This window comes from Scyliorhinus canicula, chromosome 17, assembly GCF_902713615.1.
Source record: "Scyliorhinus canicula chromosome 17, sScyCan1.1, whole genome shotgun sequence".
Taxonomy (NCBI): domain Eukaryota; kingdom Metazoa; phylum Chordata; class Chondrichthyes; order Carcharhiniformes; family Scyliorhinidae; genus Scyliorhinus; species Scyliorhinus canicula.
Window position 1 is genome coordinate 106,523,642 of NC_052162.1, and position 67,476 is coordinate 106,591,117.

General features: G+C 47.4%; 2 protein-coding genes and 2 non-coding genes across 8 annotated transcripts; 2 read left to right on the forward strand and 2 right to left on the reverse strand.

Annotated features, from left to right (window-relative positions):
• Positions 1-1,252: 1,252 nt before the first annotated feature.
• trnac-gca lies at positions 1,253-1,324 on the reverse strand. The gene has a single exon. It is a non-coding gene; the product is annotated as a tRNA-Cys (tRNA).
• A 6,067-nt stretch (positions 1,325-7,391) lies between these two features.
• Positions 7,392-7,486, forward strand: trnai-uau. The gene is made up of 2 exons: positions 7,392-7,429; positions 7,451-7,486. It is a non-coding gene; the product is annotated as a tRNA-Ile (tRNA).
• Positions 7,487-14,701: 7,215 nt separating this feature from the next.
• Positions 14,702-16,215, forward strand: LOC119952485 (gastrula zinc finger protein XlCGF49.1-like; the record flags this gene model as incomplete). The annotated part of the gene is made up of 1 exon (XM_038776287.1): positions 14,702-16,215. A coding segment is annotated over exon 1 (618 nt), but the record flags the coding sequence as incomplete, so codon positions are not given.
• A 466-nt stretch (positions 16,216-16,681) lies between these two features.
• LOC119952481 (zinc finger protein 271-like) lies at positions 16,682-42,003 on the reverse strand. Of its 5 annotated transcripts, none has more exons than XR_005457869.1 (3): positions 41,719-42,003; positions 24,525-24,967; positions 16,682-17,247 (listed from the first exon to the last, which is right to left on the reverse strand). XR_005457869.1 is itself a non-coding variant. In XM_038776274.1 (3 exons), exon 2 carries the CDS (start codon positions 26,972-26,974, stop codon positions 25,376-25,378), a length of 1,599 nt encoding a protein of 532 aa, XP_038632202.1. In that variant the 5' UTR covers positions 26,975-27,328; positions 41,719-42,003; the 3' UTR covers positions 16,682-17,247; positions 24,525-25,375. The 5 variants fall into 5 exon arrangements, 4 of the variants coding, with proteins under 4 accessions (XP_038632202.1, XP_038632203.1, XP_038632204.1 ...); XM_038776274.1 differs by having other exon boundaries at positions 24,525-27,328; XM_038776275.1 differs by having other exon boundaries at positions 24,514-27,328.
• Between the last annotated feature and the right edge of the window lie 25,473 nt (positions 42,004-67,476).

A 67,476-nucleotide genomic window follows, 5' to 3' on the forward strand; every position in this document is an offset into this window, starting at 1 on the left:
GCCCCTAGTCGCCACATTCTGGTACCTGTTCGGGGAGGCTGGTACGGGAATTGAATCGTGCTGCTGGCCTGCCTTGGTCTGCTTTAAAAGCCAGCGATTTAGCCCAGTGTGCTAAACCAGCCCCTAGTCAATTGTTTTGTGCTCTCTTTCCAAGGGATGTCTGGAGGCAAGGTTAATTAATATTTTGAAGGCAGACGTCCCCTCTTGACTCATAAGGAACTCTGAGGATATGGGAGGTGGTTGGGAATGTGGAGTTGAACAAAGAACAAAGAAAATTACAGCACAGGAACAGGCCCTTTGGCCCTCCCAGCCTGCGCCGATCCAGATCCTTTATCTAAACCTGTCTCCTATTTTCCAAGGATCTACTTCCCTCTGTTCCCCGCCCGTTCATATATCTGTCTAGATGCATCTTAAATGATGCTATCGTGCCCGCCTCTACCACCTCCGCTGGCAAAGCATTCCAGGCACCCACCACCATCTGCGTAAAAAACTTTCCACGCACATCTCCCTTAAACTTTCCCCCTCTCACCTTGAAATTGTGACCCCTTGTAATTGACACCCCCACTCTTGGAAAAAGCTTGTTGCTATCCACCCTGTCCATACCTCTCAATTTTGTAGACCTCAATCAAGTACCCCCTCAACCTCCGTCTTTCCAATGAAAACAATCCTAATCTACTCAACCTTTCTTCATAGCTAGCACCCTCCATACCAGGCAACATCCTGGTGAAACTCCTCTGCACCCTCTCTAAAGCATTCACATCCTCCTGGTAATGTGGCAACCAGAACTGCATGCAGTATTCCAAATGTGGCCTAACCAAAGTCCTATACAACTGTAACATGACCTGCCGACTCTTGTACTCGATACCCCGTCCGATGAAGGCAAGCATGCTGTATGCCTTCTTGACCACTCTATCGACCTGCGTTGCCACCTTCAGGGTACAACGGACCTGAACTCCCAGATCTCTCTGTACATCAATTTTCCGCAGGACTCTTCCATTGACCATATCGTCCGCTCTTGAATTAGATTTTCCAAAATGCATCACCTCGCATTTGCCTGGATTGAACTGCATCTGCCATTTCTCTGCCCAACTCTCCAATCTATCTATATTTTGCTGTAAAAAATTACAATTGGGTTTCCGTTCAAGCAGCAGATGATGTATCACAGTGTTCCCCAGACGATATCTGCATGCCAGGTTCTCATACATATTTTCTAAATTGGTGCAACAAAGGAGACATGGCAGCCAAACAGCATAAGGGGCATTTGGATTTGAACCAGAGACCTCTTGATCTGCAGTCAAATGCTCTACCAGTGAGCTATACCCCCATATGCTAATTGAGGTCAGACATGATCTTATTTCATGGCAAAGCAGGCTCGAGGGGTAAATTGTCTCCCCCTCCTACTTCAGATGTTCAATACCACGTGTTTAATAGAAAGCAAGTTTTGAGCTGCAGTTTATCTACATCAGCAGAAACAGACCCCAATGAACATTGTTCAGTTCTGGAGGTAAATAACAGAAATAGGCAATCACTGTAGTTAATTGTGAACACCCTGTTGTGTCAGCAGGTCGGATGACCGAGTGAATCTCTTTCCACACTTGGAGCAGGTGAATGGCCTCTCCCCTGTGAGAAGTCACTAATGCACCAGCAGGCTGAATGTCTGAGTGAATACATTACCACACTCGGAACAGGTAAATCGCCTATCTCCATTGTGAACTCATTCGTGTACTGAGCTAAGATGGGTGTCTGAACACAGTCCCAGTGAGAGCACCTGAACAGTTTCTCATCAGTGTGAATACATTGAGGGGACATGAAGTTCCAGGAACTCTTAAAGCACATTCCACAGTCTGGGCAGTTAAAAGACCTCTCCTCAGTGTAACTACGTTGATAAGACGTATAGGTCTCCGGAACTATATTAGCAGTTCTCACATGCTAATTTAAAGACATTTAAAAGGTCTCTCATTTGCGTGCAATTTCTGGTGTTTCAGCACATTGGACAAGTGACTGAATATCTTCCCACACTCAGAACAGGTACATGGGGCGGGATTCTCCATTCCAGCGGCAGTGTTGACACCGTTGTAAACGCCGGAGCGTTTTACGATGGTGTTATTTGGCCGCTAGGTGTAGCGATCCTGCGTCGCACAGGGGGCCAGCACGGCACTGGAGCGCTTTACGCAGCTCCAGCTGCCGATACGGGTGCCAGCACGGGCCCGCGCATGCGTGTGGGTTGCCTTCTCCGCGTCGGCCCATGGGCAACATGGCGGAGCCCTACAGGGGCCCGGCGCGGAGGAACATAGGCCCCCCCCAGAATTAGCTTGCCTGCCGATTGGTAGGCCCCGATTGCGGGCCTGGCCGCCGTGGAGGCCCCCCCCCGGATTTGGATCCCCCCTGCCCCACATGACGATGGCCCCTGAAATGATGCCGGCAGGACTCGGACGAGCACGCTGGGCACTCGGCCCGTCAAGCGTGGAGAATTGGCAGGGGTGGAGGGGGGGGGGGGGGGGGGGTGGGCGCCAGTACCATTGCCCCCGATTCTCTGGTGACTGGAGAATCGGTGGAGCGACGTCGCATGATTTGCGCCCCCCTCCCCCCCCAAGCGAGGGGTCAGAGAATCCCACTCATGGCTTCTCTCAGGTGTGTCAGCATGTGTGCGGTTTCTCCCCAATGTGAGTGCATCGATGTGCTTCCAGTTGAGATGCGTAATTGAATTATTTCCCACAATTCCCACATTTCCACGGTTTCCCCCCAGTGTGGCAGCATTTATATTTGTCAGGGTAGATCATTGGCTGAAACCTCATCCACACACAGAATACATGTCAGGTTTCTCCCTCCTGTGAATGATTGTTTTTTTCTTCCATGTTCAGGTTACGATAAATTGGGCAAATCTGTCAGATCCTAATGTGATTTTTGATTTCAGTTTCCTGTTTGCAGATCCTCCCCTTCTAATACCCTGTAAATTTGAATTAAAACAGAGAAAGGGAGTGAGAGAGAACCACAAAAACACAAATGCAGGTTGTCAAATTGAGCTGAATGAATCTGGTAATTTGTGGGGTCGGCGCTAGGAAAAGGTGATCAGGAAATCTGTTGGATTGTTGTAAAAACCCAACTGGTTCACTAATATCCTTCAGGGAAGAGAAACTCATCCAGTCAGGGCCTAAACAAGAGTCTAACTTTCAGGACAAGTGGGAGGGAGACAGAAAGAGAAAAAGAGGCTAAAGGGGTATGATTTTATATACCTTCAGCTTGACCACAACTCTGATAGAATTTCTGCAGCACTCCACTTCCACCACATAGAAGGAACAGGGTAGCAGCTGTGTGTGAATATCATCACCTCCAAGTCCTCCTCCATGTCACACACCATCCTGAGTTGTCTGACATCCAGTACGGGATGAACAGAAATGTCCTCAATTTAATTTAAATATCGGGAAGACTGTAATGACTTTCTTGAGTCCCCGCTTCAAATTCCAGACCCGAGGCACCAACTCCATCCCTCTCCCTGACAACTGTTTGAGGCAGAAACAGACCATTCACAACATTGCTAAAATATTTCAACCCCAGATGTGCTTCCAGCCTCATCATTAAGACTGTCTATCTCCACCTCCGTAACATCACCCGATTCCAATCCAGTCTCAGCTTATCTGCTGCTCAATCTCTCATCGATTCCTGTTACCTCTAGAGCGAACTGTCCTAAAGCTTAATGGCTGGACTTCCATATTCAACCACCCTGCAATCTGGAGGTCATGCAAACCTCTGCTACCTGTGCGTTTACTCGCACGAAGTCTTGTTCACCCCTTTACTCAATTACTCTCTTCTGTTTCAGAATTCTCGTTGTTTTTCCTCCCTGGTTGAAAATTGCTTATTGTCACAAGTAGGCTTCAAATGAAGTAACTGTGAAAAGCCCCTAGTCACCACATTCCGGCACCTGTTCGGGAAGGCTGGTAAGGGAATTGAACCCACGCTGCTGGCCTGCTTGGAAAGGCAGCTCTTTAGCCTGTGCTAAACTAGCCCAGTTGTGACCATCCCAATCTCTATAATCTCCTTGAGCCACACACCTCCAAGGTGGAGTGAGCACACTAAATTGCCCATTAATTGGAAAAATTAATAAAAAATTATAGTGACTGACTTGAAAATATATTGCTTTTTTTAATTGTATTTTATTTCAAACTTATATAAAATATTCCAAAGCATGAACAATTCGGGGAGCAAACTTCCCAACACACAGCTATATGTTTTGTACAATTTTCCCCCCCCTTTTCACCCCAACTCTCCTGCCCCCCCACACAGCGAACAGTTCTTTAAACATGGCCATGAACATCGACCCTCCTTGTGTTGAAGCCATCCGCTGAGCCCCTTAATTCATATTTGATCTTTTCCAGCTGAAGAAAGTCATATAAGTCCCTCAACCAGGCCGCCACCTCTGGTGGCATTGCTGACCGTCACTCCAATAGAATTTTTCACCAGGCAATAAGAGGTGAAGGTCACAACATCAGCCTTCCTCCCCTCCATCAGCTCCGGCCTGTCCGATATCCCAAATATTGCCACCAAAGGGTCCGGCTCAACCTCCTCCCTCACTATCCTTGTTAGCGCTGCAAACACACTGGCCCAGAACCTCTCCAACTTTTCACAGCCCCAGAACATATGTGCGTGATTTGCTGGTCCCCGCCCACACTTCTCACGCTCTGTCACCCCCTGGATGAACCCACTCATTCTTGCCCGAATCATATGTACCCTATGTCCCACCTTGAACTGTATCAGACTCATCTTAGGGGCTGGTTCAGCACACTGGGCTAAATCGCTGGCTTTTAAAGCAGATGCAGGCCAGCAGCACGGTTCAATTCCCGTACCAGCCTCCCTGAACAGGCGCCGGAATGTGGCGACTAGGGGCTTTTCACAGTAACTTCATTGTGACAATAAGCGATTTTCATTTCATTTCATCTTTGTGAACGTGGAGGTTGCGTTTACCCTATGTAGCTCCTCACTCCCCGGTTTATCTTCCCTCCCAGTTCCCCCTCCCAATTATCTTCACCACCTGCTCACCTCCCTGCTCTCCCAGCACCCGTATATGTCCCCGATCTGCCCTTCACTTCCATGATCAGAAGCATCAATTGCTCCAACAGGGTGCACTTTGGCAACCTGGGGGAACTCTTTCCAAACCTTCTGCGTGAAGTTCCTTATCTGCAGGCTCCTAAACTCACTTCCTCTCAGGAGCTCCGCCCTCTCCTTTAGTTCCTCCATGCTGGAAAAACCCTCTTCCAGATACAAATCCCTCATTTTAACCAGCTTTTTGTACATACCGTCTATCCCTATCAGCTCAAAACCATGGTTTTTGCACATGATTTTGGTGCCAACACCGACATCCTTTCTACCATTGAATGCCTCCTCAGCTGGTTTCAGACCTTTACTATGGACTGTACCACCGGGCTCTCCAAGTATTTCCTTGGTGCCATTGGCAATGCCGCCGGCACCATTGCCCTTAAGCTGGACATCCTACAGGATTCTTCCTCCACCCAAACCCATTCTGTCCCCTCTCTTTCCCACCACCGCCTCACCTTCTCCACATTCACTGCCCAATAATAATGTAGCAGGTTCAGCAACACCAACCCTCCCTTCTGCCTCTGTCTCTGTAACAGGGTCCTCTTAACCTTCCCTGCCCATACAAAGTCTGAAATAATCAGATCCAGTTTTGGAAAGAAGGCCTTCAGTACAAAGTTCGGGAGTGTCTGGAATATGAATATCTTCACCACTTGGAGTCTCCCTGGCAGGGTCACGTGCTGTTTGGCCCACCTTTTCAGATTCTCCCTAACCTCCTCCACCAGCTTTGTTAGATTCCATTTGTGTAAAATCACCTATTCCCTCACCACCTGAATCCCAGGTATGTAAACCTGTCTCTGACCACCTTGAATGGCCACCCTCTAGATTGGCTTGCCAACCCAACTCGTTCACCGGGAACACTTGACTTTTCCCTACATTTAGCTTATATCCCGAGAACACCCCGAACTTCCCCAACAGGCCCATAATCCTCTCCATGCTCTTCAGCCTCACCGTCTGATCCTCCCCAAACACCTGCAGAAGGCAATCTTCAAATCGAAGCCACAGCACCTTGGCAGTGATACTGGCCAATATGGCCCGCATGCCACCAGGTCCTTACCCTACCACATCCTCAAACATCTCCACCAAAAGCTGCACCAACCTATCCAAAACTTTCTAATCGAAAACTGTATTTAGGGCAGCACGGTGGCGCAGTGGGTTAGCCCTGCTGCCTCACGGCGCCGAGGTCCCAGGTTCAATCCCGGCTCTGGGTCACTGTCCGTGTGGAGTTTGCACATTCTCCCCGCGTTTGCGTGGGTTTCGCCCCACACAACCCAAAGATGTGCAGGCTAGGTGGATTGGCCATGCTAAATTGCCCCTTAATTGGAGAAAATGAATTGGGCACTCTTAAATTTTAAAAAGAACTGTATTTAAATCCCCACCTAAAATTAATTGATGCGTGCCCAGACTTGGCATGGCCACCAACTTCCTCTTCATAAACCCTACATCATCACAAATTGGGGCATACGCACTAACCAACATCATCAACTTTCCTTCCAATGCATCTGTTACTATAACGTATCTGCCCCCCTGATCTTCCACCACCTTGTCCCTCTTACCCACCAGCACCGCTACCTGCTGGGCCCTACTATCAAAGCCTGAGTGTCTCTCAAGCTCTTCAAATGCGAGAAAATTCTTGTCCGCTTCACTGATTGATATTTATTGTCACATGTACCAAAGTACAGTGAAAAGTATTTTTCTGCGGCCAAGGGAACATACACAGTACGTACATAGTAGACAAAAGAATAATCAACAGAGTACATTGACAAATAGTACATCAACAAATAGTGGTTGGTTACAGTGCAGAACAAGGGCCAAACAAAGCAAGACACCAGCAAGAGCAGCATTGGGTGTGGTGAACAGGGAACAGATCAGTCCCAGGGAGAGTCATTGAGGAGTCTAGTAGCTGTGGGGAAGAAGCCTTTCCTATGTCTGTATGTGGGGTCTTCAGACTTCTGTATCTTCTGCCTGATACATTCCACATTACCTTTTATTCCAGGGGCCTCTCATCGCCCCTCTCCTTCCGATCAGTCATGGCCATGCCCCCCCCCCCCCTCCCGCAAGCAGGACCAGGCCTAGTCACCACCAGCCAGCTACCACCCCCTCTCCCCATTCTCTGAAACCCATTGACCACTGACTCTCGAAACCACTTCTCTCTGCATTCTCCCCATCCCCTTCACCCCCCCCCCCCCCCCCCCATTCACACCTCCCATGCAGAGATTCCTCCATCTGCCACCAACGGAATCATATTTTTCGCAAGTATTGAGTATGAAATATCATGAAATCAAGCTAATATGTTATCAAGCGCTCCAGTGGCGCAATCGGTTAGCGCGCGGTACTTATACAGCAGTGCAGACAGCGAGCTATGCCGAGGTTGTGAGTTCGATCCTCACCTGGAGCAGAGGTTTTGCTGGGTCTCGGGTGGGGAATGTAGTGTTTGCAGCAGATAACATTGCAATGCACAGCAGGTTTATTATAATCACCTATTCAGGGATTTGCAGGGAAGTCGGGAAGATCAACAATGTGTCAGTTAATGTCTCTCCCGTTGGTTGTAATTTGTTCTCGCTGACTGTAAACGTCAAGAAAAACTTGGTGGTGACGCACGTCTTTCAACCACAAATATCACCCGGCTGGAAGTGATTCATAAATTCTGCCGCCCAGTTTCCAGGGTGACAGACAGTCTGTTCTTTTAGGCAATACTGATAAACCCATGGGGAAAGCAGTTACCAGCTGATTCATAAAACACACATGGAGTAACGTCAATCTGACCCTGAGGATCAAGCTGATTGTTAACAGGCTCTGTGTTCTGTGTGACTGTGAAACATTGGATTGGATTTGTTTATTGTCACGTGTACCGAGGTCCAGTGAAAAATATTTTTCACATGGACCATTTACAGCTCTCAGAGAATCAGCTCAATCATTTCCATCTTGGATGTGTGTGCGGTGTATTGTGAGTATTCACTGACAGGACAAATTCAGGAATGAAGCAATCCTCTCAAAGGCACAGCTTCCAAGTCTGTTAAACTCATCAACCAGAGGCAGCTTCCTCCCATCTGTCCATGGGATGGAAGATTATCACGTACCCAAGAAGCTACCATGTGCTGAGGTATCTGGAGGCAAACAACCAATGCGACACCAAAAGATCAGCTTCAGTGATATTTGGAAAGTGAAACTGGCATAAACACCAATTTTCATACCAGAATGTTACTTACTGCACCCAGAGGGAAATGGCGATGTTTCCTGTTGGCCATTGTGCATCCCCAGGAGGACTCGTGGTTACAGTGTCTTCATAATAGACACAATGAGGGAACATCAATCTAAAACCACACCTAGTAGCTTAATTCTGACTCTGATCTTGAGGCACAATCGTCCTCTCAGGGTTGACCTCCTGAGCCATCAGCAAAACTGCAGCATATGGAGACAGCCCATTGGACATGGAGCTATTTGTCACACATCACTCATCTCATAAATAGAAGGAAGTCAGTCATCTTTATGAAATTAGTTTTCTAACAGTCTGATGTGTTTCACATACACATAAGATCGCACGCAGTCTGGCACACACACACTCTCCCTCTCTCACACACAGGCGCGCGGACTCTCACACTCACACCGACACACACTCACACACATACATATACACACACTGTCGAACCGGCACACATGCACACACACTCTCACACATACACTCACGCACACTCACACTCATGCACAGACCAATATGTCACCTTGTTCCACAGGCGGGTAGAACCTCATTTCAATTTACTTAACCCATTTATGTCCAGCCATAAATGGCAGTCGACAAAACAACAAATAACCATAAGACCATAAGACACAGGAGCAGAATTGGGCCACTTGGCCCATTGAGTCTGCTCCGCCATTCAATCATGGCTGATATTTTTCTCATCCCCATTCTTCTGCCTTCTCCCCATAACCCCTGATCCTGTTATTAATCAAAAACCTATCTATCACTGTCTTAAAGACACTCAGTAACACTCACTGGATGAGGCGGCTTCGCACAATTCCCAACATCAATGATGGGGGAGCCAAACCCAGCACAGCAGTGCAACAGATAAGACTAAAACATTTTCAACAATCTTCATCCAGTTGGTCATCGGTAAAGTGATGGAAGGGGTAATCAATAGTGTTATCAAAAGGCACTTATGTAGCAATAAACTGCTCACAGATTTATAGATTCTATTCAGCTCCCTATCTCAATACAGCCAGAGTTCAAACATGGATATGAACTCCAAAGGCGAGGCGAGAATGATGTGCTTGGCATTAAGGAAGTATTTGACCGAGTGTGGCATCACTCCACTGAAATGGATTTCCTCATCCCTGAACATAATTCAAGGCAGAGGATTGAGAGGAGAATTTGGAAAATTATGCCAGTTGGCAGGTGGGTAAAATAGAGAAGGAACAAAAAAAAGAAAACCTAGTCTCCAGCTTTGTGAATCTTTCGAAACTCTGTGGGAAACAGAATCCGAGGAGAATGAAGGATGATCTGTCCGAATGAGCAGAAACAGTCAAGGCACCTTTCCCTTCCTTAAGATGATGTAGCATTGGCTCTGATGTTTCAGTGAAATTAACTGATCTGAGATGTTGGAAGATTCTCGCTACTGCAGATCAGGAATTCAAACCTAATATGAGCTCCGGGACTCAGAATTGGTACTAGATAAAGCACCGAAAGGTAGACAACACTGGTTGTAGGAGAGCTGGTTCCTGGTGACATGGATGTGTCTGCAGAAGGGGGATCAAACTGTTCCCGTGTATCCACAATGAATTCCCATCCTTTATTTTGGAAGAGTAAAACTGATAGAGAAAAATTGTCATTCCAGTAGAGGTAATCTGAAGCTTTATCTGGCTGGCATCCTGGTTTAGGATATCTTCTGAGCTACATTTGCATCAGTCTCTGCTTTGCAATTGATCAGCATGTTTGGCTGTTAATCGAAAGATTGGTGGTTTGGGCCCATTCAGCAGCGTAATCTTCACCTATGAACATTCATTATCTCACAGTTCAGGGTTGTTATTTACAAGAACATTTCCCAGACCTTTATCAGCTCACTTTTCCCAGACGAATTCCCACATGAATAACTTGTTGCTATCCAAATATTAATTTCGTAAGAATTAGAAAACAATTCGAGCTACCATGTACTTACATCAAACCCATTAGAAATCTATGCACCTTTTGGATTTAAACAAACCCATCAATTATTCTTTCTTACCTGGCTCCACAGTGACTGAGGCAGGAGAATGCAGCGATATTCCAGCCCCACACATTTAAAATACCTGCTGCCAGCAGAAAACATGGACTGCAGCTTCAATCAGCGGGTTACTGCCTATTCCTGCGACAGAAAATATTCCAACCCGACTCAAACCTCCCTGTTTCCAAATGATGACAGTTTTCTCTGTGCATGTTAATTAATGAAATGTTTGTGAAAGGTAATGGTTGAAAAGGATTGAGAGATTTCGGTGCAGGACAGAAGTGAAATGGAGCAACAGAGATACAACACATTTCCAAACAGAGTACAAATTGACAGACGCAGAATGACTCTCCCATATTTAGTTTGTTTACTAGTTCCTTGTCCCGTCGCTTCTGCCTTGCATCCTTTTGTTCTTTAACCTCTCAAGTATTCACCCAATCAGACGCCTTCCTTCTTTTCTCCCCCCCCCCCCCTTGTCTGTGAACTGTATGAAAACCTAGAGCATCTCTAAGTTCCTTCCAGTTCTGAAAAGTTCACTGTTTCAATTGATATAGTCGTGGCCTGATCTGTTGAGAACAGTTGTGGAAATTAGGACAAAAGATGTATAGTCAATTACTCGCAGTTCAAGGGTTTTACAATTACTTCCTCAATGTAGTGTTTTGCATATCCTCTGTACAAGTGAATATTCCTGGATCCAATTCCCGGTGGAACCATTGTGCTTTGAACTACGATGAATAAACAATTGCCAGAAAGGTAAGTTTCACGTGGAACAGTGAGTGATTGCTATCTTATTCTTTGAAAGCTGTGTATTTTTGTTCTTTAAACAGGGAACGATAAGTCAGAGAAAACTGATCTGCTGCGACCAAAAACAAGATACTGCAGATGTTACAAATTCCATCTCAAAACAGAAAATGTTGGAAACAGTCAGCAAGTCAAACAGCTTCTATAGCGAAAGAAACAGAGTAAATGTTTCACGTTCTGACCTTTTATCCAAACTGGAAGAACGTAGATATTTCATGGTTTACAAGCCAGCACAGAGTCAGGGAACAGCGATGAGGAAAGGAAGAAAGACCATCTTGTGAATGGATGGAAGGCTGGAGTGAATATATGACAAAGGGGATGATAGTGCAAGGGAACACTGGATGATAATGAGAGAAGGAATTAAACTAATGGGACAAGAAAAGAAACAAATGAACGTGCAAAGGAAGGCTTGGATTTGGATTTTGGTTTATTGTCATGTGTGCCGATAGTGAAAAATATTGATCTGCACACAGTCCAGACAGATCGTTCCATACTTCATAAACATAGGACACATGATGGATACACAATGTAAATACATAGACAACTGGTAAAGCATACGGAGTGCAGTACAATCAGTGGAGAAGATGTGTGGAGAGATCAGTTCAATCCCATAAAAGGGTTATTCATGAGTCTGGTAAGAGCGGAAAGAAACTGTTATGTATCTGTTAGTCTGTGTTCTCAGACTTTTGCATCTCCTGCCCAGAAGAGGTTGGAAGAGAGAATAACCTGGGTTGGAGGGCTCTTTGATTATGCTACCTGCTTTCCCAAGGCAGCGGGAGGTGTACACAGAGTCAATGGATGGGAGTCAGGTTCGCATGATGAACTAGGCCGTGTTCACAACTCCGTGTAGCTTCTTATAGTCTTGAGCCAAGCAGTTGCCATGCAAGGCTGTGATGCAGCCAAGTAGGATGCTTTCTATGGGGCATCTGTAAAAATTGTAAGAGTCAATGTGGACATGCCGAATTTACTTAGTTTCCTGAGGAAGCATAAGCGCTCTTGTGCTTTCTTGGTCTTAGTGTCGGCATGGGTGGACCAGGACAGAATGTTGGTTATGTGCACACCTAGAAGTTTGAAGCTGTCAGCCATCTCCATCCACATCCCCAAATGGGAGCAGTGGTTATGATCTGAGAAAGTTGAAATTAGTTTATTTCTCTCAACGGACATCAGAAGGTCTGCGGTGTACATGCAGCATTTTCTGTTGTGGTTTCAGATATCCAGAATCTGCAGTCTTTTGCTTTTATTTAGCTGAAAAGTGTTATGAATGTGGAAGCCATCATGAGAGGTATTTAGATCCATGTCTGAACTGGTAACCAGCCTCCCATATCTGAACTGGCAACCAGCAGGGGCTTTTCACAGTAACTTCATTAAAGCCTACTCGTGACAATAAGCAATAATAATAATAATACAATACATAAAATCCACCATGGAAAGAATGTTCACCAGTTGAAAGTGGTCATCCCATTTACTAATTAATCTGTAGTCACACTAGAGAGACTATTCAGATAATTCATCTGTGCAGCGGGATATAGTGTCCCCACCTGTTAATAGATCGGCTTTAAACATTCAAACAATTTGAACCACAATCGGCACATTCTAGTTCATAAGTCACAGTTTAAATTTTCCGTGAGTCGGTGTAAAAAATTGTATAGGTTTGTTCGATTGTTAATTACGCCCAAACAGAATTGTGGTGTCTGCGCACTTTCGTGGCTGCATTTTAATAATTTTACATGTTGTGGTATCGCTTCAATCGTAATTGATTTCAACAATGTCTTTCAATGGTGGGTATATGACCCAGCATTCGCAGCGGGTCAGAATGAGCCCGAGCCTCACCGCAGGAGTCCTTGCGCAGACGCATGTCCGGTTGTGAAATGGGCATGCGCAGTGTGCGTTCTGATCCGGGCCTGTGCAGTGTTGGTGCTGCTGCAGTCGTATCGGCTCCTGAAATCGAGGGAAACGGCTGATTCTGGAGGTGAATGAAGGCGGCGGATTGGGTGGGGAGTCTTTATAAACACCGAGTGGAGGACTCAAAACCCGAATTAGAACTGATCTGTCCCGCGGTCGCACGAAACGGGCGTCGGTCGCAGCTGCTCAAAGGCCCTAAATCATTTCCGCATGCCCAGCAATGCGCAGGCGCAACCATCCTGCTCCAGGCAGCAGGAGGAGAGAATATTGGCAATATTAATCCTGGACTGACACTGGTGGATTTTGGAAACTCCTTTTACAGGGGATTAGAAGGGGATAATTTACACACACACAATTCAAATCCAGAAAAAATGTTTGTTTCCTCTCAACATCTGATCATATTTTTCTCAGGATATTAGAAGAGCATAATTTGGAGACAGAAAGCTCAAACCATACATTGCATCAAAAGCGAAAGTCATTTGATTAATCAAAACCTGAATGTGTGTGTCTCTGGAAAAAGATTTAAACATCTGTGTGACTGGAAATATGGAAGAGCAATGTCATGGAGGGATTTGAAAAGAAGGATGAGCATAAATTGAGCAGCTGTTTAATTGGGAGCGTCTATAGATCAGCAAGGACAGGGACAAGGACAATAAAAGCAAGGACAATAAAATAACAAGATTGTAGCACCTTTATTATGTCACTGGATGAGTTCAGTGGCCTGGAGACTTGGGAGTCAAATCTCACTGCTGGTGGAATTTATTTTTTTATAAATTTAGACTACCCAATTCATTTATTTTTCCAATTAAGGGGCAACAGTGTGCCCAATCCAACTACCCTGCACATACTTGGGTTGTGGGGGTGAGACCCACGCAGATACCGGGAGAATGTGCAAGCTCCACATGACCAGTGACCTGAGGCTGGTGCCATGAGGCAGCAGTGGTAACCACTAAGCCACCTTGCCGCCATAACCGGTAGAATTTAAATACAATTAATACTTTTAAAGAAATCTGGAAGTGAAACATAGGGCGCGATTCTCCCAAACAGGGAGAAATCGTAAGGCTGGCGTCAAAACCGGGCGGGTTTGACGCCAGCCTCCCCCTCCCCGACCGGGAACCGATTCTGGTCCCCGGTCGGGGCTAGTATGCCGCGGCCGTGAACTACGGCATCGCGGGCTTAACGAATTTCGTTAAGCCCGCTTGCCAGAGTTTGCGCCGGCTGAGGCGTCACATGACGTCAGCCGCACATGCGCGGATTGGAAGACTCCAACCCGCGCATGCGCGGATGACGTCATCGCGCATTTGCCGAAACCCACGCATCCGCGGGCCGGGATGCCCCTCAGCCGCCCCGCGAAGTGATACAGCGGGCCGGCGGAAGGACAAAGAGTGCGCGGGAATCGGACGGCCATGCCAAGGGTGCCATGGGCACTGCCGTGGTACTGCCGTGCCAATTGGTGCCATGGTTTTCAAAATCGGGACTTTACGGCCGTTTTTACGAACGGCCAGACCAGGTGTGTTTGCCGTTCGTAAAAACGGCCGTGAAGGGCTTGGAATTCGGCCCATCGGCCAGCTGAGACTCGCTGCTGGCCGTAAAAAAACGGCGGCAGCGATTCGTGTCGGGAGTTGGGTGGGGGGGGGGGGGGGAGAATAGCGGGAGGGCGTCGGACTAGCGTGGCCGTAAAAATTTACGACCCCCGCTATTCTCCGCACCGTCGTGAGTGCGGAGAATTGCGCCCATAGTTTCATGATTACCATTATGGAGACTATCTTCAATTGTCATAAAAACCCGAATATCCTCCAGGGAAGGATATCTGTCATTACTTGGTCTGGCTGACAAGTCACTCCAGACCCACAACAATGTGATTGATTCTAAACTGATATCATGGGATGGGCTACAAATGTTGACCTCGCCAGTGATGCTCTTGTCCCATGAACAAATAAAAAAACAAAACAGAAACAAATAAAAAAAATTTCTGCAGGGTTGAATGTGGGAGGTTGGTCAGGATTGTGATAGAATAGTTAAGTCTCGAGATAACAAAGGGATGAGAGTTCCAAATACATGAACTGAGATGAGCAAAGTCAAGCGACATTACTTAAATAATCATCCTCTCAGAGGACACAGATATATGGTGGGAAACTCATGCTGCTCACATTAACCTGCTACACACGGACTTCGAAGTGGTGGAGGTTGAGGGTCTGGGTGATTTTTGCCTCAAAAGTTCTGATCAAGTTATAGATTTACGAAAATGCTCTCCTTCAACCACATTCACTCCTCCCATGGACGCCAGAGTCATGTGTAAGGCCATACTGGGTGGCAGGTTCCCTTCCCTGAAGGACATTCGAGATCCAGTTGGGTTTTTACAACAATCGAGCAACTTTCATGGTCACGTTTTCCGAGTGCCGGCCCCACAATTTGCCAGATATTCAGCTCAATTTCACAACTTGTCTTTGTGTTTTTGTGGGTTCTCTCTCACTCCATTTTTTCTGTTTTAAATCAATTTCACAGGATATTAGAAGGGGAGGATTTGCAGTCAGGAGACAAACCAAACCATCGGGATCTGACAGGGTTCTCCAATTTACCGTAATCTGAATATCATCGGATTTTGAATATGGAAGGAAATAGCACCGTTCACACTGGGGAGAAACCATACATGTGTTCTTTGTGTGGACGAGGCTTCAGCCAAACATCTGGGCTGTTGAGACACAAGTGCCGTCACACTGAGGGGGTGTGGAAATGTCAGGAATGTGCAAAAGTGCTCAGATCCTCAGCTGAGCTGAAAACCCATCAGTGTGCCCACATTGGGGAAAGACCATGCACCTGCTCAGAGTGTGGGAAAGGATTCACTCATTTATCTCAGCTACTGATACACCAGAGAGTTCACACTGGGGAGAGGCCGTTCACCTGCTCCCAGTGTGGGAAAAGCTTTACTCAGTCATCCAACTTACGTACACACCAGCGAATTCACACTGGGGAGAGACCGTTCATTTGCTCCAAGTGTGGAAAGAAATTCACTCATTCATCTCATCTGCTGACACACCAGCAAGTTCACACTGACAAGAAACCTTTTAAATGCCCAGACTGTGGGAAGTGCTTTAAAAGTTCCAGAGAATTATTGTCCCATCAACGTGTTCACACTGACGAGAAACCGTTCAGGTGCTCTCAATGTGGAACTGGGTTCAGACAATCATCTCATCTAACTGTTCACCAGCGGGTTCACACTGGAGAGAGACCATTCACATGCTCCGAGTGTGGGAAGGGATTCACTCAGTTATCCAACCTGCTGACACACGAGCGAGGCCACCCTGATGAGAGACCATTCACCTGCTCCCAATGTGGTAAGGGATTCACTCGATCATCTGACCTGCTGATACACCAGCAGCTTCACACTGGGGAGAGGGCGTACATCTGCTCTGAGTGTGGGAAGGGATTTATTATCAAATCCCACCTACTGAGACACCAGAGAAATCACACTGGGGAGAGACCGTTCACCTGCTCAGAGTGTGGGAAGGGATTCACTCAGTCATCTGACCTGCTGATACACCAGCAAGTTCATGAGCAACTATAATGATTGGATTCTGATGTTAAATACATCCAGAATGGACACTGTCCATTGGGGTCTGTTTGTGCTCATGTTAATCAACTCCAGCCCAGTTATACATGTTAATATTCAGGACAAATGTGAAATAAATCAGTTTTGTCTTAAATACATAATGTGTGAGTCTTTTTATTATCTTGAAAGCAGTTTAGTTCCTTTTGACAAGCTCCCTCAAGCTCTTTGCCCTCTCCAGATTAAAGGTGTGTTAAAATATGCATCAGTTCAGAATTTAGTCCATTTACATGTCTCATGTCACCCAGGGGTCAATACTTGATGAAAATCTGCAGAAGCACGTTGGGATGTTTTCTCACAATAAATGTGTTCCAAAATACAAGTTGTTACTGTTTCATGACAGCCAGTTTGTGCACAGTAAGATTCCACAAATGGAAATCAGACTAATGGATTAATCTAGTTTTATTGGTGGTGTTAGTTAAAGCAGGAATGTTGGTCCCACTGCACCAGGTGAACTCCTTTGGACAGTATGTGGAGTTGTTGAGCTCTCCTGAACTGAGAGTGGAGCTGATTGAGCTGTTGGGCCTGCAGTGAGCTTTGAGGAACTGCTGTATGGGATCTTTCCTCTTCATTCACTGACTGCCAGCTGAAGTTGTTTCTGCAGCAAAATAGTTTAATATTGAGCATCAATCCCAATTTAATCTTTGAAAGCTGTAAAACAGAAAGATCATGTGTTCATTCAGCATTTCTAACCCTTCAGAATATTCCACAGTGATTCACAATCAATGGTGTGTTTTGGAAGGAAGAATGAGGAGACGCAATATAAACTAAATGGTCCAATTTTAAACGGCGCAGGAACACAGTGATCTGGGAGGGCTTGTGCACAAATCTTTGGCTGTGACAGAACAAGTTGATCAAGCCGTTATAAATATAAAACTAATCATGTCCTTGGTTTACTAATGCAGACATGGAGTATAAAAGTAAGGATGTTAAACTGAATCTTCATAAAACACTGATTAATCCACAGCTGAAATAATGTGTTCAAATCTGAGCCCCACACTTTCTCTCTCAAAAGCCCATTTATAAACCTCATTTTCCTGGGCCTTCCACAAATCACTTTCAATTATCTACTAGCAAAGGACAGCTATTCAAGGCAATCCCTCATGGGCACAGTGGTTAGCGCTGCTGCCTCACAGCACCAGAGACCCGGGTTCAATTGGATGACTGTCCGTGCGGAATTTGCACTTTCTCCCTGTGTCTGCATGGGTTTCCTCCCACTGTACAAAGAAGTGCAGGTTAGATGGATTGGTTATGCTACATTGCCATAGTGCCCATAGATGTGCAGGTTAGGTGGGATTATGGGAATGTGGTGGGTGAGTGAGTCCAGGTAAGGTGCTCTTTCAGAAGGTTGGTGCAGACTCAATGTGCTGAATGGCCTCCTGCACTGTTCGGAATTCTACGGTTCTATTTCCATTGGACGTCCAGCAAATCATTTTGGGTCTCAGCACTTGCTGGGACATCCTGTTTAACCTTTATTCAGACAGTTGGTTTTGGACATGAGATCTCCCCAACCAATCAAGTTTGTCTTGTTGGGGACGGCACGGTGGCATAGTAGACAGCACTGCTGCCTGCGGCGCTGAGGACCCGGGTTCGATCCCGGCTCTGGGTCACTGTCTGTGTGGAGTTTGCACATTCTCCCTGTGTCCGCATGGGTTTCACCCCCACAACCCAAAGATGTGCAGGTTAGATGGATTGGCCATGCTATATTGCCCCTTAATTGGAAAAAAATAATTGGGTACTCTAAACTTATAAGAAAGAAAAAAATGTTTGTCTTGGGAGAACAGTGGTGTGTGCAGTGGTTAGCACTGCTGCCTCATGGCGCCAAGGACTCGGGTTCGATCCCATTCCCCGTGGACTTTGTGCATTCTCCCCGTGTCTGTATGAGTCTCAGCCCCACAACCCAAAGATATGCAGCATAGGTGGATTGGACACACTAAATTGCCCCTTCATTGGAAAAAAAAATATTTTTAAAAGTTTGTCTTGTTTCAAGGTCTGTTAGAGAGATAACAGGCCCACACTGTCCTGTGTTTGACAACCCAGGAAGCTTTCTTCATAAGGGATAGATTCCCATAATATTCAACACATTTCTGAATCTTTTATCAGGTTATTAGACAATGATTTCTTACAGATGTCCCCACCCTTACAGATGTCCCCACCTTGAAAAGGGGATCCTTCTTGACTTTTCACAACTGATTTCTGACTAACCTCACTATTTCTAAGCTATGAGCTGGTCTTCCTAATCTCTTGATGACAGACTGTAGATTTTTTAATATATAGTTTTAAAATTTCGAGTACCCAATTCATTTTTTTTTCAATTAAGGGGCAATTTTAGAGTGGCCAATCCTAACCTGCACATCTTTGGGTTGTGGGGACGAAACCCACGCAAACACGGGGAATTTGTGCAAACCCCACGCGGACAGTGACCCAGAGCCGGGATCGAACCTGGGACCCCAGCGTCGTGAGGCAGCAGTGCTAACCACTGCGCCGCTGTGCAGCCAATGACAGATTGTAGATAACATGCTAATGGTACTGGAATAAACATAATTAGCAACACAAACCCTTGAGTTGCCACCAAGAATAAATGTCAAAATGTTTCCACTAAAATGTGATAAATCTCGACTTAGATTCATCCTCCCCTACATCCATCCTGCGGATATTTTCCAACTGATTCTGGACCATCTGCAATTTAACTTGCCCTTTCTGAATCTCTTTAGAAATCCTATTGTGGATAGACTCACAATCACCCTCTTCTCCAATTCCCAGGATATCTGTCTGCCTATTTCCTCTGCTAGACAATCTACCAGCCGTTCTCTATGTCAATATCATTGTGTACTCCTGGCTTCATTTAGGAACATCTACATTCGTGTTTAACTCAGACTGTGATCCCACTCCTAACACTACTTGTAAGATTTAGGTCTGGGAGTCACAGATTATCCGAAAAGAATGTTGAGTTCAGAAGAGATTTTAAAATAGGTTATTGTGAAGCCACAGTTAAATATGATGCAGAACCTAAAGGTACAGAAAAACAAACGACCCCTGACAGGTGAGAACGGTTTACCAGTCCCAGAGGACAAAGGGATGGATGACGCAGAGTGAGAGCTGGTCTCTATAGCTGGTAGCAGCAGTCTCCTCTGAACGGTTAACTGGTGTGAGCCAGAATGAGGATGTTGGGCTGAAGCCAGTACGGATCACTTCAAAATCTCCTTGCTCTCAAGAGTCTGTTTTAACCTTTACGCAAACAGTTGGTGTCCGTATGAATCATAAGATCCAATCGTATCAGGGTATTGAGGCAGCACAGTAGCACAAGTGGATAGCACTGTGGCTTCACAGCGCCAGGGTCCCAGGTTTGTTTCCCCGCTGAAGTCTGTGTGCGGAGTCTGCACATTCTCCCCGTGTCTGCGTGGGTTTCCTCCGGGTGCTCCGGTTTCCTCCCACAGTCCAAAGACAGCAGGTTCGGCGGATTAGCCACGCTAAATTGCCCTTAGTGTTCAAAAAGGGTTAGGAGGGGTTATTGGGTTACGGGGCTAGGGTGGAAGTGAGGGCTTAAGTGGGTCGGTGCAGACTGGATGGACCAAATGGCCTCCTTCTGCACTGTATGTTCTATGTCTATGTTGTTCTATGCCTTGTTTCAGGGTCTGTGATAGAGACATGTCCTTGGCAGAGATAACAGGCCTGTCCTGTATTTGTCAACCAACAAGCTGCTATGGAACAGGAGTAGGTCATTCAGCTCCTCAAGCCTGTCCCACCATTCAAAGAACATAAGAACTAGGAGCAGGAGTAGGCCATCTGGCCCCTCGCGCCTGCTCCGCCATTCAATTAGATCATGGCTGATCTTTTGTGGACTCAGCTCCACTTTCCGGCCCGAACACCATAACCCTTAATCCCTTTATTCTTCAAAAAACTATCTATCTTTACCTTAAAAACATGTAATGAAGGAGCCTCAACTGCTTCACTGGGCAAGGAATTCCATAGATTCACAACCCTTTGGGTGAAGAAGTTCCTCCTAAACTCAGTCCTAAATCTACTTCCCCTTATTTTGAGGCTATGTCCCCTAGTTCTGCTGTCACCCGCCAGTGGAAACAACCTGCCCGCATCTATCCTATCTATTCCCTTCATAATTTTAAATGTTTCTATAAGATCCCCCCTCATCCTTCTAAATTCCAACGAGTACAGTCCCAGTCTACTCAACCTCTCCTCATAATCCAACCCCTTCAGCTCTGGGATTAACCGAGTGAATCTCCTCTGCACACCCTCCAGCGCCAGTACGTCCTTTCTCAAGTAAGGAGACCAAAACTGAACACAATACTCCAGGTGTGGCCGCACTAACACCTTATACAATTGCAACATAACCTCCCTAGTCTTAAACTCCATCCCTCTAGCAATGAAGGACAAAATTCCATTTGCCTTCTTAATCACCTGTTGCACTTGTAAACCAACCTTCTGTGACTCATGCACTAGCACACCCAAGTCTCTCTGAACAGCGGCATGCTTTAATATTTTATCGTTTAAATAATAATCCCGTTTGCTGTTATTCCTACCAAAATGGATAACCTCACATTTGTCAACATTGTATTCCATCTGCCAGACCCTAGCCCATTCACTTAACCTATCCAAATCCCTCTGCAGACTTCCAGTATCCTCTGCACTTTTCGCTTTACCACTCATCTTAGTGTCATCCGCAAACTTGGACACATTGCCCTTGGTCCCCAACTCCAAATCATCTATGTAAATTGTGGGCCCAACACGGATCCCTGAAGGAAACCACTAGCTACTGATTGCCAACCAGAGAAACACCCATTTATCCCAACTCTTTGCTTTCTATTAATTAACCAATCCTCTATCCATGCTACTACTCTACCCTTAATGCCATGCATCTTTATCTTATGCAGCAACCTTTTGTGTGGCACCTTGTCAAAGGCTTTCTGGAAATCCAGATATACCACATCCATCGGCTCCCCGTTATCTACTGCACTGGTAATGTCCTCAAAAAATTCCACTAAATTAGTTAGGCATGACCTGCCCTTTACAAACCCATGCTGTGTCTGCCCAATGGGACAATTTCTATCCAGATGCCTCGCAATTTCTTCCTTGATGATAGATTCCAGCATCTTCCCTACTACCGAAGTTAAGCTCACTGGCCTATAATTTCCTGCTTTCTGCCTACCTCCTTTTTTAAACAGTGGCGTCACGTTTGCTAATTTCCAATCCACCGGGACCACCCCAGAGTCTAGTGAATTTCAGTAAATTATCACTAGTGCATCTGCAATTTCCCTAGCCATCTCTTTTAGCACTCTGGGATGCATTCCATCAGGGCCAGGAGACTTGTCTACCTTTAGCCCCATTAGCTTGCCCATCACTCCCTCCTTAGTGATAACAATCCTCTCAAGGTCCTCACCTGTCATAGCCTCATTTCTATCAGTCGCTGGCATGTTATTTGTGTCTTCCACTCTGAAGACCGACCCAAAAAACCTGTTCAGTTCCTCAGCCATTTCCTCATTTCCCATTATTAAAACTCCCTTCTCATCCTCTAAAGGACCAATATTTACCTTAGCCATTCTTTTTTGTCTTATATATTTGTAAAAACTTTTACTGTCTGTTTTTATATTCTGAGCAAGTTTACTCTCATACTCTATCTTACTCTTCTTTATAGCTTTTTTAGTAGCTTTCTGTTGCCCCCTAAAGATTTCCCAGTCCTCTAATCTCCCAGCAATCTTTGCCACTTTATATGCTTTTTCCTTCAATTTGATACTCTCCCTTATTTCCTTAGATATCCACGGTCGATTTTCCCTCTTTCTTCCGTCCTTCCTTTTTGTTGGTATAAACCTTTGCTGAGCACGGTGAAAAATCGCTTGGAAGGTTCTCCACTGTTACTCAGCTGTTCCACCATAAAGTCTTAGCTCCCAGTCTACCTTAGCTAGTTCTTCTCTCATCTCATTGTAATCTTCTTTGTTTAAACACAAAACACTAGTATTTGATTTTACTTTCTCAACCTCCATCTGTATTTTAAATTCCACCATATTGTGATCGCTCCTTCCGAGAGGATCCCTAACTATGAAATCATGAATCAATCCTGTCTCATTACACAGGACAAGATCTAGGACCGCTTGTTCCCTCGTAGGTTCCATTACATACTGTTCTAGGAAACTATCGCGGATACATTCTATAAACTCCTCCTCAAGGTTGCCTTGACCGACCTGGTTAAACCAATCGACATGTAGATTAAAATCCCCCATGATAACTGCTGTACCATTTCTACATGCATCAGTTATTTCTTTGTTTATTGCCTGTGCCTGCCCCACCATATCGTTACTATTTGGTGGCCGATAGACTACTCCTATCAGTGACTTTTTCACCTTACTATTCCTGATTTCCACCCAAATGGATTCAACCTTATCCTCCATAGCACCGATGTCATTCCTTACTATTGCCCGGATGTCATCCTTAAATAACAGAGCAACACCACCTCCCTTACCATCCACTCTGTCCTTCCGAATAGTTTGATACCCTCGGATATTTAACTCCCAGTCGTGACCATCCTTTAACCATGTTTCAGTAATGGCCACTAAATCATAGTCATTTACGATGATTTGTGCCATCAACTCATTTACTTTATTCCGAATACTACGAGCATTCAGGTAAAGTACACTTATGTTGGTTTTTTTACCTCTGTTTTGAATCTTAACATCTCCAGTTTTATTCCTTTTGTTATTACTGGGCCTATTCACTGAGCTCCCCTCAGTCACTGTACCTTGTACTGTCGCTCTTTTAGATTTTTGACTATGTCTTCTCTGCCCTGCACTTTTCCCCTTACTTCCTTTTGCTTCTGTCCCTGTTTTACTACCTTCCAACTTCCTGCATCGGTTCCCATCCCCCTGCCACATTAGTTTAAACCCTCCCCAACAGCTCTAGAAAACACCACCCCATGGACATCGGTTCCAGTCCTGCCCAGGTGCAGACCGTCCGGTTTGTACTGGTCCCACCTCCCCCAGAACCGGTCCCAATGCCCCAGGAATTTGAATCCCTCCCTCTTGCACCATCTCTCGAGCCACGCATTCATCCTATCTATCCTGACATTCCTACTCTGACTAGCTCGTGGCACTGGTAGCAATCCTGAAATTACTACCTTTGAGGTCCTACTTTTTAGTTTAACTCCTAACTCCCTGAATTCCGCTTGTAGGACCTCATCCCGTTTTTTACCTATATCGTCGGTGCCTATGTGCACCACGACAGCTGGCTGTTCACCCTCCCCCCCCCCAGAATGTCCTGCAGCCGCTCCGAGACATCCTTGACCCTTGCACCAGGGAGGCAACATACCATCCTGGAGTCTCGATTGCGCCCACAGAACCGCCTTATTCCCCTTACGATCGAGTCCCCTATCACTATAGCCCTGTCATTTTTCTTCCTGCCCTGCTGTGCAGCAGAGCCAGCCACGGTGCCATGAACCTGGCTGCTGCTGCCTTCCCCTGGTGAGCCATCTCCCTCAACAGTATCCAAAGCGGTATATCTGTTTTGCAGGGAGATGACCGCATGGGACACCTGCACTGCCTTCCTACTCTTGCTCTTTCTTTTGGTCACCCATTTTCTATCTCCCTCAGTAACCTTCACCTGCGGTGTGACCAACTCGCTAAACGTGCTATCCACGACCTCCTCAGCATCGCGGATGCTCCAAAGTGAGTCCATCCGCAGCTCCAGAGCCGTCAAGCAGTCTAACAAGAGCTGCAACTGAACACACTTCTTGCACGTGAAGGAGCCAGGGACAGTGGACGTGTCCCTGAGCTCCCACATCACATACGAGGAGCATGACACGGGTCTGGGATCTCCTGCCATGTTTTAAACCCTAGGTAAACTTAAACAACTAGAATTTCAAAATAAAAATAAATAAATTAGACAATGAAAAGAAAAAGAGAGACTACTTACCAGTCACTTACCAGGGTTAAAAAGCACCTCCTCACACTCTGCACCGAATTACCTCACTGCACCAAATTACCAAGTTTCAATCCCCACTCTGGATGAGGCTCACTCCGGATGTGTCTCCTGGAAAAGTGCTATCGCCTATGTGTCTCCTGGAAAAGAGCAAGTGAATGGCCGTTCCCCAGTCTGATTTGTGATCTAACTTTGGCCCATATCTCTTAATATCTTTGCTTAACAAAAATCTAACTTTACAGCTTTCTTGACAAGACAGAGTATGTGAGCTAATTCTAATATTCCATGAATGTCTGAAGATTTTATAAGGTCATTAGTGATTTCTGGCAGTCTGTTATTTGGATTGAACTTGTTTCGATTCCCGTGCCGAGGGGATTTCTGTCCCAGGCAGGAGTGTAACATTTAGGAACTCTCGATTCTCCACCAATTCCCATTCCTCTTCTTTCTGCTGGATAATAGAAATATCACTGTATGTAATGTTCAAGTCAGTAAGAATTGTCAGCAAGGATTAATCTGCATTTTCTAATTGGAAATGTTAATTAGTGGACCCTCTCAGACACTAAATTGTAGAGTTCATACTGAAGATCAATTTTGATTAAAGTAAAAAGGTCTGAATCTTATTGTAAACTCATTTTAGATGCGAGTTCCTGAATTATGTGGAAAGATCACACACAGCGGTTCTTAAAGGGACACTGCAGCCCCAAGAACTCAATCAGCTATAGATCCAGAATATTAAACTCCAGTCCAGTTACAGGGATTATTAACCTCAACAGAAATAAATCACAACTGTCAGAATGAACATGGTTCAGTCCCGGATGTAGTTAACAGCAGCAATAACAGAATCCATTCCCTATAGTCACTTGTGAACTCGCTGGTGTGTCTGCAGGCTGGATAACTGAGTGAATCCCTGACCACACTCAGAGCAGATGAATGGCCTCTCCCCAGTGTGAACTCGCTGATGTACACTAAGGTTGTGAGAAGACTTGAACATCTTTCCACAGGAAGTACAATTGTATGGCCTCTCCCCACTGTGAACTCGCTGATGCACACTGAGGTTGGAAGAAGACCTGAATCTCTTTGCACAGGAATTACAGCTGAATGGTTTCTCTCCTGTATGAATTCTTTGATGTGTCCGCAGATCATAGGATCCAGTGAATCCTTTCCCACACTTAGAGCAAGTGAATGGCCGTTCCCCAGTGTGAACACGCTGGTGTCTCAGTAGGTAGGCTGACTGGATGAACCCCATCCCACACTCGGAGCAGGTGAATGGCCTCTCTCCAGTGTGAACTCGCTGGTGTACCTTTAAGTGGAATGAAGACCTGAATCCTTTTCCACAGGAAGTACAAGTGAATGGCTTCTCTGCAGTGTGAATTTGCTGGTGCTTTTGCAGGTCAGAAGATCCAATAAATCCTTTTCCACATTCAGGGCAGGTGAACGGCCTCTCCCCGGTATGAACTCGCTGGTGTCTCAGCAGGTAAGCTGACTGAGTGAATCCTTCCCCGCACTCGGAGCAAGTGAAAGGTCTTTCTCCAGTGTGAACTCGCTGGTGTGTGAGCAGGTTAGATATCTGGGTGAATCCCTTCCCACACTCAGAGCAGGTGAATGGTCTCTCCCTTAAGTGAATGCACTGGTGTGTTAGCGTGTTGGATAACTGATTGAATCTCTTCCCACACTTGGAACACATGAACAATCTCTCCCTGGTGTGAACTCGCTGGTGTGTCAGCAAGTGAGAGAACTGAATAAATGTCTTCTCACATGCAGAGCAAGCGAATGGTCTCTCTCCAGTGTGAGTTCGCTGGTGTGCACTAAGGTTGGAAGAAGACCGGAATCTCTTTCCACAGGAAGTACAGCTGAACGGTTTCTCCCCAGTGTGAGTTCGCTGGTGCGTTTGCAGGTCCGAGGACCCAGTGAATCCTTTCCCACACTCGGAGCAAGTGAATGGTCTCTCCCCAGTGTGAACCCGCTGGTGTCTCAACAGGTAGGCTGACTGAATGAATCCCTTTCCACACACAGAGCAGGTGAATGGCCTCTCTCCAGTGTGGACTCGCTGGTGCACTTTGAGGTGGAATGAAAACTTGAATCCCTTGCCACAAGAAGTACAGGTGAATGGTTTCTCCTCAGTGTGAATTTGCTGGTGCTTCAGCAGTTCAGAGGATCCAGTGAATTCTTTCTCACACTGAGAGCAAGTGAATGGCCTCTCACCAGAGTGTTTTCGCTGGTGTGTCAACAGGTTGGATAACTGAGTGAATCCCTTCCCACATTCAGAGCAGGTGAACGGTCTCTCCCCAGTGTGATTTCGCTGGTGTGTCTGCAGGTTCGATAACTGAGAGAATTCCTTCCCACATTCAGGGCAGGTGAACGGCCTCTCTCCAGTGTGAGTGCGCCGATGAATTTCCAGCAGAGATGGATAATTGAATCCTTTCCCACAGTCCACACATTTGCACCGTTTCTCCATGGTGCGGGTGTCTTTGTGTCTCTCCAGGTTGGATGATCAGTTGCACCCTGGTCCACAAAGAGAACACGTGTACACTTTCCTCCCACTATGAATGGTGTGATTTTTGTTTCAGGCTGTGTAACTTGTTGAATCTCTTTCCATAATCAGTTCACTGGAACACTCTTCCTCAGGTTTGTGTTTGTGTATCAGTGCTTATCCAGTCACATTGATGTTAAAAAAGGTCTCCCACACACATTTTTCCTTCCACATTCAAAGTCTGATGATATTCAGGTCCCCACAAATTGAGTGACCGTCAGATCTTGTTGTGATGTTTAGTTTGAATCTCCCGTTTGAAAATCCTCCACTTCTAATTCTCTGCAAGAAGTTTACAAAAGTCATCACTGTCAGTACGGGATATAAATTCAGAATAAATAATTCTGCATTCTGTGGAGCATTCCTTTCCTCTCTTGTTCCCCAAAGTTGCGAATCCCCATCCCACAGATTCTCCCTCCTCCCTGTGCTGAAATCCAAACAAGGTGTTGAACAATTCTTTCTGTATCTTTTTAACAAATTTGTACTGTTAGGGATAACAATATGTTTGGTTATTCACTTCAGACATTAGTCGTGACTAAACATTATTCTGAAACCCTCTGACCAACCCATACAGAATAGCAGACAATAAACTTACTCTATGGAGATTCAATGAGCAATGGTGAAGTTGGTTTTGCCAAACTTTCCAAGGTTACCTTTCTTCTTTCCCTCTCTAACTACGTTAAATCTGGTATCAGTCTCTTGGTCCATTCTGGTTCTCTTTCTATGGTAAAAGGCAGGAGGTTGACAGGAGATGTGAGGGAAAACCTTTTCAGCCAGAGGGTAGTGGGAGCCTGGAGCTCGCTGCCTGAAAGGTCGGTGGAGGCAGACATCCTCAGTATTATTTAGATGATGTCTACATGCGATGTCAAGGCAATGGTCAAGTGCTGGAATAGGGGATTAGAATATTTAGGTGGTAGTTTTCGCAGATGCAAAGGGTAAGAGCTTTTTCTGTGTTCTAGATCTCTATGACGAGTTAACTCCAATTAAATACGGAAAAGACTGAAGACACTGCTTTCAGTCGCTGCTCAAATCCCCATTCACTAGATACCAGCTTCAACCCTCTCCCTCTCCCTGGGAACATTCTGAGATCATCGATTTTACAGTGCAGAAGGCCATTTGACCCATCAAGTCTGCACCGGCTCTTGGAAAGAGCACCCTACCCAAGCCCACACCACCCTATCCCCCATAACCCCACTCAACCAACACTAAGGGCAATTTAGCATGGCCAATCCACCTAACCTGCACATCTTTGGACTGTGGGAGGAAACCGGAGCACCCGGAGGAAACCCACGCACACACTGGGAGAATGTGCAGACTCCACACAGACAGTGACCCAGCCGGGAATCGAACCTGGGGCCCTGGAGCTGTGAAGCATTTGTGCTAATCACTATGCTACCGTGCTGCCCTAAGTCAGTCAGGTCTCGGATGACCGTCAGACCTTATATCTTTGTCATCACTCAGGCGTCCTGTTTGTGTCTGTCCTGATGAGATTTGTGGCATAGTGGATAGTGAAGAAGATTATATAAGATTGCAACAGGATTTTGACCAATTGGGCCAGTGGGCCGATGAATGGCAGGTGGAGTCTAATTTGGATAAATGTGAGGTGATGCATTTTGGTAGATCAAATCTGGGCAGGACCTACTCAGTTAATGGTAAGGAGTTAGGAGAGTTACAGAACAAAGAGATCTAGAAGTACAGTTTCATAGCTCCTTGAAGGTGGAGTCGCAGGTGGACAAGGTGGTGAAGAAGGCATTCAGCATGCTGGTTTTATTGGTCAGAATATTGAATACAGGAGTTGGGACATCTTGTTGAAGTTTTTGGACATAGACATAGAATTTACAGTGCAGACGGAGGCCATTTAGCCCATCGAGTCTGCACCGGCCTTTGGAAAGAGCACCCCACTTAAGCCCACACCTCTGCCCCATACCCGTAACCTAGCAACCCTACCCAATCTCTTTGGACACTAAGGCCAATCCACCTAACCTGCATACCTTTGGACTGTGGGAGGAAACCGGAGCACCCGGAGGAAACCCACGCAGACACGAGGAGAATGTGCACACTCCGCACAGACATTGACCCAAGCGGGAATCGAACTTGGGACACTGGTGCTGTGAAGCAACAGTGCTAACCACATGCTACTGTGCCGCATCCCTCTATACCCATCCTATCCATATGTTTGTCAAGATGCCTTTTGAGCGCCGTTAATGTATCTGCTTCCAGAAGTTGTACAAAAGATTGGCAAGACCACACATGGAATACTGTGTTCAGTTCTGGTCAAGCTATTATAGGAAGGATATTGTTAAAGTAGGGAGAGTGCAGAAGAGATTTACGAGGATGCTACCAGAACTTGATGGTCTGAGTTAGAAGGAGAGGCTGGGACTTTTTTTACCTGGAACGTAGGGCTGAGGGTTAATCTTATAGAGGCCTATAAAATAATGAGGAGCATAGATAAGGTAGATAGTCCACATCTTTTCCCAATGGTAGAGGAGTCCAGAACTAGAGGGCATGGGTTTAAGGTAAGAGGGGAGAGATATAAAAGCGATCAGAGTGGAAATTTCTTCACACAGAGGGTGGTGAGCATCTGGAACGGGCTGCCAAAAGCAATGATAGAACAAAGAACAAAACAGCACAGGAACAGGCCCTTCGGCCCTCCAAGCCTGTACCGGTCATGATACCAACCTTTGCCAAAACCCTCTGCACTTGCTTATGCATATCCCTCTATACCTATCCTATCCATGTGTTTGTCAAGGTGCCTTTTGAACACCGTTAATGTATCTGCTTCCACAACCTCCCCTGGCAACGTGTTCCAGGCACTGCGTAAAAAACCTGCCTCGCACATCTCCTCTAAACTTTGCCCCACTGACCTTAAACCTACGCCCCCTGGTGACTGATCCCTAAACCCTGGTAGGGGCGTGTACAATTGTCTTTTAAAAAGCAGTTAGACAGTTACATTGGCAGGGCGGGGTATAGAGGGATATGGGGCAAATGCAGGCAAATGGGACTAGCTTAGTGATGGAAACTGAGCAGAATGGACAAGCTGGGCCAAACTGCCTGTTTCCATGCTGTAAACATCTATGACTATGGGTTTGAGTCGAAAAGCTTCGATACCCTGTCACTTTTTTCAGTGATGTGGAGATGCCGGCGTTGGACTGGGGTGAGCACAATAAGAAGTCTTAAAACACCAGGTTAAAGTACAACATGTTTGTTTCAAACACTAGCTTTCGGAGCACTGCTCCTTCCTCAGGTGAATGAAGAGGTATGTTCGAGAAACATTTACACAGACAAATTCAAAGATGCCAAACAATGCTTGGAATGTGAGCATTAGCAGGTAATTAAATCTTTACAGATCCAGAGATAGCGGTAACCCCAGGTTAAAGAGATGCGAATTGTCTCAAGCCAGGACAGTTGGTAGGATTTCGCAAGCCCAGGCCAGATGGTGGGGGATGAATGTAATGCGACATGAATCCCAGGTCCCGGTTGAGGCCGTACTCATGTGTGCGGAACGTGGCTATAAGTTTCTGCTCAGCGATTCTGCGGTGTCGCGCGTCCTGAAGGCCGCCTTGGAGAACGCTCACCTGGAGATCAGAGGCTGAATGCCCTTGACTGCTGAAGTGTTCCCCGACTGGAAGGGAACATTCCTGCTTGGTGATTGTCACGCGATGTCCGTTCATTTGTTGTCGCAGCGTCTGCATGGTCTCGCCAATGTACCATGCTTCGGGACATCCTTTCCTGCAGCGTATGAGGTAGACAATGTTGGCCGAGTCGCACGAGTATTTTGGAGTAGTCCATGGTGAGTCTGATGGTGGGATGGAACTTATTGATGTCATCGTGAAGTCGTTTTAGTGATTCTTCGCCATGGGTCCAAAGGAAACTGCAACTCCTCCGCTTCATTCTGGATCACAACGTCTTCACCTTCGACAGCAAGTTCTTCATCCAGATGCACGGAACAGCCATAGGGACCAAATCCGCACCTCAATACGCCAACATCTTCATGCACAAGTTTGAACAAGACCTCCTCACCGCACAGGATCTTCAACCGACGTTAGGCACCAGATACATCGAAGACATTTTTTTCCTTTGGACCTACGGCGAAGAATCACTGAAACGACTACACAATGACATCAATAAGTTCCATTAGGACCATAGATTGAGGCTTCCGGTGGCAGTTATGCAGCAATAAGCCACACAGGTGGGAGCTCCCGTTTTAAAGAGATTTTTCGGCTCTTTTGAGAGCCCAAAACGGAAATTTTTCGACGTCTCCCGGTGGGGGAAGGTGTGCTGAACGACTTTCCCTGCAGTCCATGACTCGAACTCGGAGTGGAAAGGTGGAAAAAACAGCAGCAGCTCCTCAGAAAAAACGGGGGAAGGGATCCAAGATGGCCACCGACAAAGCTCCAGGGGAGTGGAGACTCTGGGCCCATAAACAACAAACTGATCTCCTGCGCTGCTTTAAAGAATTCAAGGATGAAGTACTGAGCTCTCTGCAGGAAACAAACAGAAGGCTGTCAGAGATTCAGTCCACCCAGGGTGCTGCCATCAAGAAGTTGCAGACGCAGGCCATTGAACGAGAGGAGGAGGCCGTGGTCCTCGTGAGTAAGGTGGAGGGGCACGAAGCACTCCACAAGAAGTGGCAGGAACGCATCGAGGAGCTGGATCACCGCATGAGGCGGAAAAACCTGCGGATCTTGGGCCTTGCGGAGGGGCTGGAGGGATCGGACCTGACAGCCTATGTGGCTGTAATGCTGGGTTCGCTAGTGGGGGACTGGTCTCTCCATCTGCCCCTGGAGCTGGAGGGAGCACACAGAGTACTGGCCAGGAGGCCTAAGGAGAATGAACCCCCGCGTGCGGTGCTGGTGAGGTTCCACCGGTTCAGTGATCGGGACTGCGTGCTGCGCTGGGCCAAGAAGGTGAAGAGCAGCAATTGGGAGAATGGGGTAGTGCGGATCTACCAAGACTGGAGTGCGGAGGTGGCTAAGCGGCAGTCCGGATTTAATCGGACGAAAGAGGTGCTTTATAGAAAAAAGATAAAGTTCGGAATGTTGCCGCCCGCGCGCCTGTGGGTAACTTATTCGGACCGGGACCATTATTTCGATTCCCCGGAGGAGGCGTGGGCCTTCGTGCGGACGGAGAAACTGGACTTGAACTAGGGGTTGGGGGTTGCGAGGTCGGCTGTAAGATATTAGTGCTGGATTCGGCTGTTGCTGTGTTCTCTTTTTCTTCTGTTTTTTTTTTCTTCTTGTTTTAGTACTTTCGCAATTTTGATATGGTTATTTACGGGGGGGTTGTTCTGCTATGTTTTTGTTTTTGTGCTTGGGGCATTGTTTGGGCTGTGTATCTTGCGGGGAGGGTCGGGGGGGGGTATGTTGTATTCTATGTCGGAGTGGGGGTATGGAGGGGGGCTGATATTTGGGAGCTGCGTCAGAAGGGTGTGGTGGGGCAGGGCGAAAGCGCGGGCTTTCCTCTGGTTTCCCGCGCTGCGAGGCTGGGGGGGCGGAGATGGTGACGGGGGAGGTGGGGCCTTAACTGGTTCTTCCCCGCGCTGGAGCGGTGCCAGGAGGAGGGATAGATTGGGGGATGATCCCACTTCGGGAGGGGTCGGGCTATTGGCAGGAGTTTCCGGGGTCAGCAGAAGTTAGCTGACCCACGGAAGTACAATGGAGGACGGTTCGCGGCTGGGAGGGTTCCTAGCCTGGGGGGGAAGGGAGGGGGGGAAAGGGGAATACCGGGTTGCTGCTGGTAGGGTCAAGAAGGAGCTGGTGGGGGCTGGGGGGACAGAGGTGAGGGGTTGTCGCTATGGGGACGGGGTCGAGCAGGGGACGCTGGCCTGGGGCGGGCAGTCGACGGGCTATGGCTAGCCGACGGGGGAGGGGGGCGGGACGCCCTCTGATCCGGTTGGTCACCTGGAATGTGAGAGGGTTGAATGGGCCGGTGAAGCGGTCAAGGGTACTGGCTCACCTGAAGGGGCTAAAGGCGGATGTGGCAATGCTTCAGGAGACCCACCTGAGGGTGGCGGACCAGGTCCGCCTGAGGAAGGGATGGGTGGGGCAGGTTTTCCACTCGGGGTTGGATGTGAGGAACCGGGGAGTGGCGATTCTGGTGGGGAAAAATGTGTTGTTTGAGGCATCGGAGGTGGTGGCGGATAAGGGGGGTAGGTATGTGATGGTTAGGGGCAGGCTACAAGGAGAGAAGGTGGTACTGGCTAGTGTGTATGCCCCAAATTGGGACGATGCGGGCTTTATGAGGCGTATGTTGGGACGGATCCCGGATCTGGAGGCGGGAGGTCTGATCATAGGGGGGGACTTTAATACGGTGTTGGATCCTTCACTGGATCGGTCCAGCTCTAGGACGGGTAGGAGGCCGGCGGCGGCCAAGGTACTGAGAGGGTTTATGGATCAGATGGGTGGAGTGGATCCATGGAGGTTTGTGAGGCCGAGGGCACGTGAGTACTCTTTCTTCTCCCACGTACATAGGGTCTACTCTCGGATAGATTTCTTCGTGGTGAGTAGGGGACTGATTCCGAGAGTGGAGGAGGCCGAGTATTTGGCCATTGCAATCTCTGACCACGCTCCGCATTGGATAGAGTTGGAGATGGGAGAGGTGCGAGACCAACGTCCGTTGTGGCGGTTGGATGTGGGGTTGTTGGCGGAGGAGGAGGTGTGTAGGAGGGTCCGGGCAAGTATTGAGGGGTACCTTGAGGTGAATGATACGGGGGAGGTTCAGGTGGGGATGGTCTGGGAAGCCCTGAAGGCAGTAATTCGTGGGGAGCTGATATCCATCCGGGCACACAGGGAGAGGAGCGAGAGGAGTGAGAGGGATAGACTGGTGGGAAAGATGCTGGAGGTGGACAGGAGGTATGCAGAGGCACCAGAGGAGGGACTGTTGGGGGAGAGGCGCAGCCTGCAGGCTAAATTTGATTTGCTGACCACTAGAAAGGCTGAGGCACAGTGGAGGAAGGCACAAGGGGCAGTGTACGAACATGGTGAAAAGGCGAGTAGGATGCTGGCTCATCAGCTCCGTAAGCGGGATGCGGCTAAGGAGATTGCTGGAGTGAGAGACAAGAGTGGGAATGTGGTGTGGAAGGGGGTAGAGGTGAATGAGGTCTTCAAGGACTTTTACGGGGAACTGTACCAGTCGGAGCCAACGGGGGAGAGGAGGGGAATGGAGAGGTTCCTTGACAGGCTTTCTTTCCCGAAGGTGCAGGAGGAGAAGGTGGAGGGGCTGGGTGCGCCGATTGAGCTGGAGGAGCTAGTTAAGGGGATCGGGCAGATGCAGTCAGGGAAGGCACCGGGGCCGGATGGGTTCCCGGTGGAATTTTATAAAAAGTTAGTGGTTCTAGTGGGCCCCTTGCTGGTGCGGACACTCAACGAAGCGTGGGAAGGGGGGACTTTGCCCCCGACGATGTCACGGGCGCTGATCTCGTTAATTTTAAAGAAGGACAAGGACCCCCAGCAGTGTGGTTCATACAGGCCCATATCTCTCCTCAATGTGGATGCTGAGGTGCTGGCAAAAATCCTGGCCACCAGGATAGAGGACTGTGTGCCAGGGGTTGTGCATGAGGACCAGACAGGTTTTGTGAAGGGAAGGCAGCTGAACACGAATGTGCGGAGATTGCTGAATGTCATTATGATGCCGGCGATTGAGGGGGAGGCAGAGATAGTGGTGGCGCTGGATGCGGAGAAGGCCTTCGATAGAGTGGAGTGGGGGTACCTATGGGAGGTGTTGGGGAGGTTTGGATTTGGTGAAGGGTTCATTAGATGGGTAAGGCTGCTATATGAGGCCCCGATGGCGTGCGTGGCCACGAATAGGAGGAGGTCGGAGTACTTCCGGCTTTACCGAGGGACCAGGCAGGGTTGCCCCTTGTCCCCCTTGTTGTTTGCACTGGCAATCGAGCCGCTGGCGATGGCATTGAGAGATTCAGAGAGGTGGAGAGGCTTGGTGCGAGGTGGAGAGGAACATAGGGTGTCGTTGTATGCCGACGACCTGTTACTGTATGTGGCGGACCCGGTGGGAGGGATGCCGGGAGTGATGGAGTTACTAGCCGAGTTTGGGACCTTCTCAGGTTATAAATTAAACTTAGGCAAGAGCGAGGTGTTTGTGGTGCACCCTGGAGACCAGGAGGAAGGAATTGGTAGGCTCCCGCTTAGGCGGGCAGGGGAGAGCTTTAGGTACCTGGGGGTGCAAGTGGCCAGGGACTGGGGGACTCTCCACAAGCATAACTTTACCAGACTGGTAGATCAGATGGAGGAGGAGTTCAGGAGGTGGGACATGCTGCCATTGTCGTTGGCGGGGAGGGTGCAGTCCGTCAAAATGACAGTGCTTCCGAGGTTCTTGTTCCATTTTCAGTGCCTGCCCATATTTATCCCCAGGGCCTTCTTTAGGAGAGTGACCGGCAGTATTCTGAGCTTTGTGTGGGCACATGGGACTCCGAGAGTGAGGAGGGTATTCCTGGAGCGAGGAAGGGATAGAGGCGGGCTGGCACTGCCCAACCTTCTGGGGTACTATTGGGCAGCCAATGTGTCAATGGTGCGTAAATGGGTGATGGAGGGGGGAGGGGCAGCGTGGAAAAGAATGGAGATGGCGTCATGTAGAGGTACAAGCCTGGGTGCCATGGTAACGGCACCGTTGCCGCTCTCCCCCAAGAGGGTTACCACGAGCCCGGTGGTGGCGGCGACCCTAAGAATCTGGGGACAGTGGAGACGGCATCGGGGGGAAACAGGGGGCTCGATGGAGGCTCCACTGGGTGGCAACCATCGGTTCATCCCGGGGAACACGGATGGGGGATTCAGGGGATGGCAAAGGGCGGGCATCAGCAAATTGAGGGACCTGTTTATTGGCGGGAGGTTTGCGGGCCTGGGGGAACTGGAAGATAAATTTGGCCTTCCCCAGGGGAACATGTTCAGATACCTGCAGGTAAAGTCGTTTGCTAGGCGACAGGTAGAGGGATTCCCTTTGCTGCCCTCGCAGGGGACGATGGACAGAGTGCTTTCGGGGGTGTGGGTAGGAGAGGGGAAGGTGTCTGACATCTATAAGGTAATGCAGGAGGTGGAGGAGTCGTCAGTGGAGGAGCTGAAGGCTAAATGGGAGGAGGAACTCGGGGAGCAGATAGAGGATGGGACTTGGGCGGAGGTCTTGGAGAGAGTCAACTCCTCCTCCTCATGTGCGAGGCTTAGTCTCATCCAATTTAAGGTGCTGCACCGGGCCCATATGTCCGGGACTAGGATGAGTAGGTTCTTCGGGGGTGAGGACAGGTGCACCAGATGTTCGGGGAGTCCTGCGAACCACGCCCATATGTTCTGGGCATGCCCAACACTGGAAGAATTCTGGAAGGGGGTGGCGGGGACGGTGTCGAGGGTGGTTGGATCCAGGGTGGGGACTCGCGATTTTTGGGGTTGGGGTGGAGCCGGGAGTGCAGGAGGCGAAAGAGGCCGGTGTCCTGGCCTTTGCGTCCCTAGTAGCCCGTCGAAGGATTCTGTTACAATGGAAGGATGCAAGGCCCCCAAGCGTGGAGACCTGGATCAGTGACATGACGGGATTTATAAAATTGGAAAAGGTCAAATTTGCCCTGAGAGGATCAATACAAGGGTTCTATAAACGATGGCAGTCTTTTCTGGACTTCCTGGCTCAGAGATAGGTAACTGGGTCAATAGCAGCAGCAACCGGGGGGGGGGGGGGGGGTGCATTATTGTAGTGTTTATTCTGTAACTTTATAGTGTGTTGATTTGCGTTGTTGTTAAAATGCTGGGTTGTTCATGGGGATGGGGCGAATGTATATGATTGTTAATATTATTGTTATTTTCGGTATTTTACTAAGGTGCGTTATTGTTGTATAAAATCAAAATTTATCAATAAAAATTATTTTAAAAAAAAAAGTTCCATTAGACTCACCATGGACTACTCTCCAAAATTAGTTTCATTCTTGGACACACTCGTCTCCATCAAGGACGGTCACTTCAGCACTTCGCTTTACCACAAGCCCACAGATAACCTCACGATGCTCCACTTCTTCAGCTTCCACCCTAAACACATTAAAGAAGCCATCCCCTATGGACAAGCCCTCCATATACACAGGATCTGCTCAGACGAGGAGGAGCGTAACAGACATCTACAGGCGCTGAAAGATGCCCTCGTACGAATGGGATATGGCGCTCGATTCATCGATCGATAGTTCCAACGCGCCACGCAAAAACTGCACCAACCTCCTCAGAAGACAAACATGGGACACAACCGACAGAGTACCCTTTGTCGTCCAGTACTTTCCCGGAGCAGGAAACTACGACATCTCCTTTGCAGCCGCCAACACGTCATCGATGAAGATGAACATCTTGCCAAGGTCATCCCCACACCCCCACTACTTGCCTGCAAATAACTGCGCACCTCAAACAAACCATTGTTTGCAGCAAACTACCCAACCTTCAGAACAGCGACCACGACACCACACAACCCTGCCATGGCAATCTCTGCAAGACGTGCCAGATCATTGACACGGGCAACACGGTAGCATGGTGGTTAGCATAAATGCTTCACAGCTCCAGGGTCCCAGGTTCAGTTCCCGGCTGGGTCACTGTCTGTGCGGAGTCTGCACGTCCTCCCCGTGTGTGCATAGGTTTCCTCCGGGTGCTCTGGTTTCCTCCCACAGTCCAAAGATGTGCGGGTTAGGTGGATTGGCTATGCTAAAATTGCCCGTAGTGTCCTAAAAAGTAAGGTTAAGGGGGGTGTTGTTGGGTTACGGGTATAGGGTGGGTACGTGGGTTTGAGTAGGGTGATCATTGCTCGGCACAACATCGAGGGCCGAAGGGCCTGTTCTGTGCTGTACTGTTCTATGATACCATCATTACATGTGAGAACACCACCCACCAGGTACGCGGTGCATACTCGTGCGACTCGGCCAACCGTTGTCTACCTCATACGCTGCAGGGAAGGATGTCCCGAAGCGTGGTACATTGGCGAAACCATGCATACGATGCGACAACGAATGAACGGACATCGCACGACAATCACCAGGCAGGAATGGAATGTTCCCTTCCAGTTGGGGGACACTTCAGCAGTCAAAGGCATTCAGCCTCTGATCTCCGGGTAAGCGTTCTCCAAGGTGGCCTTCAGGTCGCACAACAATGCAGAATCGCTGAGCAGAAACTTATAGCCAATTTCCGCACACGAGTACGTCCTCAACCGGGACCTGGGATTCATGTCGCATTACATTCATCCCCCACCATCTGGCCTGGGCTTGCAAAATCTTAACAACTGTCCTGGCTTGAGACAAGTCACACCTCTTTAACCTGGGATTACCCCTATCTCTGGATCTGTAAAGATTCAATTACCTGAGGCGTTGAAGGCAGTAGTGAGGGGGGAGCTGATCTCAGTTCGGGCTCACAGGGTCAGGGCGGACAGAGCAGAAATGGACAGATTAGTTAGGGAAATTTATCGCATAGACGAGGAGCATGCGGGGTCCCCGGGGGAGGACCTACTCAGAGAGAGACGGAGATTACAGGCGGAACTGGGAGTGCTATCCACGAGTAGGGCCATGGAACAACTTAGGAAGGTGGGGGGAGTGGTGTATGAGCCTGGGGAGAAGGCCAGCAGATTGCTAGTGCAGCAACTCAGGAAGAGGGAGGCGGCCAGGGAAATAAGTAGAGTGATTGATAAGGAGGGGAGCAGAGTGGAGGACCCGGCAGAACCGAATAAGGTATTCCGGGACTTCTATAGTAAGCTGTATGCTTCAGAACCCCTGGAAGAGCCGGAGGAGATGAAAAGGTTCCTGGACGGGCTAACATTCCCAAAAGTAGGCGGGGGACTAGTGGACGGGCTGGGGGCCCTGATTAGAGCGGAGGAGGTATTGGGGGGCCTAAAGGCCATGCAGTCGGGGAAAGCCCCGGGGCCGGATGGATACCCAGTAGAGTTGTACAACAAGTTCTCGGAGATAGTGGGACCGGTCTTGACTAGGGTTTTTAATGAGGCAAGGGACAGAAGGACCCTGCCGCCGCCGATGTCGCAAGCCACCATCTCGGTGATATTGAAGCGGGACAAGGACCTGGAATCCTGCGGGTCATACAGGCCAATCTCCCTGATCAATGTGGATGCCAAGCTCCTGGCAAAGGTCCTGGTGATTAGAATTGAGGACTGCGTACCGGAGGTGATTGGGGACGATCAGACAGGGTTTGTGAAAGGCAGGCAGCTGACAGCTAACTTGAGAAGATTGCTTAATGTGATCATGATGCCCCCGACGGGCAAGGAGGTGGAGGTAGTGGTGGCAATGGACGCTGAGAAGGCCTTCGACCGGGTGGAGTGGGGCTATTTGTGGGAGGTGCTTGGACGGTTTGGGTCAGACTATTGTACCAGGCCCCAAAAGCTAGCGTTAGGACGAACAGGGTAATATCAGATTATTTCAGACTACATCGCGGGACCAGACAGGGATGCCCACTCTCCCCGTTGCTGTTCGCGTTGGCCATAGAGCCATTGGCGATTGCGTTGAGAGCTGCGAAGGGGCGGAAGGGAATGACTGGGGGTGGGGGGTGGGGGTGGAACATAGGGTCTCTCTCTATGTGGACGACCTGCTCCTGTACGTGTGGGTCCCACTGGCCGGGATGGAAAATATACTGGAAACATTGAGGAAGTTCGGCCGGTTTTCAGGGTACAAATTAAATATGGCCAAGAGTGATATGTTTGTGGTGCAGGCAAGGGGCCAGGAGAATAGACTGAAGGAGCTGCCATTTAGACTGGTTGAGGAAAGTTTCCGGTACTTGGGGATACAGGTGGCACGAGACTGGGGCAGGTTGCACAAGTTAAATTTGACTAGAGTGGTGGAACAAACGAAGAGGGAGTTTCGGAGATGGGATGCAGTCCCGCTGTCGCTGGCGGGGAGGGTGCAGACTGTAAAAATGACAATCCTCCCTAGATTCCTGTTCATCTTCCAGTGCCTCCCGATCTTTATCCCACGGAATTTCTTCAAAAGGACTGGCAAAATCATCATGAGCTTTGTCTGGGCGGGAAAATCCCCGCGGGTGAAGAAGGCGATGCTTGAGAGGAGTCGCAGCGAGGGAGGGCTGGCATTGCCGAGTCTGATCAACTACTACTGGGCGGCTAACATAGCCATGATAAGGAAGTGGATGGTGGGTACGGGGTCTATCTGGGAGCGGGTGGAGGCGGCTTCGTGCAGGGGCACCAGTTTGGAAGCCCTGGTCATGGCTCCCCTACCGCTGTCGCCGGCCAGGTACTCCACCAGCCCTGTAGTGGGGTGGGTGGGCGATATGTTCCTGGAGGGGAGCTTTGCGAGTTTGAGGGGCTTGGAGGAGAAATTTGCGCTGGTAAGGGGAAATGACTTTAGGTACTTACAGATGCGGGACTTTGTCCGCAGACAGGTCCCATCCTTCCCACGCCTCCCACCAATAGAGATCCAAGACAGAATAGTCTCTAGAGGAGAAGGAGGAGAGGGTAGAGTCTTGGATATTTACAAGATGCTCATGAAGGGGGAAAGAGTCCCAGATGGAGGAACTGAAACTCAAATGGGAGGTCGGGCTGTGGGCAGAAGCCCTGAACAGGGTAAACTCAACAGCAACATGTGCCAGTCTCGGCCTGATTCAATTTAAGGTCGTTCACCGGGCCCACATGACGGTAGCTCGGATGAGCAAATTCTTTGGGGTAGAGAACAAGTGTACTAGATGCGCGAAAGGACCAGCGAACCACGTTCACATGTTTTGGGCATGTCCTAAGCTTAGGGGGTACTGGGAGGGATTTGTGGGGATCATGTCTCGGGTGCTCACCACCAAGGGTGGTGATGAGTCCAGGGGTGGCAATTTTCAGGGTTTCGGAAGACCCAGGAGTCCAGGGGGAGAAAGAGGCCGATGTTCTGGCCTTTGCTTCCCTAATAGCCCGGAGGCGAATACTGCTGGCATGGAGGGACTCAAAACCCCCGAAGACCAAACTATGGCTTTTGGACATGTCAAGTTTTCTGGGTATGGAAAAAATTAAGTTCACCTTGAGGGGATCTGTACTGGGGTTCGCCCGAAGGTGGCAACCATTCATCGACTTCTTCGCGGCGGGAGAGTGAACGTCAGCAGGGGGCGAGGGGGGGTGGAAGAGATTCGAGTAGGAGGGATAAATAGGCAGGGAGTGTCTATGGGAGAGGAGCGGGCTTGGTTGGATTGGATTGATTGGTATGGTTGGATTGAAGTGTTGGTTTTACATTGATGTTTGCACATTTTTGTTTTTTTTGTTATCTGTAACTATTTACAATGCCGAAAAATACGTCAATAAAATTGTTTGTTTAAAAAAAAGTTTCAATTACCTGCTAATGCTCGCATTCTAAGCATTGTCTGGCATCTTTGAATTTGTCTATATATATATGTTTCTGGAACATACCTCTTCATTCACCTGATGAAGGAGCAGTGCTCCGAAAGCTAGTGTTTGAAACAAACATGTTGGACTTTAACCTAGTGTTGTAAGACTTTTTTCAGTGATACTCAAGTTCTGCAACAACCGAACAACACTTTAAGACTCTCCTTAAAACTCTGCAGTGGGTTATGCATCGGATTTGCGGCGTTTGCAAAGATGGCAGCACGGACTCCTTGAAGCTCATTGCTCCCATTAAAGGTACAGTAAGATGTCTTATGACACCAGGTTAAAGTCCAACATGTTTGTTTCAACCACTAGCTTTCGGACCACTGCGCCTTCCTCACCATTAAAGGTGGCAGCCAGAGATGCGCTCGCAATGCCCCGCATAAAGATGGTGGTCGTTCACTTGGGCCTGTTTCCGGTGAACGGAGACGCGGCTCCGAAATTCATTCCCCGTTTGCTGCTAAAGCGCGATGGTAATTCTTTCATTCGGAGTTACAAATCGCCACGGTATGTTTATAAAGCCTGCCCACCACTCCGCTGGCTCTATTCCTCCCCCGAACCGCCCACAGACACCGTTATTCAACTGTTGTCCGTTATTACTTCGCTCCACGCAGCTCCAGCCACAGCATGCACAGCGCATGCTCTATTCATAGCCTGGTACTACGCCTGCGCGAACAGGGCTCATTCGCAGCTGCGGCGGATGCAGGGTACACACTAAGCCATTGTACTTCATGTTTTTAATGATTATTAATGATTGGCATTCAAATTATTAACTCGATTGATGGAGCAACTAACCAGCACGCCCCTTCCCCATAGTTTTGTCCGAGATGAACTTTACAACAGTAGGAATTTCGATAGTTAAATGTCAACGTACTGGAGTCTGGGAAGATGGAGTGAACAAGTGATTTATTACCCCCGTACCCATGAACACAACAGTTAAACTACCTCTAAACTAGAATGTACTGACAGTGGGTCAAATATTTTGGCTAGATTGCTGCATTTTTAACCAATGGGAAAACTGATCCGTGTGCTATTCTGACAGTAAATGAGATGATCAAGTGAATCTATTTCTATATTAAAGCAAATCACTGCAGATGCTGGAATCTGAAACCAAAAAGAAAATGCTGGAACATCTCAGCAGGTCTGACAAAGGACTTTGACAAAGGGTCATCTGGACTCGAATCGTTAACTCTTTTCTCTCCCTACAGATGCTGCCAGACCTGCTGAGATTTGCCTGCATTTTCTTTTTGGAATCTATTTCTATATTCAGCTGTGATGTGGAGATGCTGGCGTTGGACTTGGGTGAGCACAGTAAGAAGTCTTACAACACTAGGTTAAAGTCCAACAGGTTTCTTTCGAATCACTAGCTATCGGAGCACAGCTCCTGAGGAAGGAGTTGTGCTCCGAAAACTAGTGGTTCAAAACAAACCTGTTGGACTTTAACCTGGTGTTCATAGAATTTACAGTGCAGAAGGAGGCCATTCAGCCCATCAAGTCTGCACTGGCTCTTGGAAAGAGCACCCTGCCCAAGGTCAACAACTCCACCCTAACCCCATAACCCAGTAACCCCACCCAACACTAAGAGCAATTTTGGACTCTAAGGGCAATTTATCATGGCCAATCCACCTAACCTGCACATCTTTGGACTGTGGGAGGAAACCAGAGCACCCGGAGGAAACTCACGCACACACGGGGAGGATGTGCAGACTCCGCACAGACAGTGACCCAAGCTGGAATCGAACCTGGGACCCTGGATCTGTGAAGCGATTGTGCTATCCACAAGGCTACCGTGCATTGTAAGACTTCTTACTATATTCAGCTATATTAACTTTTTATGTTGGGATTTTACCCATGAGTTTCCAGTTTAGAAGGAAATCCCAAAATATAAACAGAACATTCTGGAAATACTCAGCAATCTGGTAGCATCTGTTCACATTTCAGGTCTATGACCTTTCATCAGATCTGCTCAATTGACTAGACAGCTGGTTCGTGATGCAGAGCAAACCAAGCAATGCAGATTAAATTCCTGTATTGGTTGAGGTTATTCACAAAGACCTGCCCTCTGAACCTTGCCCCTCATCTGAGATGTGGTAATCCTCTGGTTAAATCACCATCAGTCAGCTCTGCTCCTTAAAGGGGAAAGCAGCCTACGGTCATCTGGGACTATGGCGATGTTACCTTTTGTTTTACGAATGACATTCAAAATAAGGTGTCAGAGAAATACAGGATTTCCCCAAACCTCACTCCTCCTGTAGAGGCCAAAGTCTTGTGTAGGCCAGACTGGATGACAGTTTTCCTCCCCTGAACAACATTATTGAACCAGTTGAATTATTACAGCAATCCGGCAGCTTTCATGCTCACTTTTTCCTCATAAATTGTGACCTGAAAAACATCAGATTTTGACCATAGAAGGAAAAAACTTCATAGTGGGGTGAAAATGTGCAAGTGTTCTGTGTGCCGAGTTTGAAGGAGATTCTGTTAAATTTCTCAATGTACTGTAGATATATAAAATTAACCGCTTGCTGCTCCCACAACTCTTTCTTTGTCCTATCACAGAGGCCAGAGACTTGTTCAGGCCCACATTCATTGGCAGGTCTCCTTTCCTGCAGGATATTAGTCCATAATCCAACAGTTTTCATGGACTCTTACTCCTTGTGCCAGACCAAAAAATGACCAGATTTATTCAGCTCAAGTACATAACCTGCCTTTGTGTTTTTGTGGGTTCTCTCTCACTCCCTTTTTTCTGTTTTAAACTCAATTTCACACGGTATTAGAAGATGAAGATTTGCAATCGGGAAACTGAAACCAAACATCACATCAGGATCTGACAGAGTCACCAATTTATCGTCACCTGAATGTCATTAGAGTTTGAAAGTTCCCAGGAACAGGAAGGAAAAAGAACCATTCACAATGGGGAGAAGTTATGGAAATGTGGAGACTGAGGAGGGATTCAGTTATCTATCGAAGCTTGAAATTCATTGATGTGCTCACTGGAGAGAGGCCATTCATCTGCTCCAAGTGTGGGAAGAGATTCACTCTGTCATCCCACCTGCTGACACAACAATGGATTCAGCCTGATCAGAGACCTTTTAAATGCCAAGATAGAAAGAGTGCAGAAAGGATTTACTCGAATGTTACCGGGACTTGATGGTTTGACTTATAAGGAGAGGCTTGATAGACTGGGACTTTTTTCCTGGAGCGTAGGAGGCATAGGAGTGAGCTTATTGAGGTCTATAAAATAATGAGGGGCATAGATCAGGTAGATAGTCAACATCTATTCCCAAAGGTAGAGGAGTCTAAAACTAGAGGGCATAGGTTCAAGGTGAGAGGGGAGAGATACAAAAGGGTCCAGAGGGGCACTCTTTTCACACAAAGGGTGTTGAGTGTCTGGAACAAGCTGCTAGAGGCAGTAGTAGAGGCGGGTACAACTTTGACTCTTAAAAAGCATTTAGACAGTTATATGGGAAAGCTGGGTATAGAGGGATGTAGGCCAAATGGGGGCAATTGGGACTAGATTAATGGTTAAAAACTGGGTGGCATGGACAAGTTGGGCTGTTTTCATGATGTAAACCTCTATGACTATGGTAAGTGCTTTAAAAGTTTTGGGAACCTGATGTCCCATCAGCATATTGAGACTGATGAGAGACCATGTAAATGCCCAGACTTTTGAAAGTGCTTTAAAAGTTCCTAGGAATCGATTCGCCTTCAACATATTTTCACTGATGAGAGACCGTTCAGATGCTTTCACTGTGGGACTGGGTTCAGGCACCCAACTCATTTTGCTGTGCACCAGCTAGTTCACACTGGAGAGAGACCAAAATCCACCTGTTACGACAGTGGGAAGGGATTCACTCAGTCATCCAGCCTGCTGAGGCGTCAGTGAGCTCACACTGGGGAGAGGCCGTTCACCTACTCCAATGTAGAAAGTGTTTCACTAACTCATCGCATCTGCTGAGGCACCAGCAACTTTATGATGGAGAGAGACCGTTCACCTACCCTGAGTGTGGGAAAGGATTCATTCAGATATATTTTCTTTCTCCAATTAATGAGCAATTTAACATGGCCAATCCACCTACCCTGCACGTCTTTGGGTTGGAGGGATGAGATCCACGCAGACACGGGGAGAATGTGCAAACTCCACACACAGTGACCTAGGGCCAGGATCGAACCAGGTCCTCAGCACCGTGAGTCAGTGCTAACTACTGCACCACCATACCACCTTTCATTCGGACATCTGACTTGCTGATATGTTAGCGAGTTCACACTGGGCAGAGGCCGTTCACCTGCCCCGAGTGTGGGAAGGGATTCACCCAGTTAACTGATCTGCTGATAGGCCAGCAAATTCACACTGGGGAGAAGCCATTCACCTCTGTCGAGTGTGGTCAGGGCTTTATTTGGTCAGCTGACTTGGGGACACACCAGCAAGTTCGCACTGCGGAGAGTCCATTGACCTGCTCCACATGTGAGAATGGATTCACGCAGTCATCCAACCTGCTGACACACCAGCGTATTCATACTGGGGAGAAACTGTTCACACATTCAATGTGTGGCAAGGGCTTTACTACATTATCTCACCTGCTGAGACACCAGCGAGTTCACAAGAAACTAATTGGATTTTGCTGTTAATAACAAAAATTAATTTTGTTTATTTGCGGTCTATTGATACGGATATAATAAACTCCAACCCATTTATAGGGCTAATATTCTAGATGAAAGTCAAATAAATTAACTTTTATCCAATTATTTTTATTATGTGAAACGCAAATTAGTTCCTTCTGAAGGACTCTCCCTTTCCCCCGTCTCCTCCATCATCACCTGCAACAAGTGTGAGAAGCTCATGGAGCTTCTTTGTCATGAAGATTGAGACAATCCGATCAGCTGCCTCTGCTGCTCCCCTCCCTTCCACTAGCCAACCGGGACAAACTGTTTCTGAAGTTTCCCCTTCGTCTGAGCTTGGAACATTCTCCAGTCTCTCTCCCAACCCTGTCAGTGCTCATCTCTTCCATGAGATCCACCTCCGGCCCTTATGCCACTAAACTGCTGATCACCCAACTTCCCTATGTTTACTGATATTGTGAACAGTTTTCTCTTCAGGGTACTGTCCCTCTCCTACACACCCCTTTCTCAAAAAAAAAGCTAACTTGACTCCACCATCCTTGTAGCTGCTTTTCCGCTCCAAAATCCTTGAAGGTGTTGTCACCTCCCAAATCCATGCCCACCTTTCCCAGAACTCCATTTGAATCATCCCAATCAGCACAGCCCTGCCGCAGGACTGAAGCAGTTCTTATGAAATCCACCAATCACATCCCCTGTGAGTGTGACAAAGGTAAACTATCCCTTCTCGTCCTTCTCCTGCAATCTGCAGACTTTGACAAGGTCAACCACACCATTCTACTCCAACACCTCTTCACTGTCATCCAGTTGGGTGGGGCTGCTCTCCCCGGTTCCATTCTTCTCTATCTAATCATAGCTTGAGAATCGCTTGTGATATCTCCCCTTCAGACTCCCACTGTTACCCATGATGATCCCAAGAGTCTGTCCTTGACCCTCCCCCCATTTCTCATCTGCTGATCCTTAACTTCACCTTCAAAAACACATAATAAGGTTTCACATGTGCACATGATGATGCCCAGCTCTATCTCGCAACCAACCCTCTCGACATGCTCACAACTGTTAAATTGACAGCTGCTCTGACGTCTACCCTGAGATTTCTGTACTCATCTCATTCTGACCTCTCGAGCATTTCCGATTGTGATGACTCCACCACATTGGTGGCTGAGCCTTCAGCTGCCAAGACCTCAAACTCTGACATTCCTTCCCAATTATCTCTGCCTCCCTATATCTCCCTCCTCCTTGGAGATGTTCCTTAAAACCTGCCTCTTTACAAAGCTTTCGATTATCTGACTAATATCGCTTTACATATCGCAGTGATGTATTTTGTTTTATACCTTTGACTATAATACACCATTGGGTATTTGATTTGCTTCAATAACTTTCGAATATAGTTTTTGATAGTTACAAGCGAAAAGATCCTCAGAGAGGATGTATCAGATGGCATGTGTACCATGATATTGGGACGCCAGTGTGAGTGTGCCAATGTGATTTGCTATTTGTAGCTTAACTAACATGTGGAAACACAGGGTCAATGTGAGTTCCAGACATGTTCCGCTACAAGGCAACTGAAACATTGAGTGATTTGTATGGATGGCAGAGTGAGGCAACATTTCAAATCATCAAGACATTGACACATATCCCTCAGTAAATCTATTCTGCATTTTCTTCCATGCTTCAATATCCTTTTTCTATGTGGTCTGGAATAGCGCAGTCCTCCAAGTGTGGTCTCTCCAAGGTTTTCTGTAAGCTTGACATGTCTTCACTGCTGTTGCACTGAATTCCTCTGGAAATTAACCCCAGCTCATTCTTTCCTCTCTTATCAATTTGTGTTACTCCTTTTAGTGATTTATGTGGGTGGAGTTTACTACCCAGGCCACTTTGCTCCCTTACACCATTGAATTTCTTAATTTCTAACCAATAACAGGCCTCCTTATTTCTCCTCCCAAAATGATCCGCCTCACATCTCATACGATTGAATTAAATTTTGGGTGTGGCCTGGCAGCGCCGTGGTTAGTACTGCTGCTTCATGGCGCAGTGGACCCTGGTTTGATCCCGGCCCCAGGTCACTGTCCATGTGGAGTTTGCACATTCTCCCTGTGTCTGCGTGGGTCTCACTCCCACAACCCAAAGATGTGCAGCATAGGTGGATTGGTCATGCTAAATTGCCCCTAATTGGGAAAAAAAACAACTGGGTACTTTAAATTTATTTTTAAAAAGAATTTAATTTCCCATTGATCTGTCCGGTTTGTCAGCCTGTTTGCATCTCCTTAGATTTGGTGCAGGTTTCGATGTTAATTCACACAACTGTTGTCATCTGCAAATTACATCAAGATATTTCCAATTCCAAGTGATAAGAGCAGTTTCTCTCCGCACAGTTCCTTGCAAAACATCACTTCTCACTTTCTGCCAGTCAGAGAAACTTCCCCTAACTCCTATCTGAGCCCTGGTTTGTGGTCAGATTTCCTTGGATTCCTCTTCACTCCACAGAGCTTGGCATTGGTCACCCTCCTAGACCCACATACTGCAGAGAGTGTAGCAGTGCTGGAAGAGCTGGTGATCAGATCCTGCGGCAGTAGCACTGAGGAATTGGGCCCCTCCCTCCTGTGTGTTTTGTTGGAGGTTTTACCACTCTTTAAACAAAAACAATATTAACATCGTATTGAAGCCATGAACAGCCTCTTGGATGTAACACACCAAAAAGTGGCCTTTAAGTCAGAGGTTACTTTAAGGGTGGGAAGGTGGGGCAGTGGTTAGCATTGCTGCCTCACGCTGCTCAGGACCCGGGTTCGATCCTGGCCCTGGGTCACTGTGAGAATGCAGAAGTGGTTTGTAACTTATAAATTAACGAAGATACGGGAGTTACATGGTACAGTCAAATAGAAGAATGGGACTTGCTCAACTACTTTACAAATAGCATGACATGAAATGGTTAATATGGCCTCACGAGTAAGAAAACATTTTTTAACCGATCGAGGTACTGGCACATACGCTATAGAGAAACTGACTTTAAGACCAATTTAAAATAAAAGGATACAGGTGAAAAGAGCTTGAGAATCTTTGATGTCTATGCAATGATATGTATCGCTGCCTTTATATACAATTATACTGCTTCAATCATATCTTAAAAATAGTTGTGAAAAGAGGAAATGAAGTTGGTTATCTTGGGCGCGGTCAAGGCCAAAAGATAGGACTGTAATGTTGAATTAGTATATTAAGTAAAAGGGGCAATGTGTCTGAATTAAGAGTAAAGAGCATATGCTAATCAAATGCCCTACCTCATGGACCTAAAGTCAGCAGAACTCAAGGTTGTTTACTTGTTAGATGAACAGACAGTCTTTAGTCAGGAGATGACAGTCAACTTTTTGGGTGAATGGTTTTGTAACGCAAGATTGAAAAGTAAACAATGTTCTGTGTACTGACAGATATTTGAGGGCAGCACGGTAGCATTGTGGATAGTGCAATTGCTTCACAGCTCCAGGGTCCCAGGTTCAATTCCCGGCTTGGGTCACTGTCTGTGCGGAGTCTGCACATCCTCCCCGTGTGTGTGTGGGTTTCCTCCGGGTGCTCCGGTTTCCTCCCACAGTCCAAAGATGTGCAGATTGGGTGGATTGGCCATGATAAATTGCCCTTAGTGTCCAAAATTGCCCTTAGTGTTGGGTGGGGTTACTGGGTTATGGGGATAGGGTAGAGGTGTTGACCTTCGGTAGGGCGCTCTTTCCAAGAGCCGGTGCAGACTCGATGGGCCGAGTGGCCTCCTTCTGCACTGTAAATTCTATGATATGCATATCCATTCTGTATCTGTGACTTGGCAGAGAGAGCTGTATTAGAGTTCTCTCCCTGTGAGAGCTGTATTAGAGGAAGGTGTTGCTCTGGAGGTTTCCCTGGAACAGAGACCTTCTTGTTTGAATCATGACTGAAACATTATAACCTCTCCCCGACTCTCGTGTGGTTAGTTGGAAGAAGGTGATGAGGTAGATCCGAGCCCTATCAGTGTACATATGATCACTGACACTGTTTTCAGACAATGTCATTGTGAGGAGCATGTTGATGAGGAATACAAGGCTGAATCCCTTCGGGACACCAGAGGTAACAGTGGGTGTGGGAAGGGAAGATATTACAAGTGATTCTCTAGCAATGATTAGATAGAGAAGAATGGAACCAGGTGAGAACAGCCCCATCTAGTTGGAGCAAAATGAGGTGGTCAACCTTGTCAAAAGGCTGCAGATTGAAATCTATGTAAATCTGTCAACATTTGATACATTTACAATTTCAATAAAAAATATTTCAGGATTACTAAAAGTTTTACGAGCCGTAAAATGTTTGTCGAGGAGAAAACAACTTTCTGACTATGTCGCACTGACAGCTTTGGTTGTATCCAACTTAAAACCCTATTGTTGTGATTGTGATTAAATCTGCTTCTGCCAGCAATCGACAGTCATATTTCTGAAATATCCTCTACATGCAGAAATCAAACTTCAAGGTTTTATATAATTAAGAATTATGGAGAATCATAAAGATAATTGTTACGAGGTTATACATGAGTCCAATTTGCAATGTGGAATTTGCAATGTATCAATTGTCATTGTGCTCAATGCACGTACTTTGCTGCTTCAATAGCTCTCTGCACAATAATGATTGCCCAAACTGTCTATCTGATGTCTCTTCCGCTGCTCTCTACTCAATAACTCCGTACCGCAAGATTTTCACTCTTAAGTCACACCAAGTCTGAGGCATTAAAATTGAAAAGAGTTTGGGAAGCACCACTGCATTAAGAGGATCAGAACATTATATTTGAAACAAAGCTGATTTATTTGACTTTTATCCTCGCCATTGACCACTATATGTAGCTGAAGTTTATTAACATCAGCAGAAACAGACCCCAAATGAACAATGTGCAGTCGAGAATGTGATTTCCAGCAAAATCCAATCACTGGAATTATGTGTGAACTCGTTGGTGTCTCAACAGACTTTATAACTGATTAAATCCTTTTCCACACATGGAGCAGACAAATGAGCTCTCTTTCCATTATGAACTTCCTGGTGTCTGTGTAGTGTGGATGACTGAGTGAATCCCTTCCCACATTCTGAGCAGTTGAACGGTCTCTCCAGTATGAACCCGCTGGTGTCTTCGTAGTGTGGCTGATGGAGCAAATCTCTTCTCAGACATGGAGCATGTGAATGGACTCTCCTCAGTGTGAACATTCTGGTGTTTCTGCAGGGTGGACAACTGAACAAATTGCTTCTGACACTCAGAGCATGTCAATGGCCTCTCCCCAGTGTGAACTCGTTGGCGTGTCTGGAGTGTAGATAATTGAGTAAAACCTTTCCCACACTCAGAACAGGTGAACATGTTCAACCCACTATGAACGTGCTGGTGTCAATGCAATGTGGCTGACTGAGTAAATCCCTTCCCACACTCAGAGCAGGTGAACGACCTCTCTCCGCTGTGAGCGTGCTGGTGTACAGTGAGTTGAGATGATTGCCTGAACCCAGTCCCACAGTGAGAGCACCTGTATGGTGTCTCGTCGGTGTTAAGACGCTGGTGGTACATCAGTTACTGGGAACCTTTATAGCACTTTCTGCAGTCTGAGCACTTAAAAGGTCTCTTGTCAGTGTGAACTCTTTAGTGTGTTCCAGGTTGCCTGAATTAAAGAGTCCCTTCCCACACTTGGAGCAGGTGAACGGTCTCTCCCTGGTGTGAACTCAGTGGTGTGTTAGAAGGGTGGATGATTGAATGAATCCCTTCCCACACTTGGGGCAGATGAATGGTCTCTCCCTGGTGTGGCTACGCTGATGACTTTCCAGCTCTGATGGGGATTTGAATGCATTCCCACAATCCACACATTTCCATGGTTTCTCTCGGGTGTAATTGCATTTATGGGGCGAAATTCTCCGACCCCCAGCAGGGTCGGAGAATCGCCTGGGGCCGCCGAAAATCCCGCCCCCGCCGTGGCAGAGATTCTCCGCCACCCGGGAAGTGGCGGTGGCGGGAATCTCGCCACTCTGATTGGAGAGGCCCCTGCGGTGATTCTCCAACCCGGATGGGCCGAAGTCCCGCCGCTGGGAGGCCTCTCCCACCGCCGAGGTTTGAACCACCTCTGGAACGGCGGGATCAGCAGCACGAGCGGGCCCCGGGATCCTGGGGGGGGCAGGGGGCGATCGAACCCCGGGGGGTGCCCCCACGGTGGCCTGGCCCGCGATCGGGCCCCCCCCACTCAGACTCCGGGCCAGTGCCCTGGATGCACTATTTCTCCTCCGCGGCCGCCACGGCCTTCGCCATGGCGGAAGCGGAAGAGAATCCCACATCGGCATGCGCCGGCAGTGACGTCAGCGGCCAGCTGCCCCTGACGTCACTGCCGGCGAATGCTCCGACCGGCGAAAGCCTTTCGGCCAGCCCCGCTGCCGGGGGCGCCGGTTTTTTGCACCAGTCTTCTGGTGCCAACCGCTCCGGCGCGGGGCTGGCCCCCAAAGGTGGGGAGAATTCCCCACCTTTGGGGAGGCCTGACCCCTGAGTGGTTGGCGCCACTCCCCTACGCCGGGACCCTCCGTCACGCCGGGTAGGGGAGAATGCCGCCCATGTTTTGAGAGGCCAGATGATTGGTTAAAGATTTGTCCACACACAAAACACCTGCAGTTTCTCCCCACTGTGAAGAGTGCTTTCTCCTTCCATTTTCACAGTCCGATGATATTCAAGTGAAGATAAATTGGGCAACTCTGTCAGACCCTGATCTGATGTTTGATTTCAGTTTCCCAACTGCAAATCCTCCCCTTCTAACATCCTGTGAAATTAATTTAAAACAGAAAAAAGAGAGCGTGAGAGAATCCACAAAAACACAAAGGCTGGTTGTACAATTGAGCTGAATGAATCTGATAATTTGTGGGGCCGGTACGAGGGAAAAGTGACTAATGACCTTCAGGGAAGAGAATCTGCCACCCAGCCTGGACTTATAATGGGAGGAGAGAGAACAATGACAGAGATGGAAAGGGGTAGATGAGGGGTAAATGAAAAAGTGTTGGAAAAATGCAACAGGTCTGGTAGCATCAATAGAGAGAAAAACAAAGTTCGGGTTTCACATCCAATATTACTCTTCTTTGGAATTGTTAAAGCAAAGTGGTTTAATATTGTGACAACACGATTGGAACTGGGGCAGAATCTTCCAAGACCTTAATCTTCACCACCTAGATGGTGTGAACATTATCATCGCCAAGTTCCCCTTCTATTCATACATCATCCTGACTTGTCTGACCTCCAGTATTGCGTGAGCAGAAAATATTGAAGGTAAACTATTCCTGGTACAAACTTCACTCTCTACCCACTGACTCCATGGCGACTGACGGAGGCTGAACCCAATTGTTCAAATCTTCAGTGTCAAATTGATCCCGAATTGAATTCCAACCACATATCCACATCACCTCAGTAACATCACTCGACTCCACCTCAGTCTCAGCTCATCTGCTGCTGAAACTCTCATCCATTCCTTTGTTACCTCCAGATTTAACTCTCCCAACGCTCTCCCAGCCAGCCTCCCACAACCTCCCTGTAATCTTCAGGCGATCCAAAACTCTGCTGCCCCTGTGTTTACTTGCTCCAAGTCTTGTTCGCCCATCACCCTCGCTGATCCACAGTAGGCTCAGGCTTAATAAGCATTAAAATGTTAAAACTCTCCTCCTTTTAAATCCCTCCGTGATCTTGCCCCACTCTACCTCTGTAATCTCCTCCAGCCTCAATGCTCGAGTTATCTTCACTTCCCCCGATTCCTTGTTTACCATTGGTTACAATTGATGCACATTGATCCCGGAAAGCTCACGGACACATGCGCCCTGCTGCACATTGCCCCCTCCACAAAGATGGCGGTCACACATGTGCATTACTGCACTTTGCGCCCTATAAATATGGCTTCTGTTAATTTGGCCTAGATTTTGGAGAAAAGTCGCAGTCGCCAAATCGGTCCAAACTTGAGAACTGAAACATTGCATTCACGGTTTGAGGTCTGCAGTCGGTATATCTGAAGCCAGGCCGCCCACCTCCCGACTCCATTTGTCCTCACCCACCAGCTGGCTCGATACCTCCTGTGCTGCCCTCACTGATCCAACACCGCCAATTCACCCATGAATGGGACTGAGCATGCTCTAGTTAGAGCTGTCTGCGCATGCTCCAGATGAAACCTGGCAATGCACCTGCGCGAGGATTGCGCTATGAGGATGGAACATATTCTGGTTCTCCATGAATGCTGGATAACTGTGGCATCTTTGAACCGCTTTTATTCATTAATGGGATTTGGGCCATAATCTATTGCCCACGAGAAAGTTGATATTGAGCTGCCTTCTCGAACCATGTGTCCACTATGATATTGTTGAATAAATTCATATTCTGTGCTCTGATTATGATTGGAGCCAAACATATCGTATTATAACATAAATTGATTCAGCCAGCTGGTACACGAGCGTGGGGCGGGGTATATTGCCACCTGTTTTGTGTCTTTACCAGAGGGGTGAGGGAGATGGGACAGGGTGAAATCAAAGCATTTTTACATCAACAACACTGCCAGAATGCTTACAGTATCTCCCAAACTTAAGGTTTGTCCCAAAGTAAGTTTTATTAGTGGGGCGGCTGGTGGCACATGATTAGCACTGCTGTCTAACAGCTCCAGCGACTCGGGTTCAATTCCAATCTCGGGCGACTGTGTGTGGTTTGCACTTCTTCCCAGTGTCTGCGTAGATTTCCTCTGGGTTTCCTGCCACAGTCCAAAAATGTATAGGTTATGTGGATTGGCCATGCACAATTGCCCCTTAGTGACCAAAAGGTTGGGTGGCGTTACTGGGTTACGGGGATAGGGTGGAGGGGCTGGCTAAAGTAGGCTGCTCTTTCCAAGGGCCGGTGCAATTCTATGATTCTATGTGTCACAAGTAGTCTTACATTAAATTGCCCTTAGTGTCCAAAAAATGTTATGATGTGGAGATGCTAAGTGGGGGTTACTGGGTTACGGGGATAGGGTAGATACGTGGGCTTCAGTAGGGTGCTCTTTGCAAGGGACGGTGCAGACTCGATGGACCGAATGGCCTCCTTCTGCACTGTAAATTCTATGACTCTATGATTAACACTACAATGAAGTTTCTGTGCAACCAGACCTTTTACAGAACTGCCCAACTACATAGAAAGATAGCAGATTCAAATGACCACCTTTATCGCCAAGATTCCACCTTCTTCACACACCATCCTGCTTTGTCATTTTTTCACTGCTCTTTCATCGTTAAATTCATGATTTTACCTGATGACTTGTGGGTGCACCTTCAGTAGACAGTGATTCAAGAAGGTAATCCACCATTACCCTCTCAAAGGGTAATTAAGCCGGCCAGTTTGGCACTGGCAAGATCCAGTTGGGTCTACCATGTGATATATGGTAATAGTTATTGTAAATAAAGGGGCAGCACGGTAGCATTGTGGATAGCACAATCGCTTCACAGCTCCAGGGTCCCAGGTTCGATTCCGGCTTGGGTCACTGCCTGTGCGGAGTCTGCACATCCTCCCCGTGTGTGCGTGGGTTTCCTCCGGGTGCTCCGGTTTCCTCCCACAGTCCAAAAGATGTGCAGGTTCGGTGGATTGGCCTTGATAAATTGCCCTTAGTGTCCAAAAAATTGCCCTTAGTGTTGGGTGGGGTTACTGGGTTAAGGGGTTATGTGGATAGGGTGGAGGTGTTGACCTTGGGTAGGGTGCTCTTTCCAAGAGCCGGTGCAGACTCGATGGGCCAAATGGCCTCCTTCTGCACTGTAAATTCTATGAAACAAAAACTAAGTTTCTTTGAACAACTCGGTGTGGATTCTTTCGTTGGCTTATGAAACCAGAGTTCTTTGCTGTTTCTCAAATGATAAATTACTGATTAATGTTCCACCCTGGGAAACCCAAGATTGCCGGAACGTGGCAACTCTCTGCGAGTTCTCTCACACAGATCCTCTTTTTACATCTCCTATAACCCTACTAATCTCTTAAAATTTAATTCTAACACTCCCTATTATATATTTTCTTTTCATTTCACGGACTAAATGACCTGTTTGAGCTGCACGCAGAAAAATACTTTTCACTGTACACGTGACAATAAACATATGCAATCCAAATGTGTACATCATAAGTTTATTTTTGGTTTGGAAATTGTAGGTTTTGCATGTAGGATAAATGAAAGAGCACCTGATCTGAAGGGATGATACACAGGCCTCGGATAATTACACGTCAAAGCGAGACCCTGTGCTTCGTTAGTAATGTCATATGAGAGGTATTAAATGTTAAAAAATGGAGGTATGGTTGACCATGCCTTGAGGACACCATCTGGCTGGGAAGGTTGCTATTATTAATGTTTTTTTTCTTTTCAGCTTAAGCTGAAGGGCACAGGGAACAAAGAGAAGGTTGTAAAGTATCAACATACTTTTCAGATAGATAATTGGCATTTCTTTCTGAAGTAAAGTTATTTGTGTCACGTGGCAATGAAGATGGGTTGAGAGGGGAATGTAATTTTGTTTACCATATCTCTGCTGTAAATATCAGTCCACAGGTCAAACTATGTCATCAGCAGCTTGGAGAAGCAGAGAGAGAATCTACCAACAGCCTAAATAAGGAGCAGAGCACTCGCAGGAACCAGGTGTGTTTCTTATTTCAAGTCACTATGTAAGGATCTGAATGAAGACTACGCTCATGATGGGTGAATCCAAATTCAGTTCTAGAATGATTGGCTTCTACTCCAGAAAGAATGAGATCAGTGCCATCCTGAGAACTGAGTGATGTATTCAGCTCTGGGGTCAGGATATGGGTCAATGCAGAGGGTTAGTGTAGGAGATAAGTTATTGCTTTAAGAAAAGGGTTTATCATTCTATCAGCAGAGTTTTAAAATTGAGTTGAAATGACCTGATGTTGCTGATTTAATAACACTAATGATTTGCCTTTATATCACAATGTATTTAACTTTTAGCCTTTGTTAAATATGACTGACACTGTAATACGCCAGTATCTTCATGTAATTCTAATTGTAGCATTCCACGGTCATAATGAGATGCTGACACTGAAGATATAAACACAGTCTGACTCTCATGGCACTTGAAACTTTAAAAAATGTTTTTTTAGAGTACCCAATTCATTTTTTCCAAATACGGGGCAATTTAGCTTGGCCAATTCACCTATCCTGCACATCTCTTTGGATGAGGGTAGCAAGAGGGTAGTCAGGGAAAGTGTTTGGCCCACTGAAGGACAGGGGAGGGAATCTATGTGTGGAACCATAGGAAATGGGCGAGCTATTAAATTAATACTTTGCATCAGTATTCACCAAAGGAATTGGTGGAGGTTGAGTCTGAGAAGGGTGTGTAGATAGCCTGGGTCACATTGAGATCCAAAAAAATGAGGTGTTGGGCATATTGAAAAATATTAAGTTGGATAAGTACCCAGAACCTGATGGGATCTATCCCAGAATACTGAAGGAGGCAAGAGAGGAAATTGCTGAGGCCTTAACAGAAATCTTTGGATCCTCACTGTCTTCAGGTGATGTCCTGGAGGATTGGAGAATAGCCAATGTTGTTCCTTTGTTTAAGAAGGGTAGCAAGGATAATCCAGGAAACTACAGGCCGATGAGCCTTACGTCAGTGGTAGGTAAATTACTGGAGAGAATTCTTCGAGAGAGGATCTACTCCCATTTGGAAGCAAGTGGGCGTATTAGCAAGAGGCAGCACGGCTTTGTGAAGGGGAGGTCGTGTCTCATAACGTGATAGAGTTTTTCGAGGAGGTCACAAAGATGGTTGATGCAGGCAGGGCAGTGGATTTTGTCTATATGGACGTCAGTAAAGCCTTTGACAAGGTCCCTTGTGCAGACTGGTACAAAATGTGAAGTCACCCGTGATCAGAGGTGAGCTGGCAAGTTGGATACAGAACTGACTAGGTCATAGAAGGCAGAGAGTAGCAATGGAAAGGTGCTTTTCTGATTGGAGGGCTGTGACCAGTGGTGTTCCGCAGGGATCAGGGCTGGGACCTTTGCTGTTCATAGTATACATAAATGATTTGGAGGAAAATGAAACTGGTCTGATTAGTATGTTTGTGGATGACACAAAGGTTGGTTGAATTGTGGATAACGATGAGGACTGTCAGAGGATACAGCAGTATTTAGATAATTTGGAGACTTGGGCGGAGAGACGACAGGTAGAGTTTAATCCGGACAAATGTGAGGTGATGCATTTTGGAAGGTCTAATACAGGTAGGGAATATACAGTAAATGGTAGAACCCTCAAGAGTATTGACAGTCAGAGAGATCTAGGTGTACAGGTCCACAGATGGAGAAGGTAGTCAAGAAGGCATAGGGCATGCTTGCCTTCATTGGCTGGGGCATTGAGTATAAAAATTGGCAAGTCATGTTGCAGCTGTATAGAACCTTAGTTAGGCCACACTTGGAGTATAGTGTTCAATTGTTTTTTTAAAATCTTTTTATTGGCATTTCCCATATTTATAAGCAGTTGTATTTATACACATCACATTTTTCTTGCCTGTGCTAATTTCCTTTATTATACAGAGAGGTTTAGTTTGTCCTTCATTGAACTGACCATATGTGCATTTTGTTGCCCTCTGGATCGGCCTATGGCTCCTCCCTCTTCCCCGTTTCTCCCTCCCCCCCTGGCTTCAGCTGTGCTTTTCTTTTATTTTCCAGACAGAATGGAAAATAAAAGGTGTGTGTGTGGGGGGGGGGGGGGGGGGGGGGGGGGGGGGGTCCTCATCTCTCGTGGTTTCCCCACCTTCCTTCAGATTCTGCCCCCCGGGTTGCGCAGCATTTTGATACCTCATCTATCTTGGCGTTTAAAAAAAAATTCTGATTAGGTTACTCCTCATTGCTGGCCTAGAACAGGTTTTGGAACAGACCGACAAACTGCCCCCCAAGTATCCAGGAAGCCTTCCTCTGACCCTCGGATGGCGTACATAATCTTCTCCAGGTGGAGAAATTTCGAAAGGTCAATGAGCCAGTCTGCAGCTGTGGGTGGTGCTGCCGATCGCCAGGCGAGCAGGATTCTCCGGCGTGCGATTAGAGAAGTGAAAGCGAGGGCGTTGGCCCCCTTCCCCATGTGTAACTCTGGCTGCTCCGATACCCCGAAGATTGCCACAATTGGGCATGCATTCACCCTCACCCCCACAACCCTGGACATTGCCTCGGAGAAGACTGTCCAGAAACTAGCAAGCTTGAGGCAAGCCCAAAACATGTGGGTGTGGTTAGCTGGGTGCCTCTAGCACCGTTCACATTTGTCCTCCACCTCTGGGAAGAACCTGCTCATTCCGGTTCTGGTCAGATGCGCTCTGTGCTCCACATTGAGCTGCATTAGGCTTAGCCTTGCGCAGGAGGACGTGGAGTTCACCCTGCTCAGTGCTTCGCTCCAGGGTCCCTATCCTACCTCTGTCCCCAGTTCATCCTCCCATTTTTGTCTGGTCTCGTCCAGTGGAGTCCGGGCTTTGTCCAGTAGCTGTCTGTATATTTTCCCACATAGCCTCCCCTTCTCGTTGCTTGTGCCTATCAGGTCCTCTAGTAGTAGACCCTAAAGGGATACCAATGGGTAATAGTGATTGTACTAGTTATATAGATGTTAACACAGCTTATAAATGTACAGACGATCACTTAAAAAGAGTTATGCGGTCCTCAAGGATAACAGGCATACCTAACCTCAGAAATAATAAAACATTCGAAGACCAATGGCTCTTAGAATATATTTACTCATATTCTGCCTTTAATGGAACTTATTTTATTTGTGATGATAAAGCATATCCCTGGCTCCCAAGATCCTGGTCAGGATCTTGCTATTTAGAATACATGGTACCTGCCATTCATCATGTGACTAATCTCCTGCATATTTCAGAAATGACTGTTCGAAAAAATAAACGTTCCATCACCTTAAGAGATGCAATTTATGCTAGAATCATTCCTTTCACAGTCAGCGGAGGGCCATCCACAGGCCAGGGAGGGTGGGGAGGGCTTCATTCAGGGCTGGGGCAGTGTTGGCAGGCGGTCTGGGGCACACGAGCGGCCAAAGAGGGGTATTATTTTTGCAGTCCGGGTCCGCGGGCTGAGTCCGCCATGAAGCACGGCGTGTGCACATGCACGGCCACGGACCCTGCAATGCTCAGGGCCGTATCGGCAGCTATAGCTGGGAGCTCTACGCTGCCTTCCTGCTAGCCCCCCCCCCCCAACCCTCACCATAGGTCTTATGAGGAAAGGTTGAAGGAGCTAGGGCTTTTCTCTTTGGAGCGGAGGAGGATGAGAGGCAACTTAATAGAGGCTTATAAGATGATGAGGGGGATAGATAAAGTGGACGTTCAGAGACTATTTCCTCGGATGGATGTAGCTGTTACAAGGGGGCATAGCTATAAGATTCAGGGTGGGAGATATAGGAGGGATGTGCGAGGCAGGTTCTTTACTCAGAGAGTTGTTAGAGTGTGGAATGGACTGCCTGCTGTGATAGTGGAGTTGGACATTTTAGGAATTTTCAAGCGGTTATTAGATAGGCACATGGAGCACACCAGAATGACAGGGAGTGGGATAGCTTGATCTTGGTTTCGGAGAAAGCTCAGCACAACATCGAGGGCCGAAGGGCCTGTTCTGTGCTGCACTGTTCTATGTTCTATAACAACTGACTGGGGAATTAAATGTTTTCTCCACGTGACCTGTTGTTGGAACCAACAATTCTATGGACACGTGCTTGTAGGATTAGAATAGCGGTTTTAATATACTCACAGCAGAGCCAGCCGGTTAGCCATTGAACTTTCGGTGAACTGGCCGGCTGACCATGTGGCACTGATCTTTATACAGCAGCACCAGGGGGAGGAGCCCTGGGCGGAACCAAGGGAGAAGCCCAATACTATTCTCGAGCATTCCCAGAGCTACTCCCCCTGGTGGTCAGGTAGTGCAACTGCACTTACAATATAGGCGCATGTATATACAGATTATAATCCGGTGTGAATCACATTCACCACACCTGTCTTGAACCTATTTGTGTTTCTACCTTAGTTACAAATTCTCTCTCCCGTGAGGAGAAGTAGAGAAACTGGGGGTCTTTTTAAAATTAAAACAAAGCAGGATGAGAAGAGATGTGAGCAAGGAGTTTAAAACTGGATCAAGGACATAGTCAAAAATTAGAATCATTCCTTTTCCTTCAGGATCTGTGTCCAGGGAAGAAGTTGATCTGATCATCATCAAGGTGAACAACTACTGTCGGAATCAAACACTGCCCAGTCAAATACAACACGGTTCTGGGTACAGAGTAAATCTATCAGTATGAGAATGCTAGCTTGGAGAATTGGGACACCTGGCTACAAATCTATCTACCGTGATCGTACAGTTAACAATATCAGTGAATTGAACAAAGTTGAGTGAATCAGCCACTTCGTAAGAATTCATGAAGCAAGAGGTGGGTCTCATCATAGAATCATAGAATTTACAGTGCAGAAGGAGGCCATTCGGCCCATCGAGTCTGCACCAGACCTTACAAAGAGCATCCTACTCAAATCCACATATCTACCCTATTCCTGCAACCCCCACTTAACCTTTTTGGACACTAAGGGCAGTTTCTCATGGCCAATCCACCTAATCCGCACATCTTTGGACTGTGGGAGGAAACCGGAGCACCCGGAGGAAACCCACGCAGACACGGGGAGGACGTGCAGACTCCGCACAGACAGTGACCCAGCCGGGAATCGAACCTGGGACCCTGGAGCTGTGAAGCCACAATGATAACCACTGTGCTACCATGCTGCAAGTTAAGCATTGAGAGGACATGAGGAACTGGAGAAAGATGTGTGTTCGGGACTGATATAAGAGGAATATTAATGATTGTTAGACCCAGTGAGACAAGGAGGGAAGCAGCAGGGTAGCTGATCAGATTGTCTCAATCTTAGTGACATAGAAGCTCCATGAGCTCCTCACATTTGATGTTGGAGGTGAGGATGGAGGAGACACGAGAGGATGAGCCCTTCAAAATGAACTAAATTGTGTTAGAGATAATAAAATGACTTGACACACAATGCTCATTTATTTGACTTTATCCCGAATATTAGCACCTATAACTGGGTTGGAGTTTATTATCATCAGCAGAAACAAACCCCAATAAATATGATTAACTACAAAATGAAATAATGAAGTTAATTATGAACTCACTGGTGTCTGAGCAGGTTGGATGCAGTGATGAATCCCTCCCCACGCTTGGGGCAGGTGAATGGTCTCTCCCCAATGTGACTCAGCTGATATACAGATAGCTCAAATGATGTCTTGAACCCAGATTCGCAATCAGGGTATCTGAAAGGCCTCTTGTCAGTGTGAACATGTTGCAGGTTTCCGGAACTTTTAAAATACTTTAATAATAATAATGTTTATTGTCACAAGTAGGCTTACATTAACACTGAAATGAAGTTACTGTGAAAATCTCCCAGTCGCCACACTCCAGCACCTGTTCGGGTACACTGAGAGAGAATTCAGAACGTCCAATTCATCTAAAAAGCACATCTTTCAGGACTTGTGGAAGAGAATCGGTGCTCCCGGAGGAAACCCACACAGACAGTGACCCAAGCCAGCAATCAAACCCGGGTCCCTGGTGCTGTGAAGCAACAATGCTAACCTGCCCACAGTCTGCGCGTTTAAAAGGTCTCCCGTCAGTGTGAACCTGCTGGTGGTTCACCAGGGTGGATGACTGAATGAATCGTTCCCCACACTGGGATCAGTTGAACGTTCTCTCCCCAGTGTAGACTTACTGGTGGACAGATGATGTCTTGAACCCACGCCCACAGTGAGAGCATCTGAACTGGCTCTTGTCACTGTTAACACGTTGATGGGACATCAATTCACTGGAACCTTTATAGCACTTCCCGCAGACTGGGCATTTAAAATATCTTTCTCCAGTGTGAACTTGTTGGTATGGTAACAGAGCGGATAACTCAGTGAATCCCATCCCACAGTCAGTGCAAACTCGCTGGTGTACAGTGAGCTCAGATGAACTCTTGAACCCAGACCCACAGCAAAAGCAGCTGCCAGATAGGATGCTTTCTGTGGTGCGTCTATAAAAATTAATAAGAGTCATTGTGGACTCTAGCCTTCAAGCCCGTCTGGCAGCTCCACAATCCGAAGATTGTTCTGTCTCGACTAGTTCTCCAAGTCTTCAAGCTTTGTCTTCAGGCATTATTGATTGTATGAACCCTTGCTATTTCTATTTCTAGTGATTCAAGGTGATCGCTATGTCTTGACAGCGTTTCTTCCGTCCACTTCAACACTTTCCCATGTCCCTGCACTGTCGCTGATGTATTGCTAAAAGCCTCCTTTATTGGGGCCTATCCTTTTTGCATTTTACTGTTCTTTCTTTTATTATTGTCCTTGTCTCTCTTTCCCTTGTCACCCTGCTTAGCTTCCCACAACCTGCCATTCTATTTATACCCTCCCCAAGCATTCAAGCAAATACTCGCCCTAGGACATCAGTCACAGGCCTGCCCAGGTGCAAACTGTCCAGTTAGTGCTGGTTCCACCTCCACCAGAACTGAACCCAATGTTCCAGGAATCTGAAACCATCACCCATGCACCATCTTTCCAGCCATGTATTCTTCCAATGTATCCTGCTGTTTCTACTCTGACTAGCATGTGGCACTGGTAGTAATCCTGAGTTCACTACCGTTGACGTCCTACAGAATCGAACATGACAACAATGGAGCAACTTTATTAAGAGGAAGAGCGGACACACTGAGAGACTAAGGACAAAGTTCAGGCAGTGATTTACAGAACAACATAAGCTTTGTACTTTGCATATCGTGTCTGGACAGCAGAGTGCATTTCTTTGCTCGTAGCTTCTGGTATCCTTACGGAATTTCAGCTTTCTTTCTTCTTTCTTTGTTTTCTTTCCTTTGTTCTGTTTTCCACCGCACCAACCCCGTGAGGACTGTTCTTATGCCGGTAACTCCCTTGACACTACAATTAGAACTGTCAAATCATGTGACTCTTGACCAATGTCAATAATGTGTGTTCTACGGCAGCACGGTGGCACAGTGGGTTTGCCCTGCTGCCTCACGGCGCCGAGGTCCCAGGTTCGATCCCAGCTCTGGGTCACTGTCCGTGTAGAGTTTGCACATTCTCCCCGTGTTTGCGTGGGTTTCACCCCCACAACCCAAAAGATGTGCAGGGTAGGTGGATTGAACACGCTAAATTGCCCCTTAATTGGAAAAATTAATTGGTTACCCTAAATTAAAAAAATAAATTAAATAATGTGTGTTCAGGTGACTAACATTCACCTGTTAATGTGAGCTCTCACAATCCACTGTGATTGCATATAACTCATGCACTTCCACGATCACACAGTTCGAAACTCATACAAGCTTGTTCAAAGCAATGGCATCACCCACAAATTCTAATCTCCAAATTAACATAATGAAAGAACACGGGCTGGATTCTCCGTTTGGGAGACTAAGTCCCCAGGCCAGCGTGAAAATGGTGGTGTTTTATGCCAGGAAAACTGGATTCACTGCTCAGGGGAAGGAGTCAGCGTAGAGCTCCCAGCTATAGCTGCCGATATGGCCCGGAGCATAGCAGGGTCCATGGCTGCGCATACACACGCGCACGTGCTGTGCTTCATGGCATGAAAACGGTGATGTTTTACGCCAGGAAAACTGGATTCACTGCTCGGGGGTTGGGGGGGCTAGCAGAGAGGCATTGTAGAGCTCCCAGCTATAGCTGCCGATACGGCCCGGAGCATTGCAGGGTCCGTGGTCGCGCATGCGCACGCTCCGTGCTTCATGGCGGACTCAGCCCGCGGACCCGGACTGCAAAAATAATACCTCCCTTTGGTTGCCCGTGTGCCCCGGACTGCCCGTCAACACTGCCCCAGCCCTGAATGAAGCCCCCCTGCCTGTGGGTGGCCCTCCCCTGACTGTGGCAGTGCTGGACTAAGTCCGCAGCCGCCATCCTAAGTTCACGACGGGTGAGACCTTGAGAGTTCCACGCCGTTGAGAACTCAGCAGGTCGGGGACGGAGCATTGCAGGGCAGGCCTCTGGCCTGAAGCTGTGGATGCAGTGTGTGGCATACTGCTGGTGTACGCCTCTTTTCAGGGGGCAGAGCAGCGCCACCCCCAATTCTGCCATCATCGGGGATTCTCCGCCCCTCGCCGAACGCGATTTTGGCGTCGGGGATCGGAGAATTCAGCCCCACATCTCCTACAGACTAGATTAACAAACACGCAATAAAAGAACACAACACCTTCAGGCTATATTAACACACACACAGTGAAAGAACACAACTCCTACAGACTATATTAACACATACAATGAAAGAACACAACTCCTACAGACTATATTAACACACACAATGAAAGAAATCAACTACAGACTATATTAATTCTCAAACAATGAAAGAACACAACTCCGATAGATTTTATATATACGCTTCTAAAAATATTTTTATTGGTCTGCATTTATAGTAGTAAGATTGTAGGGAACATTAAACAGTAGCATAAAGATCTTTACCATATGGGTATATATACATACACATATATATATAGACACATGTCCAAAAACAGAAAAAATAACAATGGAGAAGAACAAACAAGAGTATAGCAATGGCACGCCTATATGAATATGTCCCGGCATGTAAATGAGGGTGGTGTGTACAGATGTGGATGCAGGGGCCCTAGTTTTGGGCTTTCCGTCCTCGGCTACCCCACCTGTGTCGTTCCTATTCTATGTTCATCATCAAAATACACCAGGTGCGTGTTTGGCAAGGTCGCACCCTGTGGTGAACACCACTAGTGGTATATTTTGTGTATTATGGCACTGCCCGTATATTAGAGGTACGTTGGTAAATCCCGGCCTGCTGGCTCCGCCTGCGCTGCAGCCATTCTGGTTCCAGCTACAGGAGGCACAACATCTTGCTCAATAAAGCCTCAATTGTTCCACCATTCTCGTCTTGTGGTAATTGACAGTGCATCACACCCATGTTTCTCATTGGTGTTTATCCCTCCAGCTCTTCTGCTTTTCTCGCTCCATGTCCCGGTTGTTGCTTCCCCCTCCCCTTTTTCTGCCCCCCCCCCCCCCCCCCCCCCCCCCCCCCTCCTACCCTCTCCCCATCCTCCTAACCACCCCCCATTTTCTTATTCCGTTGTCCATTCCGACTCTAGTTTTTCCTTCCCCCTCCCCACCCCGGCTTATTGGTTGCTGGCGACAAACAAGTATGGAACAAGTTGGCGAATTGCTTCCACATGTGGTGGAAGCCTTCCTTTGATCCCCGAATGGAGAATTTTATCCTTTCCAATTTAAGGAATTCCATTAAGATAGACAGCCAGTCTGTGGCCTTGGGTGGCACTGCTGATCTCCAGCCGAGCAGGAGTCTCCGGCGGGTGATCAGGGAGGCAAAGGCTAGGGCATCTGCCCCTGTCCCCCTAAAATATTTGGGCTGTTCCAATACCCGAAGACCGCCACTAGTGGGCAGGGCTCCACCTTCACAACATTGGACATGGCCTCGAAGAAGATAGTTCAATACCTGACAAGTCTTAGACACAACCAGAACATGTGGGTGTGGTTGCAAGGCCTCTCTGGCACCATTCACATTTATCCTCCACCTCCGGGAAGAACCCACTCATTCGTGTTCTTGTCAAGTATGCAGCGCTTCGATCCAGAGCCCTCCACAAACCTCTATTTCTAACTCTTCCTCCCATATCCCGTGTCTCATCCAATGGTGACCGTAATTCCTCCAATAGTCATCCGTACATGTGAGCGCAGTTACAGTCCCCTAACTCCCCTCGATTAGAAGCCTTCCAGTAGGAAGTGTCCTGGAAGCTGGAGGAAAGTTGCTGTCTCCTTGCAGAGTAAGTTCCTTAGTTTCTTTTTACAAATTTAGAGTACCCAATATTTTGTTTCCAATTAAGGGGCAATTTAGTGTGGCCAAACTGCCTACCCTGCACATCTTTTGAGATGTGGAGGTGAAACCCATGTCGACACGGAAAGAATGCAAACTCCACACAGACAGTGACCCGGGGCCAGGATGGAACCCAACTCCTCAGAGTCGAATGCAGCAGTGCTAACCACTGTGCCACCCAGAAGTTCCATAGTTGCATATATCGCAACATGTTTGAAGCTTGTCTGTCAGTTCCCCCAGGGTCGCCATCCAACCATCTATGTATAGGTCCCCTACTTTTTGTGTCCCCTCATCCTTTCCCCACCTTTAAAAGGAGATGTTTAATGTCTCTGCAGAGTCTGCATGTTCTCCCCGTGTCTGCGTGGGTTTCCTCCAGGTGCTCCGGTTTCCTCCCACAGTCCAAAGACGTGCAGGTTAGGTGAATTGACCATGATAAATTTCCCTTTGTACCAAAAAGGTTAGGAGGGGTTATTGGGTTACGGGGATAGGGTGGAAGTGAGGGCTTAAGTGGGTTGGTGCAGACTCGATGGGATAGGGTGGAAGTGAGGGCTTATGTGGGTCGGTGCAGACTCGATGGGCTGAATGGCCTCCTTCTGCAC

Excerpts from the sequence above, each read along its gene's own strand:
- LOC119952481 (XM_038776274.1), bottom strand. The coding sequence starts at position 26,974 with ATGGAGAAACGGTGCAAATGTGTGGACTGTGGGAAAGGATTCAATTAT.